Source organism: Mesoplodon mirus (genome assembly GCF_964341445.2).
Source record: "Mesoplodon mirus genome assembly, chromosome: X".
NCBI classification, from domain to species: Eukaryota; Metazoa; Chordata; class Mammalia; order Artiodactyla; family Ziphiidae; genus Mesoplodon; species Mesoplodon mirus.
This window is the reverse complement of record NC_138981.1, coordinates 87,338,853-87,410,941: the sequence shown is the minus strand read 5'-3', so window position 1 is coordinate 87,410,941 and position 72,089 is coordinate 87,338,853. Positions and strand designations below refer to the sequence as shown.

At 41.9% G+C, this 72,089-nt stretch overlaps 2 protein-coding genes across 2 annotated transcripts; one reads left to right on the top strand and one right to left on the bottom strand.

Moving 5' to 3' along the window:
• Positions 1–13,527: 13,527 nt before the first annotated feature.
• Positions 13,528–24,956, top strand: LOC309796244 (nuclear RNA export factor 2-like; the record flags this gene model as incomplete). Its single annotated transcript, XM_082609290.1, is given in 23 exon segments — positions 13,528–13,650; positions 14,373–14,541; positions 14,974–15,157; positions 15,390–15,543; positions 16,154–16,237; positions 16,355–16,459; positions 16,576–16,656; positions 16,795–16,864; positions 17,011–17,099; positions 17,219–17,326; positions 17,510–17,614; positions 17,846–18,038; positions 19,031–19,137; positions 19,428–19,546; positions 20,212–20,322; positions 20,429–20,487; positions 20,596–20,685; positions 20,688–20,710; positions 20,806–20,848; positions 21,276–21,348; positions 21,890–22,057; positions 24,716–24,776; positions 24,828–24,956. Coding segments are annotated over 23 exon segments (2,448 nt in total).
• A 17,382-nt stretch (positions 24,957–42,338) lies between these two features.
• Positions 42,339–45,016, bottom strand: LOC309796243 (melanoma antigen preferentially expressed in tumors-like; the record flags this gene model as incomplete). The annotated part of the gene is given in 4 exon segments (XM_082609289.1): positions 42,339–42,692; positions 42,696–42,849; positions 43,679–44,272; positions 44,727–45,016. Coding segments are annotated over 4 exon segments (1,392 nt in total).
• Between the last annotated feature and the right edge of the window lie 27,073 nt (positions 45,017–72,089).

Here is a 72,089-nt window from a genome sequence, read left to right as displayed (position 1 = left end):
CTTCAGGTTATTTATGTAGCCATGCCACATTGCAGGGTGCCAGCAAAATAATCGCACGGCTTGTATAGCATTAAGTTTGCCTAAGCCAGCAAACGGGCAAGATCACATCAAACCTCTTTTAGATATACAGACAGATCTTCAGTTTTCCACACAAATCAGCAAAAGAGGTATTTGTAAAACTGCAATTAAAAAAACCCCGAAAACTCTATTGTATATTCTCCTTTCCCTTTCTCTGTCCTTTCTAGGAAGATGCAAACAAAATATAAGTGCAGTAATATCTAATTCAGATTATGCTCACTTTTAACTTTTGGAATTCCATAAAGAGCCATAAAGTCTGCAATATTTCTCTTTAGAGAAAAAGAGCCATAAAATCTGCAATATTTCTCTTTAGAGTGTTTAAAAATAAAAGAAGGAAACGTTTTCAACTAACGTCTAGCATTTTATACCACCTTTTATATACACATATACTTCACTTATTAAGGATAAGTTTATATTTATACCTTAAAATGAATCCAAGGGCCTTAACTGGCTTCAGCTACGATTAGTTCTAATTACTGGTAGTACTGGAAATTATATAAATGGCACTTTAAAGAGGTCCTCTATGATCTCATCTTTTCAGTAACTGTGGATGCCTTTCCGCTTAGTCTGAATAAGGAAGAATGGATTATTCTTCATTTTCTTTGGAGACTCTTGTGGGTGATCCAAACACAAAGTCTGGAGCCAGGGTGCCTGGGAGTAAACCCTGGTTTGGCACCTATAGGTTCAGTTACCACTTAGGCAAGTGACTTAACACATCTGTGCTTCCACTTTCTCATCTGTGAAAACTGGAATAATAATCATAGTACCTAGTTGATAGAATTGCCACTATTAAAGGAGTTGACGTTTTAACGTGCCTGACACATAGTAATCATTATATACATTTTTTTCAAATTAACAGCTAAAATTCACTTATTGAGTTTGCTTTAATTTCTCTTAGACTTGCATGAAATTATTATGCCAACAAATCTTACCTGTACCCACCGCTTAGGTTTTTGAAGTAGACTCTAAAATATGGCAATGTTTATGGATTTAGGGAGGACCTAGTCCATTGCTATGTGTTAATTTATGTGTTAAATTTCACGTGTTATTAGGGAAAAAATTAGCACACGAACGAAGCACATTAGCACATTAAAAAGGGGTTGGGGCAGGTGAAGCCAGCTTGTGTTCTGAGGAAGAACGTCCGGAGGCACCACCATCAACGGGAAGCCTAGGAATGTGGGCAATCTCAGATCTCCAGCTCTCGTGAAGAGAACGGCCTCCTGAAACACGCAGCCAGGAGAACCCTACTGTCACTATGCTACACTCAGGAGGCTGACCCAGCTTTTGAGCACCGTGGGCTCCTAAGGCTATGGTCACATGGATGTGGCCATCAAGTGGCAGGCCCAGACAGTTATGTGGCAGGCCCAGACCTACTGGCCATGTCAGCACCATGAGCCCTTAAACCCTGAGCTCGAGTAGTCTCTCTGGACCTATTGCCACTATGATCATGTGGTAGATCCAGCTTTTCAAGTCACTAGAGCATGGCAGACTCCTAAACCCTGCCCATCATGTGGATTCATCCTGTCATGTGGCCCTCAGGAGCTAGTGGCATGTGGAAGCCTCAGCCCTCCAAGTCACAAAGGTGACCTGCTTCTGAGTGTCGTATGGATGCTATGGTTGGTCACATATCCCCCTTGCTCACATATCAGGCTTAGCCATCTCTATCTCGTGAAGATTGCTGCCTACCAGAATCTTCAGATCCCTGAGTCAACAGGGATGTGGCCGCTACCATCACATGGCAGGCAAAGCGCCTGCCGTCATGTGAACACCGCACCTTCCCTTCGGCTGTTGGTCGTGTATATTCTACGGTCATGGGACATGCTGTGGTCTCCTGAGGCTCAGTTCTCTCGGTCACAGTTCACGATTGAGGGCTCCTGAATCCTGACGTCACCTGCATCCTTCTACTCTGTGGCCTCCGCCAGCCAAGCCCCTGGAAGTCAGGTAGGGCCCCACAGCGGCGCGTTACATTACGTAGCTCCCGCAGTCACGTGACGCCGTAAGGTCGTGACCTAGGGAGGCGCCGTTATAGTGTGCGGAGAGCCTGCCGAACGGTGGGTAGCTCGGCTTAGCCTTCTGAGGAGTCAGACCGAGAGGTGAAGAAGACCTTTAGAATTAAGGTACTTGTCCTGGCTGAGGGGGAACTTGATGAGGCTCTGGCTCCGATGCCAACCTTTCCACCGACATTCATATTCTAACACAGTAGGCAGTAGTCGTGGAGGAGGGGCGCCCTCCAGTACTAGAGGTTCACTCAGAATCGGCGGGACAGTGGGCAGCAGGCGTTCATGGGCTGCTCTCGGCAGCTAGGCTCGGGAAACTGGGTGGACCCCTCTCTTCCCTTTTCCTTCCCAACCCCCACATTAAAGCCCTACTCTTGCTTATCTCTGTTTCGTATCCGTATTCACTACCTGCCATGTGATGGTGTCCTCTGCGCTCCTCTGACCACGTTTGTTATTAGGAACAGCAGAGAACTCCTAGATGCCAGTTCGTATCGATGATTTCAAATCTGATCTGAGTTTCTGTCTCTTAATTTGTTCTGTGGAGAGAGGCAAGGAGAGAGACTTTTTTTAATTTGATAGTTTTCCAGTAAAAGTGTGAAAGTAGCCAGCACGTTAAGGTTCAGAATTTGTTTTCTGTATATGCTTTGCCGATCAGTAGTTTTTCAAAGTGTGTGTGGGGTGGGATGCCATAATCTTTTTCTGCTTGGACTCTCTAAACGGCTTAAATTAGTCCAGCCAGACACTGTTGGCTTCTGATTTTCCTCCTGATTTTCTAACCATTCCTTGTTACATTCCTTGAAGACTCTCCCCTTTCCTTCAGGTGGGAAAAAACAGTGAATTTATTTAAGAAAACCATATTAAGTAAAATTATAGATGATACGTATCATAAAAATCACATAGACGGTACTTAATGAGTAAAATGCAGCAAGTAAAAGATGGTGTTTACATTTGTGAGGGATTTAAAGATTGTTTGAGAGATGGTTAAAGGAGTGATATATTTTTAAAATTATATAATATCCATTTCTTTCCTCTCATTTCAGCACTTTCAGGTTTGTTCTACAACACACTATGTCTGAGAGACAGCAACAACAAAAATGTTTTTATTCATTGAAGAAATATGGGACATACAAAAATGAAGGTAAAAAGGATTTCTGTATGTCATATTTTTAAGATAATATGCCACTTGAATCTCAAAGAGAAGGCTAGTGTCTTAGCTTGTTCAGGCTGCTGTAGTAGAACACCATAGACCGGGTGGCTTGTAACTTACAAGAATTTATTTTTCCCGGTTCTGGAGTCTGTGAAGTCCAAAATCAAGGCACGAGCAGGTTGAGTGTCTGGTGAGAGTCTGCTTCCTGGTTCATAAAGGGCTGTCTTCACGCTGTATCCTCACGTGGCAGAAAGGGCAAGGGAGCTCTCTGGGTCCTCTTTTATAAAGGCACTAATCCCATTCATGACGGCACCTCCCTCGTGACCTAATCACCTACCAGTGACTCAAACTGCAAATACTGTCACCTTGGAGCCTAGGTTGGTACATAAACAGTCAGTCTGTAGCAGGTAGTTTCCTCAAGCTATATGGGGATGGAACATTTTCCCACAGTCCACTGGAAGTACTAGTGTTCCTCAGAAAACATTTTGGGAAAGCCTGTTCAAACTAAATCTCTTCTGCCGCATTAATACCTTGTACCTTTGTTTACTAAGTAGAATGTATGCTTACTAATAATTATAATCTGTTCTTCTCATTGAGAAACTACTTATTGCTAACTCATTTTATCTTATGCCATTAGTCATTCTCTCTTTTGCTTAATCTTTCCACTTTTTCATTCTTTACATACAACCTCAATTTATGTTTCTGATATAATGATGGCAAGAAATAAGTGCATAAGTGCTAGTCATTAGGAAGTCTTAAAAATAAAATAAAATGCCCCACTCTTGAAAAGATGATACAACTTACCCGTAAGGATGAGTGGATGAAATAGCTCTCATTTTATAGCAATTTTCCACACTTTTTCAAAACTAGTTTTCTATTATTATTTAATCATTATAGCTGCCATTTTTTGAGTTCCTGTTATATGTCAAGCACTGTGGCAACCTTGTCATACCAGTTTTCTCATTTAAACCTCAGAAAAATCCTGAGAGGATGTTATTTTAATTTACAGATAAGATACAAGAATCAAGATAGGCTAGATTATGCTGTGGTAATAGTCCCCATATCTCAGGGGCTAATTCCTCACTTCGACTACATGTCCATGGCAGGCGCATGCCCCTCACAGGATGGTGGACTTTGGGGGTCTGAGCCATTCTTACTGGAATGACTTGGAGACCCAAACTGACAGAGCAGCCATCATCTAGATAGTTGTCAGTCCCTGTGCCTGAGGTGAAGAGGACCCTGCAAGGTCTCAATCCAACAACCATATGTTCTGGCCCAGAAATAGCACGTCACTCACAACCCATTAGCCAGAACCAGTAACATACACAGCCCTGTCCAAACAAAGGAGGTCAAGAAGTACAGCTCTTCCAGGTCCCCAGAACAGGGACAAATGGAAACACATGGCAAACAGCACTGCCGCATGATGGAATTGAGGCTCAGAGAGGTAAAATACTCGCCTAAAATCACATACGCAGTAAGGGACAGCGCACATTCTGGATATATGATTTCACAGTCCGTGTTCTTTCTGTTCCTACTCCTTTCTATATTGTATGCTGTCCTCTTCAGTGAAGTTCATATGTACTTATCATAGAAGTTCCTTTGCTTCAATGCTGCAGTTCCATCTCCCTTAATCATCTGATATTCCAACAATGGATTTAGTTAAACCCCCCTCATCAGTAAGCCACAGGTCTTTTCCAAGTAATGAAATGTACTGGATATTTGGATATCCATGATATTCGAGGACAGCAATTATAAAAGAAAACGTGATGGTAGATGAAAAGACTGTGGATTTGTCACATACTTGATAAAAATCATCTCATGCATTTCCATATTGGCAAGAAAAAAAATAAGAGCACAAGTTAATGAAATTGATAACAGATATGGATGAGTTGAATAAAAAGGCTAGATGTTAGTGCTTTCACAATATAAAAAAATAAGGAAACCTTTGGCAGTATGGGTCAAGAAAATTAGAAGGCACAGATAAGCCACTTTCGAAGAAGGTGTCTTGCTTGTATTTACAGTAAAGCTTTAAAAGATAATATTATGAAAAAGATATGCTGATAATTTGAAAATTAACACTGAATGGGTAATTTCTAGACAAAAGAACATTATATTGGGGAAACAAAATATTCAGCTTATTCTTGACATTGCATGCATGAGAAGGCAAAATTACTGGTCAATCTTAATTAGTTATAAAAATGCAAAAAATAGAAATAAGATAAAGACAAACTTAATCCAGCAATGGCTAAAACATATAGTACATCAGGGCAAAGTTGTGTTTATACCAAACTTGCAATGTTGGTTTAACATTAGGAGAGTCATAACGTAGTTCAACACATTCATAGGATAAAGGAGCAAGAAAAGGATGATTATCACAAAGATTCCAGAAAAAAAAATGCATGCAATAAAATTCAACAACCAATCAAGATTAAACAACAACAAAAATAACACTTAGCTAACTGGGAATAGAAAGATATTTCTTTAAAATTATAATGTGTGCTTTAAAAAATCTATAACAAACACTGTAAGTAATAATGAGACATTAAAAGCATTCCATTCTAAATCAGAAGAGGCAAAGATGATTCATATAATCACTTCTGTTCAACATCTTACTGAGTCTCCTAGGCATTGCAGTAAGCCAAAATACATACATACATTAATTAATATATGTGTAAAAGTGAAAAGGAACAAAACTGTGAGTATAGTTGTCTTCATATAAAGCTCAGGAGGATCTATGGAAAATTATAATAATAGTGATTAACCAGTTTATTGGATATAAGACTAATATACACAACATAATTTCACAAAATAGAAAATTATATTTTCAATGTGAAATTACCATTTCCAATAGCCAAAAAACTGGACCTGTGGAATATACCTCAAGTTGGCTCAGCTGGCAAGTATTCCAACACTCATAAACACTCTTACATGTTTTCTTGTACCGTAGAGAAATGGAAAGGTAAAAACAAGAATGGAGACCTACGTTAGTGTGTGTGTGTGTGTGTGTATGTTTTCTAGACCCCCTTTTGTCTAGGGTCCCAAAGAAGACCTCTGTGTATCAAGCCTATGCACCATAGTGAAACTTGGAGGTAGAACTGAGTAATGTGGGAGCCACAAGCAGGATCAGCTACGTATGATGGGAGAGGTCTCTGGTTTTTATGGGCAGCCACAGCAGAGTGCCTGGAATTCAGTCTCTGTCATACATGTTGGTTAGCTCATAGGCAGCAGGGGTGTTTCAGCTATACCAGTCCCACGGCGTGAGGGGGCTTCGCCTGGCTGTGCGGCATCCATGCCCACTTTTCTGGCCCTCACAGAATTTTTGTAAGCTGTGTGATATGTTTTATTAAAGATGTCTTATTTTTGTAAAATAGCTAGAATGAATATCTGGCATAAGGAAGTGGGGACTTTGATTAATAGAGTACTTGACACCAAAATTGGTTGCAAGCAAAGGGCCCTGAAGGAAGTGGGGATCGGGGATGGGTTATCCAGTCTAGGTGGATCTGAAGATAGTAAGGACCCAGTTGGTAACAGAGGACGAATCATTAGTGTTCCATGGCACACAATGGTGAAAGAGTTGCAGTTGCGTGACTGGACAGAACTTGGGTCCACTTGCCTGCTGCACAGCAAAGCCAATCTACTGACGCTGGGTTGTCGGTGAAGGAAAGTACAGTGTTTGTTTTCTGGGTGCCAAGCAAGGAGAACTGGCTGCTGGTGTTCAGAAGACTCTAACTCCCTGCTGACTTTCAGGGAAGTGCATGACTTTCCTCTGATTGTTTGTTGGTGAGGAAACAGGGTGCTGTTTCAGGGATCTTAATCATCAGCATTCTGGTTCTAACCAGTCTGGGGTCGGTGTGCTTGTGGTCAGCATGGAGTCACCATCCTCCACCTGGGCAGGGGATCTTAGTTTCTGCATAACAGCTCAAAGATATGTATGAAGTTGTTATCCCTTGCAGAGAAACTAGTACTCTGCTTTATCACTGCACTATTGTTCTTCCCTGCTTTTCTTTCTTTTTTTTAAACATCATTCTTGGAGTATAATTGCTTTAAAATGGTGTGTTAGTTTCTGTTTCTAACAAAGTGAATCAGTTATACATATACATATGTCCCTATATCTCTTCCCTCTTGTGTCTCCCTGCCTCCCACCCTCCGTATCCCACCCCTGTAGGTGGTCAACAGGCACCAGGCTGATCTCCCTGTGGTATGCGGCTGCTTCCCACTAGCTATCTGTTTTATGTTTGGTAGTGTATACATGTCCATGCCACTCTCTCACTTCATCCCAGCTTACCCTTCCCCCTCCCCGTATCCTCAAGTCCATTCTCTAGTAGGTCGGTGTCTTTATTCCCGTCTGGCCCCTCGGTCCTTCATGACCAATTTTTTTTAGATTCCCTATATATGTGTTAGCGTACAGTATTTCTTTTTCCCTTTTTGACTTACTTCACTCTGTATGACAGACTCTAGGTCCATCCACCTCTCTACAGATAACTCAATTTCGTTTCTTTGACTGCTTTTCCTTTGTTTCTGCATTTCCTCACTTCCCTAATTAGTAAGTGCTTGAGTCTGTTGTTTGGAACTCAGGGAAGGCCTAGGAGGCCAAAGCCTTTTCCTACAGACAAGAAACAGGGAACACAGCGGGGCTTTTGTACCCGGGAGGGCCCTGAAGGGTTCTGTTCAGTGTCAGTCCCCCCTTTTCTTTGATACTCCTCAATCCTGAGGGGATCATGAGTGGGGCAAGAGAGGAATAAAGTTTTGGATAGAGAAGTTAATCATAAACTTGGCAAGGGAACTCGGTTTTAGGGGGACTCAGTTTCAAGCGTTACCAGCTGTACCTCTGGTCACTTGAATTGAAATGCCTTTGAAGTCAGTGTGTTGGTGGGCCAGGCAGCTGCTGTTTGGGACCCAGAGGACACTCCTTTCCCCCACAGCATTGAGAAACACATTAGTGTGGAGGGCATCTTCATCTTTGAAGTGTTCTGAAGTGGCTGACTTGTGTAGGCCACAGATGAGATGGGAGATTCTGCCATTGACATGGTCACCCTCACTTGAGTGGGGATGTTGGGGTTCTGGAGTTGCAGGCCCAGTAGGAGCACTTAATCTCCTGCCTCAAGGTGAGTGCTGTATACTTAATAAACAGCAAGGATGGAAGGGTAGTCACACTGGTTTGACCTGTAGCAACCTCTGAAGGTGGCTAATTGATCAACAGATCCCTTGGATCTGAAATATCTGAACATACTCCAAAGTTGCATTTGATCAGTGTAAAAATAAATAAAATATAAACAAAGATTTGTAATAAAATATAAGAACATAAAAATAAATAAATCAAGCTCTAGGTCTGGTGACTTGACCTCTCTTGATGGCAAATGGTAGTCCTTTACTCAATTCCCACACTTGACCCAGAACACCATGAATGAGTGGACTACTGAGGAAGGACCCTACGGTGAAGTCACACGTTACTGCAGTAAATCTTCTTCCCAGGCTTAGCCAAAGGGACCGTCAGCCATTTACCACAGTTACTGTGCATTTGCTCTACGGACCCTTGCTCTAAGCCAGAGCTCAACAGACTCCCTGGAAAGGGCCAGGTGACAAATATTTGAGGCTTTGTGGGCCATTTTGTCTCTTTTGTAACTACTCAGCTCTGCTGTTGTAGAGCGGAAGCCTCCACAGACAAGTATGGCTGTGTTCCACTAAAACTCTGCGTATGGACATTGGCGTGTGGATTTCAAATAATTTTCACATGTCAAGAAATATTATTGTTTTAACCATTGAAATATGTAAAAACCATTCTTACCTTGCAGGCCCTAGAGAAACAGGCCCCAGGCCAGGTTTGGCCCATGGGCTGTAGTCTGCCAGTCTCTAATTTAAGCTAATGGAATCACTAGGTCCCTAAAACAACAGAGTGGAAAGCCAGCAAAATGAGGTGGTATCCATTGCTACGGTCTCTGGCAAGCATAAACCAAAAGCTGATACTTTAATACAGTAGCTTTCAACTGTGGTTGCACACTGCAGTCACGTGGAGAATTTACAAAATGTGGGTGCCTGGGTCTCAACCCAGTTCTGCTTTAATTATTGTGGGTATAGCTTGGAGCTGGTGATATTCTCAAACTCCCCAAGTGGCTCTACTGTGTAAACGAGGTGGAGAACTACAACCCATACCGTGGGACATTACTCAGCAATAGAATAGGCAGGAACATGAATGGATTTCAAAAGCATGATGCTGACTTTAAAAAGCCAGACACAAAGGTGTGCAGCATGTATGATTCCATTTACAAGAAATTCTACAGCAGGCAAAACAAATATATAGGGACTGTGAGCAGATGAAGGTTTATATGGAGCTGGGAGGTGGAAAGATTAACCGGGAACCGTTTGGGGTGTGATATATGCTTTATATCATTTTTTTTAAATTGGAGCATAATTGCTTCACAATGGTGTGTTAGTTTGTGCTTTATAACAAAGTGAATCAGTTATACATAAACATCTGTTCCCATATCCCTTCCCTCTTGCGTCTCCCTCCCACCCACCCTCCGTATCCCACCCCTCTAGGTGGTCACAAGGCACCGCACCGAGCTGAACTCCCTGTGCTATGCGGCTGCTTCCCACTAGCTATCTACCTTACGTTTGGTAGTGTATATATATGTCCATGCCTCTCTCTTGCTTTGCAACAGCTTACCCTTCCCCCTCCCCATATCCTCAGGTCCATTCTCAAGTAATTTTGTGCCTTTATTCCTGTTTTACCCCTAGGGTCTTCATGAAATTTTTTTTCTTAAGCTCCATGTATATGTGTTAGCATACGGTATTTGTCTTTCTCTTTCTGACTTGCTTCACTCTGTATGACAGACTCTAGGTCTATCCACCTCATTACAAATAGCTCAATTACGTTTCTTTTTATGGCTGTATGCCTTGTATCTTGATTGAGGTGGTGGTTAGCTCTAATCCCTGATTTTTACATGTAAGTAATTTGAGATCAGGAGAAGTTGGGTGAATTGTCCAAAGTGATGTAGCTTAATAATCAGAGAGAAGACAGGTGGATCTGATTATCAGTAATTGTTCCTGTTATGCTATGGAATGAGTCAATAGTAATAGTGCTTCCCCCCAAGCCCGTGGCAAAACCTGACCCAGCCTTTTATGCAAGTAAAGCATGCACGTGAAAGTACACCTCTTGTGCATTCCAAACACCTACTCATAAGCACAGTTGACATTCTCACGTGTTCCTTTACGTTGACTTCTTTACGTTTGTATTTACATATCCAAACAAAAACTTTTCTTAATATTTCCTTTTGAGTAATCACACTCTAATATACAGGTTTAAAAACTATGGTAAAAATACGTGACATAAAATTTACCATCATAACCATTTTTAAGTGTTCAGTTCAGTACAGTTAAGTTGATTCACATTGCTGTGAAACCAATCTTCAGAACTTTTTCATCTTTCAATTCTGAAACTCTATACATTAAACAGCAATTCCCCTTTGTCCCTTCCCCCCAGTCCCTGGTAACCCCATTCTACTGTCTGTTTCTATGAATCTGACTACTTTAGATACCTTATTTGGATTAAACCCATGGACTCTGTTTACGATAGTTTTCCCAACTTTAAAAATATATATATATTTATTTATTATTTTGGCTGCGCCGGCTCTTTGTTGCAGCATGCTGGATCTCTAGTTGCGGCATGCAGACTTCTTAGTCGCGGCATGCGGACTCAGTTGTGGCATGCAGGCTTCTTAGCCTTGGCATGCAGACTCTCAGTTGCAGCATGCTTGCAGGATCTAGTTCCCCGACCAGGGATTGAACATGGGCCCCCTGCAATACGAGCATGGAGTCTTACCCACTGGACCACCAGGGAAGTCCCTAGAAACCTTATGTAAGTGGAATCATACAGTATTTGTCTTCTCATGACTGGCTTATTTCATTTAGCGTAATGTTCTCAAGGTTCATCCATGCTGTAGCATATGACAGAATTGCCTTCCTTTAAAAGGCTGCATAATATTCCATTCTGTGTGTGTGTGTGTGTGTGTGTGTGTGTATATATATATATATATATATCTATACCACAATTTGTTCATCCTTTTATCCATCGATGGACATTTTAATTGTTTCTACTTCTTGGCTGTTGTGAGTAGTGCTGCTATGAACATAGATGTGCAGGTATCCCCTCAAGATTCTACTTTCAGTTCTTTTGGACATATACCAAGAAGTGGGATTGTTGGGTCATATGGGAGTTCTAGTTTTCATTTTTTCTGGAATCCCCATACACACTCATAAACAATGAATGGGTCAAAGAAGAAGTCACAAAGGAAATTAGAAACTACTTTGAGACAAATTAAAAGGAAAGTCCATCATACCAAAACTTAAGGGATGCAGCAAAGGTGTGTTAAGAAGGAAGTTTATAGCTTTAAATGTGTACATTGAAAAGACAAAAGATCTCAAATCAACAACCTAATTTTACAGCTCAAGAAATTAGAAACAGAAGAAAAAACTAAAGCCAAAGCTAGCAGAAGGAAGGAGATATATAAGAGCAGAGATAAATGAAATAGAGAAAAAACCCAACAACAATAGAAGAAAAGTAAATGAAACTAAGAGTTGGGTTTTTGTTAAAGCTACACAAAATTAAGAAACCCTAAGTTAGACTCACTAAGAAAAAGAAAATAGAGGACACTCAAATAATTAAAATCAGAAATGAAAGAGGGACATTACAACTGATACTACAGAAATTAAAAGGATTATTAGCGAATACTGTGAATAATTGTATGCCAACAAATTGGAAAACCTAGAAGAAATGGATAAAGTCCCCCAAACAGACAATCTAGCAAGACTGAATCATAAAGAAATACATAATATGAACAGATCGATTAATGAGTAAGGAGATTTAATCAGTTATCAAATATCTCCCAGCAAAGTAAATCCCAGGACCTCATGGCTTCACTGGATTATTCTATCAGATACTTGACAAAGCGATGTCTGAGATTGCTTGTGTCTGAATCACCTTGATGAGGGAGGTCTCTAGCCCTGTTCAGGCACCTGATGCAGTTGGTCAGCCGGGGGACTGCGGTAGCTGTCAGCTAGCTCCCTTTTACACTTTCCCCTCGGCAACATTATTTCGGAAGGAATGTGGGTTCTTGCAAATGACTCTGACTCTTCCTATACACTGTACGTAGACCACATGCCCTTACTGCTCCCTTTAAAATGTGAACTCTTCTCTTTCATTGCTGGATTTCCGCGAAAAGGAGTTGGTTGCCCGGCATTCTCCAAAGGTCAGCAATAAGGTTCCTCTTTGTTGTTGTTATTGTTGATGAGGGTCATTATGAACTCCTGGCTTTTGAGCATGTTGGTGGGCTTCAAACCATTGTGATGTGCTGTTGAGCAGAGGACTGAAATGATGTGACTTGCGCTCTGCTGCTGGGCTGAAAACAGACAGGTAAGGGAGCCAGGATGAAAGCAGAGGGGCCAGCTGGACAGCAGTCCAGTCCAGGAGGTAGATATTGGTATCTTGGCCAGGGTGGGGGTAATGGAGGTGGTGAGAAGTGGCTGGCTTCTGGACATACTTTGAGAGAGGGGCCGAGAGAATTTCCTGACCAGTTGGATGTGGAGTGTGGGAGAAAGAGAGCACACCATGCCCCCTCCGAGTTTTGGGGACTGAGCAAGTGACATCTGTGGGTCAAGTGCCCTATCTGTGTTTACTATCCCTTCCAGTTCCACACAAGGAAAGTCCCAAGGTTGTGAGTAGCAGGATTGCCCTGACATCGGGCCGCACAGGGAAAGCAACCCTTTCCCAGTGGAGTTCATCTGAGGCCTGGTCGTAATCACTCCATCGTGGAGTGATCAGCAGTGGACGGATCTTTACTCATAAGCGTGCCCTGAGACAACATGGAATAGTTAGCGTACAAAAGGCACAGCACACAAACCTAGAGAACGTTAAGCATTACAACCCAAGGGAAGCTGGTTTCTAACAGTGTAATTACCATAATCCTCCTTCCCCACAAGCCACTAGTATGATTATCTGCTGGTTCACTGTTTCAGTGGAATGTGTTAAAAATAAAATAACCTTAGTGAATCAATCTATGCGGAAGAGAATTGACACGACCTTATTTCTGCAGGGGCCAAAAATCTTCCAAATGTTTTCCCATGGTGAATGAGATATGTTGGAGGGGAGAATTTGTGGGCGGAGGGGTGAACAGCAACTCTACTCCTGGGAGTGAATACAAGGTGAGGTATACCCAGGACACTTTCTAAGCATGCCTGTAGCTTCAGTATCCAGTACAGTAGATGTCTGAGTAAAGAAAATGAACAAGAGCCAAAGAGAGGCCTTACGGAATGATGAAAGGATCAGGACACCCGGGAGACATAAAGATCCTAAATGCGTATGCACCAAACAACAGAGCCTCAAAGTACACGGAGCAGAAGCTGGTGGAGCTGAAAGGAGAAAGAGCCAGATCTGTAATTATAGTGGGGGCCTCCCACACCCACCTCCCTCTTAGCAAGTGACAGAATTACTAAAGAGGAAATCAGCAAGCATATAGGAGACCTGAATACCACAGTAAACTAAAGAGATCAGCATGACATAAATAGAACAGTCCGCCCACCAACAGCAGAGTACAGGTTTTTCCCCGAGGGTCTCTGTAACATTCACCAAGTTAGACCATCTCCTTGACCATCATACAAGCCTCAGTAAATTCAAAAAGAACTGAGGGACTTTCCTGGTGGTGCAGTGGTTAAGAATCTGCCTACCAGTGCCGAAGACACAGGTTCGAGCCCTGATCAGGAAGATCCCACATGCCGCAGAGCAACTAAGCCCGTGTGCCTCAACTACTGAGACTGTGCTCTAGAGCCCTCGAGCCACAGCTACTGAGCCCGCGTGCCACCACTACTGAAGCCCGCGCACCTAGAGCCCAAGCTCCGCAACAAGAGAAGCCGCTGCAAGCAGAAGCCTGTGCACCACAACGAAGAGTAGCCCCTGCTAGCCGCAAGTAGAGAAACCCTGTGTGCAGCATCAAAGACCCAAGGCAACCATAAATACAGAAATAAATTTATTTAAAAAAAGAAGAATTGAAATCACCCAGAGTGTGTTAGAAGGGCTGAATTTAGGAAGAGTTGCCAGCGGAGCTGAAAGGCATTTCAGGCTGGCCCAATAGAGAGCTCACTCTGGCTCTTTCAAACAGAGTATTGTTCAGGGCAAGGCTGGAGAAAGGGAGACAATTCAAGAGGCTGTTACATCAGTGCCACCTGACATTAAAGCTCCTAGTGCACTGGCAAAGGAAGTCCAGCCAGCTTGCTGGTTGTTAGTGGAATCGGTTTGGTGGATCATTGGATTTGTCAAGCACGAGAGAGGTATTGGTGTGGTTGCTGGAATGTCCTGAGAGAAGGCAAGATTCGGGTGCCTTCCTAGTATATATATGACTGCCGTCCAGTCTAACCCATGGACGCATACACCTCAGTTCTTTATCAGTCCTGCTCCACTGTTTTAAAAGTTTCACCGCAGTTGTCCTCTCCTCCCTCCTCCTTCTCCTCCCTCTTTCTCCTCCTTGTCCTCCTCTTCCTCATCCTGCTCCTCCTCGATTCTTCCCCTGATAGTGCCATCTGTCGGATAAGGCTGTCCTCTCTGGACAGGCAGAAGAGTGTCCTTTCTGAGGTTTGTGGGGTTGATCCCTTAGGCCAGGTTGGCACTTTGCCTGCCCTACCATGCTGTTAGCCTAAGACATGGTGCATGGTAAGTGGACCACAGATGTGTCTGCAAACTTGTATTTTTGTTCCTCTTTTCAGAATACAGTGATGGTGGTAGACCACCTCAAGGAAGAAAGAAAGGTTGGAGTTCTTTCCCAGGTAATTCTGGCGAGAGGAGCCCTCATTATGAACACGATGAGTGTGAGCCTCAGCCCTCACACCTCCAGGAGGATGCTGGAAACGTGGTGAAGAGGGATGTCCAGGAGGACCCCGAAGTAAGACAGTAAGTGGCCAGGCAGCAGGGTTTGTACACAGCAGCCCCTGGGACTATGCACCTCTCTCAGTCTCCGTGGACTTGTTTTTCTTCTCTCACTGCAAACTGAAGCTTGCTCGAAGTGAAATAATGGTTGAGCAAAGCTAATTGTAGTGCTGGTGTCAAAGAGACGAGGGTGTACAGAAGACTTCCTTAGCACTTAGGGCCCCTCACCCTCCTTCTCTCCACATCCCCCCTGCAGCTCTCCCGGTACCATCCGAGGCAACAAGAAGAGAGTGAGATGGCACAATGAAGGCCACAGGCATAAAAGTGTGTGGAGAAAGAGAACACCTGTGGAGAGAGAAATGGGGGAGAACACTCAAGATGGAACCCCAGGGAGCTGGTTCAGGGTCACAGTGAGTATCCTGAAAAATGTATAGAATGTGCAGGAGAGAAAAGCCAGGGGGAGTTGTGTTGGGCTCATGAAGACATGCTGGTTTATTTCACTGGGGACAGTTTGTAATCTGTCCCTTTAATTACCAGGAGTTAACAGTCTTGTTCATCTAAGGGCAGATTCAGAGAAGCAATGTAAAGGGAACAGGCTGACTGTGAGGAGAACGGAGGAGCCTGTCTCAAAGCAAAGATGGAAACTACTGCCAAGGATATGGAGCACCTCCACATTGGAGGTCTCAGCTTGGCAAGCTGAGTGTGGGAGATGGAGGGTCGAGCCTCTGGAGACCTTGTCTGAGGGGCAAGCAGTGTCTGCACTGGGTTGGATCTCCTGGAAATTTATAAAAGGAAGATCATCTCTGACACCTTGATTATGTGGAAGAGAGTTTGACTGGAGAGAAAGAGTATTTAGGAAATCCATGTTATGCACACCCATAAGAAATCGTGCCAGTGGTCCCTTCTTTAGAAGCCCTTTCAAGCTCAGTAGAAGGCCAGAAAAGAACAGGAAAAGGTTCGTCCTCCAGCCTAAACTCCCTGCTGTCTGTCCTCTCTCCCATCCCTTCTTTTCATCCTTAGATTCCTTGTGGGATGAAGTATGACAAGACATGGCTAATGAACTCAATCCAGAGCCATTGCAGTGTCCCCTTCACTCCAGTGGACGTAAGAGAGGATGCCGGAGCCAGACGCGTGGGCACAGGGAAGGGGGAGAGAGGGAGACCTGGTTCAGCAGGGTCTGTTGGCTTCTGATACTATTGCTGTTGCATTCACTCCCTGTAGTTCCACTTTTTGCAAAATGGGGCTCAGTTCTTTGTCCAGGAAGCTAACACTGCCCGTGCATTGATGGATGTCAGCTACAAGATTTGTGACGAGGAGAGACGAAAGGTGTGTGTCGAGGGCGTGACGTGTACCTCATCCTGAGGAAGGAGGACAGGCCAGGGGCTGGTTGTCTTCTTTGGAACTAGAGTTCCTGGTGCTTACCCCACCTCTGCTTCCTGCAGATACCTGTCTTTGTCGGCCCCTCCGCTGTTCCCTACTCTGTGCGGGATAAGTTGAAGCCAGAAGAAATGGAGCAGCTAAAGGTAATGCAGACTCAAGGCGTGTTGTGTGCCAGCGCTCAGACCCACCTCTCCTTCCTCCAGTGCCCCGTCCCCCTCACCCCCGATTTCCCTGCCACCACCACAGCCTCAGAGCAGCTGTCTCCATCTCTTTCTCCACAGCTGACCTTGCGCAAACGATTTGATGTCTCCCAGCAAGCTCTTGACCTGCAGAGGCTCCGCTTTGACCCAGGTATGGCTGACAGCAGTAATTCTAGGGCAGGCGAGGGCAGAGGGGTCTTCCTGGAGGGTGACTTAGGGATGGTAACGTGGGGAGGGGCTGGTGCTGGCCCCAGAACTCACTCAGCCATCTGATTCCCTCCCCTCTCCTTCCTGAAGACTTGGTAGGCCATGATATTGAGATAATCCTGAATCGAAGAAGCTGCATGGCTGCCACCCTGCATGTCATCGAAAAGAATTTCCCTGAGGTGAGGCTGTAAGCCCAGTGCTGGTATTAGGGTAGGGGGTGGAAGAGCTGGGGTGCAGGGCAGATTTGTCTCCAAGGTCCTCGATAGTAACCTTCACTCTACGTCTTCTTGCCCCAAAGCTGTTGTCCTTGAACTTGAGCAGCAACAAACTGTACCAGCTGGATGGCCTGTCTGACATTATACAGGTGGCCCCCACGGTCAAGACCCTGAACCTCTCTGAAAATGAGGTGAGAAGAGGGAGCCAGGTCAGACTTGGGTTGAGAGCAGAGGGGGCGTGTTAGTGGCCATGAGAGTGATGACAGGAGGCAGGTGAAGGAACCTGTGGGGGAGGGAGGGGTCTGGGGGTGCAGGGATCCGGATGTTCCTCTTTCCCTGGGATTCCTTTTCCCACTTCCCCCCATATTTCTCAGCTGAAGTCTGTGTGGGAGTTGAGCAAGATGCAAGGGCTGAAGCTTGAAGAGCTGTGGCTGCAAGGGAACCCGTTGTGTGGCACCTTCCCAGACCAGTCCACCTATGTAAGGTCAGTGTGAACACCCTGTCACCCTTCTTGGTGACCTTCACCCATGGGAGCCTAGACTATCTGTGACAGTGCCCCTATGCCAGAGGTGGCAGCCCTGGTCTTCTGGGAGGATCACAGGCCCCACCTTCTGCTCTCTCTGTGTCTATCACCGGTGAGGAGTTTCCTTCCCCTGACCTGCTCACCTCTGCTGGCGCTCTGGGGTCTGTTTCCAGCTCTCTGCACCCAGCTATATTGCACCAAGGCCTCCCAAGAGTGTGCCCCAGGAAGCAGGGCTTCTCCTCCTCACCAGGACCAGGAGCGACCAGCCTTGATCCAGATGCTGGCGCCCTGGACTGAGAAGGGCCCTCCAGTCCCGGGCCTCTTGCTGAGCGAAGCCTTCCTTCTTCGTGCTGAGCTGGGGTGTGCCTCCCCCGTTCTGAGTGGGGCCCTCTTCCCCTGCCTCCAAAGGGGTCCACCCTCCTCTCCCAGGTTGACATGGGGGCTTTCCTGCGCCATGCTGAGGGCTGAGGCCGTGGGTGGCTGATGTCATGACATCCATTCTGCTGGCCCAGTGCCAGGAATTGGACCCTCCCTGGGGTCCAGCTTGGGAAAAAGCAGGGCTCCTTGAGTCAAGGGGCCAGATGTGGGCTCCCGCCAGTGATCAGAGGGCTTCCTGAGGCAGGAGTGGAAGGCAGAGGGCAGAGGCGGTAGAGGAGACAGAAGGACAGGCCTCTCAGGGGCACTTGCCATCCCTCCCTGCACATGTCACAGCATCCCGCCTGGTCCTTCACAGGAGCCCTGGGCAGCCTGAGACAGGTATGATTCCTCAGATAAAGAACCAACTCAGACAGGTGCAGGGGTCATCGGGAGAGAAGACGGTGGTCATCAGAGGGGGCCATGGATCCTCAGCCCCATACGGAGCTGGTACCTGACCCTTTCCTCCATCTGGGGAAGATCTGCCCCCATGGCTGCTCGTTTTCCCATGCCCAAGTCTGGCTGAGCTCACACAGGTGACAAAGTTTCAGCCAGTATCCAGTGGGCCCCCAGCCCAATATGTGCATAGTTTCCATTCCTACCTGGTGTGTCTGGGCGATTCTGGGGCAGGTGAAGAGCCGCAATGGGTGTGCCGTTTCCCCTTTCTTCTCTCTTCTTCCCTGACCCCCCACCACGGGAGAGCTTCTTTCCCTTCCCTTTGTTTTCTCTCTCTCCCTTGTCTCTGTGCCCCTAGGTCTCTCTCATCTCTCCCCTCCTACCTTCACTCCCTTTCTGTCCTCATCCCCTCCATCTCCCTCCCTGAGCCCCACCTCACTCACCTCCCTAGCCCAGCATCCAGGGCCATCCCGGGGGGCTGTCCGGGTCTTGCCAGAGTGCTGGACTCCCGGTGAGGTGGCAGGGCCCCGGGCTCCCACTCCATGCCCTCTTCTCCCCACAGCCTTCAGTGGGGCCCTGGAGGAAGGAAGGGAGGAGAAGCAAGCCCTGCAGCATGGGTTTGAAATGCTGGTCCCTGTGGCACTGGAGAAGGGATTCCGAGTAGTCTGGGTGGGAGCTACCAAGGCGAAGGAGAGGGAGGGAGGGAAGGAATATTAAAGTGAAGGTACTGAGAGACATGAGGAGACAGTGCCTTTCGGACAGTAGGATGACAGATGCTCAGTGCTCAACAGGCAAGTGGACCGAAAACCCTTAAAATCAGAAGCAGAGGTGGGCAAATTGGGCTGCTGGATAGGCCAGAACACACTGATCTCTGTTTTTGGTATTAGCGCTTTAACTCAAAGGAAGCATTGCAACCTTGAACTATCAACCACCTCTTCGCTATTTTTGGTTTTGGACAGGGCCATCAGAGAATGTTTCCCGAAGTTATTATGCCTGAGAGTGCCTACGAAAATCATTGTCTCTTACGAATGTCGGTGACCTCTGCACCTGCCCTCAAGCCCTTTGGTTCTTGCCTAGAGTACATGTTGGCATCAGACCCTTAACCATTTTGGGGCACATGGACTCCTGAAAATGACATGGATATAGTTTCTGGAAAAATACCCATAAATACACACACACACACACACACACACACACACACAAGTTGAATATAACGCTAGAGACTTCCAGGACCTCATGATGAAGACATCCACTGTAAGCTTTTCCATGGAATTTCCAGGGCCCCTTCAGACCTGACCTCTAACCCTCACCCTACTGGACCCATCTTTTTCCCCGGTCATCAAGGGCCACTCCCCAGGTCTCCACTCCTGATTTCCTCTTCCTTTCTCCAGGATGGCCAGGAGTTACCTTCACCAATTAACATTGACGTTGACACTCCCTATGTAATAAAGCCCTGCAAGGTGATGAAGAGGATCAAACAACATTTGGCGAGTTGCAGGAGAGGCTTTATCAGCCACACAATCTCAAATGCCTTTTGATTCCAGGAATGCTGTATAGGCTCTGTGATACTGAAGAGTCTAGTCCTGCAATTCCTGCAGCAGTAAGTACCCTTGGGAATCTGAGCAAGGGGAGGAGGGCTAGGAGAGTTGAGGAGACCTAAGCACAGGTCTGCTCATCGGAGTTCTCAAGTCACATTTGAGGTCCAGACCACAGAGATCGACTGTCCTCATTACTCTCCCTCAGGTATTACTTGATCCATGAGTGTGGAGACCGACGACCGCATATCCATTGTGCTTATCTCGAGGAGGCCTGCTTCTCCCTGACAATTTCCTTCCATTCCGAGGACCCAGCCCCGTGAGTATCACAGGCCAGACTCTGCTCCTGGGTCGTGTGGCTACCCAGCAGACACAGGCCAGCTCCTGCATACACCCACCACCCACTGTTGCTCTTTGTCTCCTAGAAGCAGCTTGTGCAAGTACTTCAAGGACAGCAGGAATATAAAGAAGCTCAAGGACCCCCGTGAGTGTGCGATGGGAAGACTGGGTGGGAAAGGGCAGTGAAGGGTTCAATCATAGGGCCCAGAGCGTGGCAGCCCCTGACCTTTGTTCGCTTCCCCTCCCCTCACAGACCTGCGGGTCCAGCTGCTGAAGCACACAAAACGTGTCATTGTGCACACCCTCTGTGGGTTGCCCAAGACTCAGCATGACTTCAGCTCCTTCGGGTGCACATGTGGTTCCAGATGGTGAGCGCCTGCTTCCTCCCTCGGGCGGGCCCAGGAAGCCGCGGGTGGGTAGGAGGTGGAGGTGGTGACTGGGCACCTGGGCTCTTCCCTTTCAGAAGATGATGCTCTGCTTCTCTGTCAACGGGGTGTTCGAGGAAGGTGAGTGTGTGTAGACCCTCTCCCCAGATGCCTCACTGCTCCCTCTCCCTGCCCAGGGTGTGCATGGCAGACAGGCATGGGGACACAGGCTGTGGAATTTGGTGGCTTGCATCCCAGGTCCTTACTCTGAGAACTTGGGCCATTACTTAACCTCTCAGTTTCCTCATTTGCACAATGGGGTAGTAGTATCCACCTCTTAGGTGGCTGTGAAAAATGCATCCCATGAACTTGTATAGTGTTTGTCAGGGACCCTGTCACTGGGCGCAGACTGCTCCTATAGTTGCCCTCCCCATTCCCAACACCCTGGAACCGTGAACAGCTGCCCTCTCAGCATGAGTGTCCAGTCACTCCCTGACTGGGCAACACCATGTGAGCGTGTAGAGCACGTGTGGCTCTCAGGGGTACTGTTGTTTGTTTGCTGTTGAAGTGGAAGGAAGTTGTCAGGGCTGTGTGCGTGCCTTCACCCGGACCTTCATCGCTACCCCTGCCAGCTGTGCCAGGTGAGAGCCCTGTTGTGGGCGGGAATGCCCATCCCAGCCTGGGCTCAGTGGCATGGGAATGTGGTGGCGCACATCTTAGGTTTACTCAGTATTGTGGAAGGCCAGCAGGGAGATCCCAGGAGCAGTCTAGCCTAGTGGTTAAGAAGAGCATGGGCTCTGCAGTCGGCCTATGGGTTCTCTCCTGGACAAAACACTCATTCACTGTGTGATCTTGGTCAAGTCACATGACCTCTGTGCGACTCAGTGTCTTCTTCCGAGAATGGGGGTCAGAGCGTCCAGCCCTTGGACTGTGGTAAAGGGTAAATGTGAAATTGCCCATGGGTTGGGGATAAACCTATAAATTGAGTGAAGGTGGTAGACAGTCTCTCCAAAGGTGGGCTCTGTGGGGAGGGGCAGAGGTACTAGTCACGGAACCTGGGAGACAGACACAGCAGGGGTATGGAAGGAATCTAGTTGCTGAGTGGCAGTGGGAGCAAGATCGTTGTTTGGGGTGTGGGGTCGTCCATCTGTCCAGTTGTCTGAGTGCCCATTTTTCCTCCAGTCTATGCACTGTGAAAGACGAACTGTTTGTGAGGGACGCCAGCCCCAGTGAGACTCAGAGTGCGTTCTCCATCCCAATGCCTACACCCTCCTCCCTCTCCCAGGAGCAGCAGGAAATGGTGCAGGCTTTCTCCACCCTCTCTGGGATGAAACTCGAGTGGTCTCAGAAGTGAGTGCTGGGTGTGCATGGGAATGAGGTTGGGTTAGAACGGCAGGGGAGTGAATCATGGAAACTCGAAAGCAATTTGGAAAAATAGCTTTTTGAATATTTTGCTTCCAAAAATAAAAGTGAACCCATGAAAAAGGTATCATACTAGTATATGTGTAAAGGGTTTTCAAGATAGCATAATGCTCAGTGATATTATCTTGTATATGGAAAATCCAGGACAATCCACACGCACACCAACCAACCAACAAAAAAACAAAACACCCTACTACAACTGATAACCAAGTTCACCAAAGTTACAGGATACAAGACCGATATACAAAACTTATTTGTATTTCCATGTACTTGCAATGAACAACCCAAAAATGAAATTAAGAAAGCAAGCCCAGTTACCATGGCATCAAAATAGTACAACGCTTTGAAACAAATGTAACAAAAGAAGTGCAAATCTCATACTCCAGAGTGTAAAACGCTGTTGAAAAGAATAAAGAAGGCCTAAATAAAGGGAAAGACACTCCATTTTCATGGGTTGGAAGGCAGTATTATTATGATGGAAGTACTACCCAGAGCAAACTAGGTTCAATGCAGTCCCTATCAGAATCCTTCTTTGCAACAGTTGACCAGGTTATCCTAAACTTCATATGGAAATGCACCAAAACAATCTCGAAAGAGAAGAACAAAGTTAGAAGACTCACACGTCCCAATTTCAAAACTTGCTACAAAGCCACAGTAATAAAGACTACGTGGTACTGGCCTGTGGACAGTGTATGAATCAGTGGAATAGAACTGAGAGTCCACAGATAAACCCTCACATTTATGGTCAACTGATTATCAACCAGACAGAGTGCTGAAAATATCTGATGGGAAAATAATATTGTTTTCAAAAAATGGTGCTGGGACAAGTGGGTATCCGTGTGCAAACCAAAGAATTTTGACCCCTGACTCACACACCATGTACGAACCTAGCCTGAAAATGGATCAAAGATCTAAAAGTAAGAGCTAAGACTATAAAAATCTGGGAAGGAAACATAGGTGTAAGTCTTCACGAATTAGGCAATCATTTCTTACATATGACACCAAAAGCACAAGCGACCAAAGAAAAAAAGTAGATAAATTGTTGACTTCGTCAAAATTAAAACCTCTTGAGCATCAAAGCACAGTATCAAAAAGGTGACAAGCCCACCAACAGAATGGGAGAAAATATTTGCATATCACATATCCGGCAAGAATATGTGAAGAACCCTTGCAACTCAACAATAAAAAGGCAAACACCCCAATGTTTTTAAACTGGGGAAAGGCTCTAAATGGACATTTCTCCAAAGAAGACATATAAATGGCCAGGAAGGAAATGAGAAACTTCTCAACATCGTTAGTCATCAAGGAAATGCAAATTGAAACCACAGTGAGTTACCAGGTTACACCCACTAAGATGGCTTTAATTAGTGAAACAAATGATGACAAGTGTTGGTGAGGATGTGGAGACATTGGAATTCTCATGTGTTACGATGGGAATCTAAAAAGGAGCAGTGGTTTGGGCAAACATTTTGGCACTTCCCCAAAATGTTACACACGGAGTTACCATAAGACCCAGTAATCCCACTCCTAAGTATCTTACCAGGAGAAGTGAAAACATGTGTACACTCTAAAACTTGTTCAGGAACGTTCATAGCAGCATTATTGATAATAGACGAAAAGTGGAAACAACCCAAATGTCCTGTAGCTGATGAATGGATGAATAAATCTTGGTACAGGGCCTCCCTGGTGGCGCAGTGGTTGGGAGTCCGCCTGCCGATGCAGGGGACGCGGGTTCGTGCCCCGGTCTGGGAGGATCCCATATGCCGCGGAGCGGCTGGGCCCGTGAGCCATGGCCGCTGGGCCTGCGCGTCTGGGGCCTGTGCTCCGCAGCGGGAGGGGCCACAGCAGTGAGAGGCCCGCATACCGCAAAAAGAAAAAAAAAAAAAAAATAAAAAAAAAAAAAATAAATCTTGGTACATCCATATAGTACAATACTATTCAGTCATAAAAAAGAATACTGTTCTGATACATGTCATGACATGGATGAACCTTGAAAACATGATGCTAGATGAAAGAAGCCAGTCACAAAAAGTCAAATATTGTATGAAATGTCCAGAATTGGCAAATCCACAGGGACCAAAAGCAGATTAGTGGTTGCCAGGGTCTGGGGGAAGGGGAGGAATAGGGAGTGATCACTAATGGTTAAGGAGCTTCTTTTTGAGGTGGTAAAATTACTCTGGAATTAGATAGTTGTGGTGGTTGCACAATCATGTGAATGTACGAAAAAGCACCGATTTGTATACTTTAAAGTGGTGTGTGCATTATATCTCAATAAAAGATGGTTGGAGACTTGTACTTTAGAATTTTTCATTTGCTATTTCCTTGAACATCTTTCTTGATCAGTATATATTGAATTCCCTTGTTCTTTTGCCCAGCTCTACTTTTCTGTTTTGAATTCTAGTGGGCATGAATGCTAGTGATACATGGTTTGCTTTTCACTGGGTCTTTCTTCGTCATTACACATAGTGTTCATACTGGTACATGTGTCCCAGCAAGAAAGTGGCATACATATAGCGGTGGCATTGCATGGTCAGTGTGACTGTACTGTGGTACTAATGGAGATCACCTGTTGTTCTCCCACTGCAGGTGCCTTCAGGACAACGAATGGAACTGCACCAGAGCTGTTCAGGTCTGCAGTATGCTCAAGGTGAGGTCTGGGAATCAAGTGGGGTAAAGATGAACGTTTCTTGCCCTTCAGGGAGGCCAAGAAGGTGGAGGCCGGTGTCCTGGGAATGGAATTCGGGGAGCGGGCTCTTCTCACATTCCGACTCCTTCTCTCCAGACTGAGGACAAGATCCCAGAGGAGGCCTTCAAAGAAATCCCCTAAAAGGAGCCCTTGGATGTCATCCTTGTCTTCATCCACATCATCTTTTGTCTCCAGCCTCAGGCCACATTCATGCCTGGGGTTGGAGGCCTGGCTGACCAAGAATCCAAAGTTACGTTGTAGGCCAGGTAACATAGCCACCTGAAGGGTCAGCTGTTCTGTGTCTTTTCCCCACTCACGATTGCTGTTTGTTTTCATAATAAAGAGTGCTGTTGCAAGCTGTATGTCGTGTGTCCTCCATTGCTCTTCCCTGCCCCAATCACTAGACAGTAGGTCCAGGACTGAACGGCCCTTCCTTTGGCCCCGAGGAGGAGGCACCTTCTAACCCAAACAAGTGGGGTTTTTATACAATTTTTTTCCATTTATAAAACATGAAGATTCTGCACAAAAATGGGATAGCAATGGGATTTAAAGTGCATGCGTCAAAACTCCTTTATGTCCCAGCTAGATGGGTTTACATATATCATGCATCAAGTAGGGAAATTTGAAAATACATTTAGACAATTGAAAATGGAAACACAGCATACCAAAACTTGTGTGACACAGCAAAAGCAATGATCAGAGGAAAATCTATTGGTCGTTAAGTAAACGCAAATCAAAGCCACAATAGGATGCCACTTCACACCTACTACATTGCCTGTAGCTTTTTTTTAAAAGGAACATAACAAGAAGAGCTTTGGTGAGGATGTGGAGAAATTGGAACTTCTGTACATTGTTGGTGGGGATAAAAATGGTTTCGCTGCTGTGGAGAACAGTTTGTTGGTTCCTCACAAAATTAAACACAGAAGTACCATATGACCCAGCTACTGCACTCCTAGCTGTATACCCGAAAGAAATGAAAGAGGTGCCAAAACAAATTATTGTACGTGAATGCTCACAGCAGCATTACTCATTATATTCAAAAGGTTGAAACAACCCATCTGTCCATCAAGGCATGAGTGGGTAAACAAATTGTAGTATATACACACCTTGGGATATGTATTTTTGCAAAGATTGAAATCCTTGTCATACGTGCTCGCAGAAGTTGTCCTTCTATTTCATCAGTGGTCAGATAGTGACTTGACAGAGATTTCCTGAAGGGCCTGGAGACAAAAAGGAAAGGAAAACAATATTGTCTAGCCTTTGCAGATTGGCTTCTGATCTGGGACACTCCACCAATGCTTAGCCAGGCTGCCTCCAACTCTGCCTTAGCCTTCACCTCCAGCTTTTGAGGAGCCCAAAGGTCAGCCACATGTGCAAGCTTGGCTTCCTGTCAGACCTTTGCTGAGCCTGTGTCCTACCCTGTACATATGCATTGCACTCTGGAATCTCTGCTATGCCCTTCAAAACTCTTATTCCCCCAAGAATTTTCCTCATCACCCTCACCCTTCCCAGGCTTCGGGGGCTCTCTGCTGCTTGCCTTATCTTCTTTCCCTTGCCCCAGGCAGCTATGGGTACGATACATTTTTAGATGTTTTTGAGAGACACAACCGAGAAAGCCACTCCATGCCTGGGAGGGGCCGTGGGAAACAAAACTCATCCTCTGTGTCATACCCTCAGGGGTCCTCCATAGAGGTCAGAAGGCACAATCACAGTTTTGGGGGAGAACAAGATCCATATTATGACCCCTGGGACCAGCAAGAAGCACCGTGAATGTGGCTGCCAGTCTCATGGGAGAAGCAAGAGGGAAGAGATATGGGAACATATGTATATGTATAACTGACTCACATTGTTATAAAGCAGAAACTAACACACCATTGTAAAGCAAGCAATTATACTCCATTAAAGATATTTTAAAAGAAAGGAAACGGATTGTGTTTAAGTGGTAGGTTGCAAAAAGCAAGACAGAATATTCCTGACACCACATGATACAATGTGAAAAAAAAAAAACACTCAAGGTATAAAACTGTATATTACAGTATGGTTCCTCAGAAGAAGATATTAATGAATGCTTATGTTTTTTCTGTTGTATTTTTTTTTTTTGCGGTACAAGAGCCTTTCTCTGTTGTGGCCTCTCCCGTTGTGGAGCACAGGCTCCAGATGTTCAGGCTCAGGGACCATGGATCACGGGCCCAGCCAATCCATGGCATGTGGGATCTTCCCGGACAGGGGCACGAACCCGTGTCCCCTGCATCGGCAGGCGGAGTCTCAACCACTGCGCCACCAGGGAAGCGCTATTCTTTTATGTGTAATAATTAACATTAAGAAGTCACGGCAAAGGAAGGCGTGAGAGTGTCAACTATGTTTATAAATGGGTGATTGGAATTCACAATAGTTATTCGTTCAGATCTATGCTTTGCTTGTATAAAAGGATGTTTGTGTCTGGGTCAGCGTCTTCCCAGGTGCTTAGGGTGAAGCACTATACCTGTTGGCTCCTTACACAGCATAACAGGACAATTTATCATTGATAAGCAGATATGAGTATCTCCTCGCTGATTAATAAGCTGCAACACTTTACATGACTCACCCAACATTTCCTGATGCCCGGTTCCTTACATGTAAAAATCAGGGGTTAGGGCTAACCGCCAGCTTAATTAACATATAGCACACGTACCACTCTCCCTAAAGGATCCCAGTTAATATCCTCTTCTTCCTCTGGCCCCATGCAAACTTTGATCTGATTTCCATTTCTATATATTAGCCTTTCTTGCTCTAGAATTTCGTATAAATGGAATCACACATCCTGTAATCCTTTGTGTCTGGCTTCTTTAACTTAGCATAATTTTTTTTTCTTGAGATCCACCCGTGTTCTTGCCTTTTTATTCCTGGGTAATATACCATTGTATTGATTTGTTTACCTTTCATGTTGTTTTAATGAAGTTTCAGGAGGAAGTGAAAGTCCACCCTTGTGTTCAATCAGCCATCTTCCTGGTCAGTGTTCTCTTCTTACACAATGGATATAATTTCAACCTTTACCACTCCTTTATCTCTCTAGGGAAATACTCTATTTAGGTCTTTTCCAGGCTTTTCTCTTTTTCCTTTTCCCTCAGTGCCAGTCACTCCATGTGTTGTGTTTGCTCTGTCCGTTCCACGCTTACCCTGGGTTGTGACCATCTCCTGAAGAGAAGACTTCACTGTCGAGTCAGCCCTGGGCTCCTGGGTGCTTGGCTTTAACCCATACCTGGCTCTGGGCTCGTCAGTGGTTTAGCCTTCCTCCCTGACCCTACCACTGGTGGCCCCTGCCTTACCACTGTGCTTTCTCATTCCCTCCCTCCCTCGCTCCCTCCCTCCCTCGCTCCTTCCCTTCCTTCTTTCCTTCCTTGAAGAAGAGCATTCTCCATTTATTACATGGGAATTCTTATTTCATACTTTCGAGCACGGTTATGTATTTATTATGATTGGAATATTCTATGTATTCATTATTGGAATATTATTATTCCAAAACCACAACTATAAGATTTTTAAACTAAATATTGTAAAATACTTGCACTCTCATCATTTAAATTGTTTAGGCAGTTCTCAACCTTGTTTACACACTACAGTCACTTGGGAAGATTGAAAAAATCACTAGCGCCAGCCTACACCCACAACAATTAAAACAGATTTTGGGGCAGACCCAAGCAATCACATTTTTAAAACTCTTCATGTGATTGCAGTGTGTAACCAAGGTTGAAAACCACTATGTTAAAAGGCATCAGCTTTGGGGTTATGCTTGGCAGAAGACCTTAGGAATGCCTGCCACCTCACTTTGCTGACTTTCCACTCAGTGCTCTTTTTGGAGACCTAGTGATTCCATTAGCTTACAGTGGGGATTGGGAAATTATGGCCCACGAGCCTGTTTCTCTATGACCTGCAAGCTAAGAATGTTTTACATAGTCGAATGGTTAAAAAAATCCAAAGAAGAATCGTATCTCCTGGCATGTGAAAATTATTTGAAATTCACATGTCCCTGTCCGTATATAAAGTTTTATTGGAAGAGAGCCATGCTGTGTCAGTGGCAGCTTTTGCTCTACAATGCAGATCTGAATAGCTCCATCGGAAACTGAAAGGCCTGCAAAGCCTCAAATATTGGTCATCTGGCCCTTTCCAGGAAAAGTTTTTTGAGCTCTGGCTTAGAGCAAGTGTCCTTAAAGCAAATGCACAGTAACAGCGGTAAGTTGATGACAGTTCCGCTCGCTAAGGCTGGGAAGAAAAGTTACTGTAGTTACTTGCGACTTCACTGTAGGGTCCTTCCTCAGTAGTCCACTCATTCATCGTGTTCTGGGTCAAGTGAGGGAATTGACTAACAGACTACCATTCGCCATCACGATAGCTCAAGTCACCAGGCCTAGAGCTTGATTTATTTATTTTTATGTTCTTATATTTTATTATAAATCAATACTTATTAATATTTTATTTGTTTTTACACTGATCAAATGCAACTTTAGAGTATGTTCAGATATTTCAAGATCCAAGGGATCTGTTGATCAATTAGCCACCTTCAAAGATTGCTGTAGGTCAAACCAATGTGACTACCCTTCCAGCCTTGCTGCTTATTAAGGTAAACAGCACTCACCTTGAGGCAGGAGGTTAAGTGTTCCTACTGGGCCTGCAACTCCAGGACCACAACATCCCCAGTGAAATGAGGGGATCTCCCATCTCATCTGTGGCCTACACAGGTCAGCCACTTCAGAACACTTCGAAGATGAAGATGCCCTCCGCACTAATGTGTTTCTCAGTGCTGTGGGGAAGGGAGCCTCCTCTGAGTCCCTAACAGCATCTGTTTGGACCACGGACACATTGACTTCAAAGGCATTTCATTCAAGTGACCACAGGCGACAACTCCTGCAACTGTTTCACCATTGTGTGCCATGGGACACCAATATTTCATCCTCTAATGTCAGTTGGATCCTTACCGTCTTCAGCTGCACCTAAGCCAAATAACTTTTCTCAGATTCCCACTTCCTCCAGGGCTCTTGGCTTGAACCAATTTTGGTGTCAAGGACTCTATCAATCAAAGTTCCCACTTGCCTATGCCAGCTATTCGTTCTAATAGCTATTTCATAAAAATAAGATGTTGTTAATAAAATATATTACATAGCTGACAAAAACTCTGTGAGGGCCAGAAAAGCCAGCTTGGATGCTGTGCAGCCAGGGGAAGTCCACTCATGCTTTGGGACTGCTATAGCTGAAACACCACTGCTGCCTGTGTGCTATCTGATATGTATGCATTCCAGGCACTCTGCTGTGACTGCTCCATAAGAACCAGAGACCCCTCCCATCATACACAGCTAATCAAGTCACTGAGCCATACGTGGCTCCCATGTCATTCATTTACACCTCCAATTCTCAGGATGGTGCATATGCTTGATACAACCGAGATCCCATTTAAAACCGAGCTGTAAGGTGTTCTGCTTAATGTGTACACACACACACACACACACACACAGAGACACTGGATTCATGTCTTTAGCTTTTTGTTCACTAAAGAACAGGAAAGCATATGAGTGTTCAGGTATGTCTGAAGAGTTGCCAGTGGAATCCGATTCATAGTTCATTTTATAGAACATTATAACATTTGCTTCTGTAAATGGTATATTCAGAATGAAAACGGTACTTTGTACTTGTCACTATTATTTTGTGTATATTTGTCTTATACTCAACAAACTTATTAATCTCTGTCATTAATCTTAATTTCCTTAGCCTCTCTTGAATTTACATGAAGGTAACTATGTTTTCTTGACAGCTTTATTTTCCCTTGTACACATTTATTAATTCACATGTGTATAAATGTATATATACATTCTGGCTCACTGTACTGCCTAGGAAATGTAGTGTGATGCTTAAACAAAATGGTCATGTAAGTCATCTTTGTCTCTCTTCTGATTTTAAAGGGAATGCTTCCAACGTTTCGCTCTTAAATATAATGTTTGATGAAGTTTACTCTTTTTTTAATATTTGTTGTCAGTCTAAAGAAACATCTTTCAATTTATGAATTGCTGAGAATTCCTGTTATTGTCAGTTTTACTGCTGATTGGTTGGTTCAATTTTTGTAGGCCTTTGTTTACTGAATATTTTGTGATCATCCTCCTTTCCTCCTTCCTTTATTTCACTAATGGGCTAAATTATCTTCACAGATCTCCTAATGTTAAACCAACGTGGCATGCTTGGGGTTAAACACGACTTTGTCATCCTGTGTTTCCTGTGTTAGCCATGGCAGGATTTAACTTGCTATTAATTAATGTATACTTTTTGCATTTGTGTAACTATATGAGATTGGCTAATAATTTTGCCTTCTCGTGTATTCTTTGTCAAGAATACTTTTAATAATATTAAGACTTTCTGTTTCTTTAGCATGGAAAATCGTGTTTTTCTCTGGGATTTATCTGTTTTCTGTAAATTTTAAATTTATCAGCATATCTTTTCCATAACACTGTTGTATCTTTTGAATCTTTGCTGAAACTGAAAGTGTGACAGCTTTTCTCATTTCAGAGTGGCTTCTCTGTGCCTTATCTCTAATTTTCTTGACCCTTGTTGCCAGATGTGTACTTATTTTCTTATCTCTCTAAAATATTTGCAGCTAGCATTTTTTTGTTGTTATTGAACTCTGTCATATCTCCTATCAGTTCCATTAATTTCTGTTCTTATTTTTATTATTTTTCCTTGACAAGAGTGGAAAGACATGGGATTAATTTTTATAAAGTAAATGATCCATGAACAGGCTTTTCATCTAACTCCAGGTTTTATTTTCTAATTTTTATGTTTGAATATAATGAACACTCAAATACCCAATCCATTCATCTGTTTGGAGGAGCCCCAAAGCTTTGCAGTGCTGCCCCTGCCACCACGTCTATTCAGTTCCACTGTTGGCACATCAGATGATTAAGGAAGAGGGAACTGGAGCACTGAAGTAATAGGATCTCTACTATAAGTACAGCTGACCCTGGAACAACAGGGTTTGAACTGCGTGGGTCTGCTTATACGTACATTTTTTTCAACAAATGTATAAAATATACACATGTAGAACATCGTGTACAAGACAGTTATTGAAATGGATAGCCTATCCTTACACAGGCATAAGGTGAGGGATATTTAATAAAAAATTAATGACGTGTTTGTTTTCTTACTGTTTTCTAACTTTGCTTTCAAAGAATTACATACCCGTTCAGTATGTCTCTCTGTCTCTCTGTCTCTCTCTGTCTCTGTCTCTCTCATAATTGGAGAAACTACGCATCAGACTATCATCACCACAGGTATGTGCTTTTTTTAGTATAACAATGTTTCCAATGCTGTATTATGAATATGACTGTGATACTGTATGCCATAAAAGTTTTATAATGATTCATTCATTAGCGTATTTAGCGTATGGTCTAGGCTAACATGAAGCAATGGTATCCATCACACTAGACAACCATAAAGCAATCATATTGCTGCTTCTTCATTATCAATGCATAAATCCCTATTCCTCTTAATAGATATGAATTTCTTTTTCACCCAATCTTTCTAATTTTGCTGTCTAGTGTTAGCAGTACATATAACATGTACCATGTTTTGTATCATATAAGACAGTATTGATGTTGGTACAGACGGACAGGCGATTCATTTTGTAAGCAGATGATGCAAACTTTCGGTATCAATAAATACAGTACAGTACTGTAAATGTATTTTCTCTCCCTTATGATTTTCTTAAAAACATTTTCTTTCCTCTGGCTTACTTTATTGCAAAAATACACTATATAACACATATAACACACAAATATGTGTTAATCCACTGTTTATGTTATTGGGAAGGCTTCCAGTCAACAGTAGGCTATTAGTAGTTACGTTTTGGCGGGACTCAAAAGTTATCTGCCGAGTTTTGACTGTGCAGGGGGTCGGCATCCCCAACCCCCACGTAGGCCAGGGGTCAAGAATATATATGTATTTCATTCAAGAGAATAGCATACAATATAGAAAAGAGTATGTAAAGAACCTCGACTTTGAAAACATACCTGTCTGGATTCAAATCCTGCTCTGTCCCTTACTGCCCATGTGACTTTACACAAGTGCTCAATCTCTCTGCATTCCAGTTGTATCATGCAGCAGTCAGTGGTCCTGTTTGCCAAGTGTTTCCACTTCTCCCCTGTTCCAGGCTCCTGGCAGAACTGCACTTCTTGCTTTATCCCCTTTGTTTGGGCGGGGCCATAAATGTGACTAGTTCTGGCTAATGGGTTTGAGTGATATGTGAAATAATTCTGGGCCACAACATATGGTTGTTGGTGTGAGACCTCCCTTCAGGCACAGGGCCCTCTTTCCCTCAAGCACAGTAAATGACAACTTTCTAGATGGTGGCTGCTCTGTCGGGTTCAGTCTCCAAGTCATTCCAGTAAGAAGAGATCAGATCTCCGAAATCCACTATCCTGTGATGGATGTGCACCTGCCATGGACATGTAGTGGGAGTGAGGAATAAGCCAGTGAGATTTGAGGATTGTCTATGACCACAGCATAGCTCAGCCTCTCCTGACTCACGTGTCTCATCTGCCAACTGAAATAACACCCTCTCAGGATTTTTTTTGTGGGTGAAATGACTTAACTTACATGACGAGATTATCACAGTGCTTGACATATAATGGCGCCTCAAAACATGGGAGCTTTAATTCTTACATAATAATAAAAGTGTTTTGGAAATGTGTGGGATATTTGTATACAATGAGAGGTATGGTGTCTGCTCATCCTGATAGGTAAGTTGTACTTTGTTTTCCAGAGGGGCGCACTGTATTTGTTGCTATAGATAAGACTGCTTAATGATTTGCACTTATGCACTTCTCTTTGCCACCATGCTATCACACATATGTTTAGAAATTGATGTTACCTTTTAAGACTAAAAAGTGAATAGATTTAAGCAGGAGAGAGTCTGGCTGATGTGATAAGATAAAATGCATTTCAGACCAATAAGTAATTTCTTAAAGAGAAGAAGAAGAGATTATAATAATTATAAACATACATTCTCTTGCTCTTAGTAAGTAAAGGCACAAGGTTTTAAAGTGGTAGGAGATTTAGTGTGGACAGGTCTTCACAGAATATTTTCTGGGAACACTCGTTCCTCAGATGCTCTGTGGAAAAATGTATCATCCCCGCATAAGTTGGGGAAACTATCCCTCCCTTTGACATTCATATTGCATATTACCATATTATCTAAAAAACATCCTACGGTATGGAAATTCATTTAACAGTAGTCCTGTATGTTCCATATGTCTCTGAAGTAGAGTCCTATTTCGCTATTTTTTGTGGCCCTAGTGTTTTGCAAAACAAGCTTGGAAATGCTGAAGTGAGAGAAAAATAAAGTGGATTATTTAAGCATCATGTAATATAAATTATCACAAGTGACAATATTCTTGAGCCAAGTATCAAGAAGTATTTCTCCCCCATAAATGTAAACACAATTTTGCTATTTGCTCACCTTGACTCATTCAACACCACTTTCATGACGGACCAGGACCCTGTTGCTGAGAGATGACATCCAAGTCCATGAACCCCAGCCACCCCGTCCACGGCTGCCCCACCCACCCAGGCCAGGCCATTCTCCTTCTCCACTTCACTCCCTACCAGAAGCTGCTCCCGTCAGTCCAGGTTCAGGTCGCACACACCCACAGGCTTTCTCAGCCAGCTGTACAACAGTTAGGCCATGTCCAGAAGCCCCCTCTCGCCCCCCGCCTCCGTCCACACTCTCTCTTGGGCCCTCGGCTCTTTGCAGACCTCGGTCTGAAGTTGCTTGTGTGCCTCTAAATGCCCAGTTCCCTGAGTAAAATTCTAGTACTGGCGGGGGCACCTCCTACCCGAGTACTACCCACCGTGGCAGGATATTAAAGTTGGTGGAAAGGTTGGGATATGAGCCAGAGTCTCCTCAATGTCCCCCCTCAGCCAGAGCGACCACCACAGGTCTAAAGGTCTTCTGCACCTATGGGTATGACTCTTCTGGAGGTTAAGCCGAACTGCAGTTAAATAGACCCTCCCCACTCTTAAAGGGCAGCCCATCCTGCAAGACCATAGGTGATCACATGACGTCAAAGACCACCTGATCCACCGAACTGAGGAGCCCTCAATCTTCACATGCCTGAGCGGCCTGAGTCTCACGTGACCCCGTGGTGGCACATGACCATAAGGTCCACTTGAACAACAGCAGTCCAGAAGCTGTAGATCTCACATGAGTGGAAGAATCTTGGGTGCCACGTGTGGTAGGAGCCACACTGTTGCCCATACATGGATTTACAGTGTTTAGTAGCCCACAACCTTCACGTGATGGAGATTGCTGAACGTGACATGTACCATGCTGGGAAGTGTACCAGACTATAGCATCCACATAACCCTAAGCAGTAGATCACATCAAGGGCTGAGGCTACCACATGCTGTGGCTAGTCAGGGTCACATGAGAGAAGGAGCCACGTGACATGCAGGGTTTCGGAGTCCACCACGCTCTAGTGACTTGAAGGGCTGGATCTACCACAGGGCCATGGCAGCAAGAGGGCCAAAGAGACCACATGCCCTTTGGGTTTAAGAGCCCAGGGTTCTGACCAGACAAGAAGGGCTTGGCCTGTCAGGTAACTATTGTCCACAGGAGGGCAGCATCCACATGACCCGCACCCTTAGCAACCCACACAGCTCATGTGCCTGGGAGGGCTGAGTCAGCTTTCTGACAGTAGGGTCCAATGACAGTAGGTTTCTACTTGATCTGCAAGTTTCAGGGGAACATTACCTTTGGGAGAACAGGAGATCTGAGATTGCCCACATTCCTTATCTCCTCCATGATGTTGGTGCCTCCGAGTAAACTTCTAAGCACACAAGCTTGGGTTTTACGTACACCCACCCCTCTCTAATGTGTTAATTTTATGTGCTTTTTTCCCACCGTTAACACATGAAATTTAACACATAACAAATTAACACATAAGGATGAAATATGTCCTCCCCAAAACCACAGTTCTCGGCATGCTGTAGAAACTACTGTTAAGAGCCTAAGCAGTGGTACAGGTAAGCGCTGTTGACTTCAGTTTCTTTCAGGTCTAAAGGAAATTAAAGCAAATCTAATGAGTTGTAGCTTTTAATTTCGGAGGAAAAGTGTATAGTGATGACTTCGGGCCACGCACTCTAGAAGGATAACTCATTTAAGAGAAGTAACTCTATAGATTACGTACTGTTATGGAACTTTACAGATGCGAACACTGAAGCCCAGAGGTATTAAATCAATCACTTGACTAAGAGGTCACGGATATTGCAGTTGGCACACCAAGAGTGGCCCACACGCCGTCTGGTTCCAGACTCTGATTTCTGCTCACCCACCAGGCTCCTCACTGGAAGGTAACATTTGGTTTAACCTTACTAATTCACAAAATCTGGGAAATCAGCCCCAGTTACTGAAAAGTTGAGATCATGAGAGATCTCTTTGGGATGCCACGCTAATTAGACACAGTCAAATCTGAGTCTATTTCATGGCCTGTATTTAAGGTTTGTGTATAGATATAAACGTATATCTAATATGTGAAACATTTGTATATGAGTGGTTTATGAATTGCTTGATGATAGCTGAAAACATTTCCTTCTTTTAAATAAACACTGAAAAGTAGATATCATACAGTTTAGTCATCATACTCCCCGTGCCTGATTTACAAAATTACAAATGAGTGGAATCTGAATTCATTCGATTTTACAGTGTATATTCTGTCTGTGTCTCCCCAGAAAGAACAGAGAAAGGAGTAGGAGAATATATATTGTAGGGGTTTTTGTATTGCAAATCCAGAAACACCTATTTTGCTGATTTGTGTGGGAAACTGCAGGATCATCAGTATGTCCAAAATAAGTGTGATCTGATCTTTCTGGTTTGTTGGCTTTGGTAAACAATGTTATACATTGTTCGGATTATTTTTCTAGGTTCCTGCAATGTGGCATGGCTGCATAAATGAGCTGAAGAAAATGCAACAGATCAAATTTTCCACTGTGGTTAAAGTTGAGGTATTTAGAAAAGACAAGAGACTCTGTGGTTCTAGGCCTACTGAGAAATGTCCTAGTTTGGGGTATAGAATAGTAAGAGAAAACTGTTATTCGTGCAGGTCACTGTGTCTCATGTAACTGTGGAGAATTATTTGTGGGACACATAAATTCAGGAGACAATAAAGGAGGCATATCTTTATTTAAAATAGAGCCTATTATGAAACTTTATGCTGGATTTAGGAAATATCTCCATGTAGTCATAGGAAGGAATCTGACACGAAGACTTGATATAGTTGTTATAATTAGATACAGATGAGCAGATCAACAGTGCAAGATGCAGAACAATTTTATCGAGCCTAACTATGCTCACCTGATGGTGACTGGGGTCAACTTTTTTGACCAAAAGACCAATTCTGGCCTCCTCATTATCCCTCTTATGTCAGATTTTGCTCCTGTCAGACCTGATAACTCAAATCAATCATTCTTTCTCTGAGATGATGATCAGGAGTTCCTCAGGACCTTTTAAAAACATTTAGTTACATCAGTGGGGCCCTGTCACCACCCTCTACTATATATCAAGGGGGCAGGGAAGAAACTCTATGGTTAAACACCTGTGTATCTGGAGTCCAGTTTAGGCATTACATTTATCAGGCACTGTGTTTAGGCAGCATGATAAACCATTTCTCTTGCATGTGATTTGGCAGGATTTCATGGGAACAAAATTTCCTTCTTTTATCTTTTTTGTTTTGAGGTGGCCACATTGGAAGTTGGTGCCAGCGGTTTTAGAAGGAGGAGTGGCTTTCTGTAACACAGAGAAGTGGGAAAGGGGAGCAAGAGAACAGTTGTGATGCTGTTTCCCTAAAGGTAAATACTCAAATTCTTCTGGTTCTAACACACTTATGTACAACTGAACTAGATGTCCTATGTGACTTTATTGTCAGAAAGCAAAGTTGACTTACCTAGAAACAGTACACAGGAGATAGCATCAGATGGGGCTGTATCATTATGCAAGTTGCATTCAGAACCTGTTTTTCTTTGTTCCTTTGTGAAATTCGTTAAGATATATGGAAGTAAGTTTACTGTCAGTGTTTTTTTTTTTTTAACTTCTTTATTGGAGCACAATTGCTTTACAATGGTTTGCCAGCCTCCGCCCTACAAGATAGTGAACGAGCCACATATACACACGTTCCCATATCTCCTCCCTCTTGCATTTCCCTCCCTCCCACCTTCCCTATCCCACACCTCCAGGCGCTCACAAAGCACGGAGCTGATCTCCCTGTGCTATGCAGCTGCTTCCCACTTTCTATCTCTTTTACGTTTGGTAGTGTATATATGTCCATGCCACTCTCTCACTTTGTCACAGCTTACCCTTCCCCCTCCCCATATCTTCAAGTCCATTCTCTAGTAGGTCTGTGTCTTTATTCCCATCTTACCACTAGGTCCTTCACGACCTTTTTTTTTTTTTCCTTAGATTACATATATATGTGTTAGCATACGGTATTTGTTTTTCTCTTTCTGACTTATTTCACACTGTATGACAGACTCTAGGTCCATCCACCTCAAAAGAAGAGAAACGGTTGCAGTTACTGTCCTGTGGCGAAGAGTTGAATATCCCTCCCCACCAACCATCACGATGTAAAATTCAACAGTCCTAGTTTGAATATAATAGTTCGAAAAGAGTCTCATCCTGTGAGGATTACCATGTCATGGAAATAGGAAATTATATCCACAATTAAAATTTCTTCCGGGCAAAGGATGGAGAGAAGTGAGAAGATACGTATTCTGTACTGGGTGTTTAATCATGAGCTGTGTCGTTTGTCATGATATGACTCTCCAGTACAATTTGGAAACCCCTTCCATGTAAAAACAATTGAAAATAAAATTGTGGTTCATAGATTTTCATAGTACTAGTCGAGAATGAACTTTTTCCTGGGCTGCTTCTTTTTATCCAGTCAAATATTTTCCCATTCAGAACATAATTCTAGAGTGTGACGTCAGGAAATTGGCAGAATAGGAGTCTCCAAATAAACATTTTGCCTAATCAGTCATGGGCCAGTGTGTTTTTGTGGGGGCCTCAGTATCCAGTGATGAAGCCCCAACACCCTGATCCATTAAAAAGAAATCCAAGGACAGACACGTTGAAAAGAGTAGGAAGAACAGCTTCACCCTACCAATATCAAACTTCCCCCAAGGCTACACATATCAATGCCTCGATAGATGCACTAGGCCTGCAATTCCTCCCATGGGGGTTAGTGAGAGTGTGGTGAGCACCTGAATACCCAGTGGTGCTAGCCGCTGCCCAGGAATCCCACTTCTTTCTTGCCCAAACCCAGAACCCAGAGGCGATGAGCATGGCTGAATAGTCTTGGGATAGCAAGGAGAAGGGGAAAGAGCAAGGGCTCACAGCACACAGGGCACCAAGCTCAACAAAGGGCTGCAGTTCTTCTAACTGCCTCACAGACTGTACCCTACAAACCTCATAGGACCCATCACCTACAGAAGCCTGAATTTGCCCACGAGCATATCCAGCACTCCATGTTCCTGTCCCCCTCAGAACCGGCATTTCATGGACACCCCTGCAGAAGGTGCACTCATGCCTCAAAAGATCATGCACATGTGCATAAAGAGAACTGGCACCACTCTGCTGGATGGTGAGAACAGACATACCTTAAAAACTTCAGGGTACCAAAATGGGGAAAATAAACAGGAGGCCGTCTGTCAGCATATGTCCTGGCTTTGTGCAATTGAGAAAAGGCGTGTATCATCCAAACACTTCCTTCCCAAGATGGAACAAGAGGGGCAGAGTAGGTGAATCCACAGAAGAGGCCTCAGAGACCCCGCAGTATCCCTAGCTTGGCTGAGTGGTGCAGGAGTTTAAAAAAAAAAACTTTGTTTGTGATATTTTATTATTAGTGTATAGAAATGCAACAAATTCTTGTATGTTAATCTTGGATCCTGAAAGTTTGCTGAATTCATTCATTAGTTCTAATAGTTTTGGGCTGGAGGCTTTAGAACTTTCTATACAAAGTATGTCATCTGCATAGAGTAATGGTTTTACATTTTCCCTTGCAGTGTGGGTACCTTTTATTTCTTTTTTCGTCTGATTGCTGTGGTTAGGACTTCCAATACTATGTTAAATATAACTGGTGAGAGTGGGCATCCTTTCCTTGCTCCTGAATTTAGTGGAAAGTCTTTCAGCTTTTCACCATTCACTATGATGTTGGCTGTGGGTTTATCGTAAATGCCCTTATCATGTTGCAACATGTTCCATCTATACACACTTTGTTGAGAGTTGTTGTCATGAATGGATGTTCAACTGTGTCAAAAGTTTTCCTGCGTCTATTGAGATAATCATGTGATTTTTATCTTTCAATTTGTTGCTGTGGTGTCTCACACTGATTGATTTGCAAATGTTGAATCATCCTTGTGACCCTGGAATAAATCCTAAGTGATTTATGGTGTATGGTCCTTTTGATGTATTGTTGGATTTGTTTCGCTAATATTTTGTCCAGGACCTTTTCATTTATATTCATAAAAGATATTGCCCTCTCATTTCCTTTTTCTGTAGTGTCTTTGTCTGGCTTTTGTGTCAGGGTACTGGTGGCCTTGTTGCATTCTTATTTTATGATGTCTTTGAAATGCCATGTGTTATCATTTCAACAAAGCAACAACCTATACAATTTATTTAACATGTTTGTCTTTCTAAGTCAGAAATGCAGTAGCAAACTGGAGGTAAGAACAAGTTATTAACTATTTTTATTAAGTATTAATTAAATTTTACATCATTTTCTCTGTTTTTGAAATGCAGTTTATCACTTCAACATGTAAGCAACAAGAAAAAATAATTGTAAAAAATCTTTTACTGAGTCTTTAAAATGTGTGTGTTATCATTTCAACAAGGAAACAATGTAAACATCATTCATTACTTTTACATTCTTCTTTCTTACTAAGTCTTTAAAGTGCAATCTGTTTTCATTTCAACAAGGAAAATGCAATCTGTTTTCATTTCAACAAGGAAAATGCAATCTGTTTTCATTTCAACCAGGAAACACTATACACAAAATACTAATTATTTTTCCATTCTTTTCTGTTATCAGATCTTTGACATTTTCTATGTTACCATTTCAACATACAAACAGTAGGAACAACCTATTAATTAACTTTATTTTCTATCAATTAGTCTTTGGAATGCAATGTTTTATCACGTTGACATATAAACAGGTAATTATAACATTTTTCTTGCTAAGTCTTTGAAATACAATGCTATCATTTTAACACGTAAGGATATAAAGAATTTAATTTACATTCTTTTACCTTTACTGTCTTTGATATGCAGTATGTTATCATTTCAACATGTAAACAATACATGTAAATTAGCAATTAGTTATTCTACATCCTTAGTTTCTTGCTAACTCTTGGATAAACAGTGTGCGTTCAACACCTAGTGTACATCACATTTGAGAGTAGCCAGATTTCTAGAGTTCAGAAGCCACATATGGTTAGTGTGCACCATACTGAGCAGTGCAACTCTAGTGGAAGAGCAGAGGGAGCAAATACATATGCAACAATGTGTACCATGAAGGAAATTCACATGGTACCTTAAGAAAAAGCAGTAGAAGAATAAATCTACTTAAATGGGGAAGTAAGAGAAAACTTACCTGAGGAGGTAATATTTAAGCCATGACCTGAGGCCTGAGCAGCTATCCAACAGGGTAAAAAGGCCAATATTATTTGAGCAGACTATGTAAGGGGAAAAAGTGAAAAAAATACTATGTTGTGAGGGAATAAGTAATTTCCCAAGTCCTCTAAGAAAGACTAGAGAAACTGATAAATCATAGGAATGTCTACACTCTGAGTGAGATCAGGGACTTTATCTTTCTTAGCACCTGGAAAAGTACCTAAATCATAACAGATGCTTGGTGAATGTGTGTGGAATAAGGAATAATGGAGACAGGGATCTGAGACCTGGGAAATCAGGCAGCAATATGCTGATGAAGATACCAGTAGGTAGTGGGCATAGTTTGTTTGTTTCCTTTTAGTTGCATATAGTTTCTCATAAGCCACCTGAGGTAATCAGAAACACAAGAAGACTGCAGGTCCCTAGAGGGTAAAATTATTCAAAAACTACCACCTCTAGGAAGAGTTTCAATTGATCTGACTTGTGTAAAGTGCCCAAAATGGATAAGTGAACCAGTCAGTGTGGATAAGGAATTGATGTACCATGACTGGGTCAGCTTACATCACATACCCAGCACTGTGGTTAGTAACCAGAAGATGTAGAGGGCAGTGGGCAAGAGACCCAGTGGACCTTTCAAATTCCTCTATTTCCTTTTTAAAGTTCCGCTTTTATGGAGATCAGTTTACCTATCCACTGTTCCTAACCCAGTTTCCTAGAACATTAGAACTTTACATATGTGTCTCTACAAACTTGGGTTTCAGGCAAAAAAAAAAAAGAAAAAAGAAAAAAGTGAACGCTTTAATGGCCACACATCAGTGTTGAAACACCTCCTTGTACTGTGGAAATCACTATGAACAAGTGGCCCAATTCATGTCGTCCCGCTGTGCCCCGTGCAGCATCGCCTCCAACTGAGCCTGAACTTCAGCAAGTTTCTGTCGGTCCAAACTGTCATGAAAATTCCCTTCCTCGTAGCAATGGAGAGGGGCAGGATAAATCACATACTTCAGCTTCATCAAGGATGTCAAGTGCTGCAGAAGGCTCTTGAACACAGGCATCATAATGGGATTGAAGGCAAAGCTAAGGACACGGATGTGGGTACAGTGGCTCAGGGCTGGGAGGACGGCAGACAGAGTAGAATCAGTTATCATACAATTGTTTATCTCCAGATGTTGCAGGGTGCTTGAAACCTTCTCCAGCAGAGCCTAGAAGGGCTCATAAACTTCTGAGAAGATCTTGTTGTTACTGAGACTCAGTTCGTTTAGGTGGGTGGCCTGAGAGCTCTCGGACAGGACAGTGACATCTCTGTTAGAAAGGCTACAGTAAGGTAGATACAGTGTATCCAACTGACGTGGCACAACTCTATAGAGAGAAAAACATAAGGTTATTTCAAAGAATGAGGGCAATGAGCCCCAAATTATAGGTACCTAAGGCTCTAGAATAAAGTACTGTGTTCACGGTTTGCAATAGGTGGTTAACAATGTGGACTTTGGGATCAGACTTTATAGATTTGTGACCTTGAGAAAGTTACTTTACAACTCTGAGGTACAGGGATTTAATCTTGAAAATGTGCACGGTAGTAATTATTATAAAGAACTGCAGGAAAGATTAAGTGAAGAAATTGCATGCACTTAGTATATATGACATAATCAGTGTTGGATCTGATTCACTTATTTGGCGAGGATGGGTCTGGGAAAGCAGCCAACTGAGGGTTTCCTTTGACTAGTTCCCAGATGACAAGCTCTCCATTCAGGGTCTAAGGCTTGGGGGAAATACAGGAGCAAAATTATCTGGCAGTGTTAACTATTGGGGCCCATCCATGGGCATGTGCATTAGTCCTATAGCTTAATGTTTCTCCATCTGAATGCCTCCCCTTCCTCTCCAGAGAGCTGTAAAGTCCAATAGGAGAAGGACTGAGTCTTTTTCACCAACATATTTACAGACTTATTATAGTGTCTGCCCACGGTCACTGAAAGAATGAATGTATGAGCACAGCTTCCTTTTCTAACCTCATCTGCTGCTCACCATAAGGTATCCCTCTCTCCCCTGGCTAGGTTCAAAGTCCCAGCAGTGCCTACGCTGAGGCAGAAAGAGAAATGGGTTACAAGGAGCTTAGGAAGATCCAAGCATGGTCTCTTCTGTCTTAACAATGAGGTGTTCAAGGAACACAGGTTCCTCCCCATCCCCTCACCTGAGCAGTTTGTGCAGTTGATTTGTGAGGCAGACGAAAGGCAAGCTGAGCTCCTGGAGGTTGTCCAGCTGCCCAAGGCAGAGGAGAATAGATATGAAATTCCTTCTCTTATAAGAGTTAAAGGGGATGTTACACAGAGTAAGGTGGATCACCCGAGCCAAAAGGGTGAGGACTTCACTCAGATCAGCCTGATCCATTTCCAGGTGATCAATGCACCCCAGATCAAGAAACTGCAGGATATTTCTGTGGCCAGACATTCTATCGATTTGCAAATCTCTGCAGCAGACGTGCAAGGACCCAAAGTTCTGCTGAATTTTACTACAAAGGAAAGAGAGGAATTGCTCTGTTCTCAAGGTACTGTTGAGGGAAATATCCACTAGTAATTCCATGGGTTCCTGAGCTGACTGAGTCTCAGACCCGGAATTACCAATCCCGAGGCACCTGACACTATGCTGAGCTTCTTCTATCTTAAGGATAGAGTGCTGAGAGTATTTGCATGACTTAAAACAGAAAGGGAATGCGGTCCCAATCTCAGAGCATATTGTCTTACAGTCCGGGTCATGCCTTAAATCTAGGATCCTCAGTCTGGGCCCCCTGGAAGGAAAGGAAGAGACAGAACACATGAGAGATAGCTGATTTTAATATAACCCAGAAAGATCAATGATGAGAAGCAGGGACGGAGCACTTTAACCCTGGTTTTCACTTCACTGCCATTCACCAAGAAGTTCTTTCCACACAAATGCAGCGTCTTTCATCCTTTCCCCACCCCCTCCTTCACCTCCAGGCTTTCCCTGTCTCAATGCCCATATTCCACTTGTGTGTAATCACACTCAAATCCATTCATAGTATCCTCAAGCACCTCTATTCTATAATCAACTGTATAAGGCAATAGAGTCCCGAAGGTGACCCCAAGTGCTGACCGACAGCTCTGCAAAGACTGCAGTGTTCACCGTTGGCTACTGTTGGGAGATGGTTAGGTATTCCCTTGCCCCAGGCTACAGCATACCCTCCTGCTGACTCCCTGTGTCTCCACTCGTCATAGTCTTACCAAGAGGTTGAGTTTTGGGCAGGGAGGATCTGCAGACCATCAGTCATGGCTTCCAAGATGTCATAGTATGACTCCCGTGTGTTCAATGACCAAATGTGGAGACAGCAAAAAGGCCAAACCCTCACCATTGCCATTAGCATCGCCTTATGCCCACCCAAGAAGGCAGCGTTGAACAATGGAACAAAGAGGTCTCTTGGGATTTCGTCCAGGGCATGGATAGCTGCAGGCTCATTATTCAGCAGACTCTTTGCAGCAAGCTCAAGGAGGGTGACTGTGGTCTTTTGGTCCATCTTCAAAAACCTGCTTCAGAGTGGAGAATATTGAGAAATCCTGAGAAGATATCTATAGTCACTTGTTTGCTTCCAGGGTTAGCTATGGAAAAAACACTTATTGAATAAGTATGTGGTCAATCATAGGGCCAACTCAAGTGACCACTACTATAGGAATAGAATGAAAATGGACTTTTGTGTAATTTAATTATATATGTGTACACACACGCACACGCGCCCACACACACACACACATTTACATGAGATAAAATGCCATTAGAAATCAGAGGTAAGTTAGCAGAAGACAATGCTTACCAGCTAGCTGACTTCGTCAAATTATTTCCTCTTGAGGAGCTTCAAGATGAAGGAAGAGTAAGACATGGAGATCACCTTCCTCCCCACAAATACATCAGAAATACGTGTACATGTGGAACAACTCCTACAGAACACTTACTGAATGCTGGCAGAAGTCCTCAGACCTCCCAAAAGGCAAGAAACTCCCCAAGGGCCTGGTTAGGTAAAAGAAAAAAGAAAAAACAGAGACAAAAGAATAGAGACAGGACTTTCACCAGTGGGAGGGAGCTGTGAAGGAGGAAAGGTTTCCACACACTAGGATGCAGAGACTGCTGGTGGCGAGGGTGGGAGTTTTGGATCCATGGAGGAGAGCGCAGCAACAGGGGTGCAGAGGAAAAAGCGGAGAGATTCCAGCTCAGGGGGTTGGTGCCGACCAGCACTCACCAGCTTGAGAGGCTTGTCTGCTCACCCGCCGGGGCGGGCGGGGGCTGGGAGCTGAGGCTCAGGCTTCGGAGTTCAGATCCCAGGGAGAGGACTGGGGGTGGCTGCATGAAAACAGCCTGAAGGGGTATTGTGTTCCACGGCTAGCTGAGAGGGACTCAGGGAAAAAGTCTGGAGCTGCCGAAAAGACAAGAGACTTTTACTTGCCTCATTGTTTCCTGCTGCTCAAGGAGAGGGGTTTTGGAGCGCTGCTTAAAGGAGCTCCAGAGAAGGGGGCGAGGAAATAGTTAACCAAGTCCAGGAAGCACACAGAGTCCCATACAGGATAAACCCAAGGAGAAAAACACCAAGACACATATTAATCAAACTATCAGTTATTAAACACAAAGAACATATATAAAAAGCAGCAAGGGAAAAATGAAAAGTAACACATAAAGGAATCGCCATAAGATAAACAGCTGATCTTCCCGCAGAAACTCTGCAAGCTAGAAGGGAGTGGCAGGACATATTTAAAGTGATGAAAGAGAAAAACCTACAACCAAAATTACTCTACCCAACAAGGATCTCATTCAGTTTTGAAGGAGAAATTAAAAGATTTACACACAAGCAAAAGCTAAGAGAATTCATCACCACCAAACGAGCTTTACAACAAATGCTAAAGGAACTTCCCTAGGCAAGAAACACAAGAGAAGGAAAAGACCTACAATACAGAAAAACAAAACAATTAACAAAATGGTAACAGGACCATACATATCTATAATTACCTTAAATGTAAATGGATTAAATGCTCCAACCAAAAGACACAGATTGGCTGAATGGATACAAAAAGAAGACCTATATATATGCTGTCTATAAGAGACACACTTGAGACCTAGGGACACATACAGACTGAAAGTGAGGGGATGGAAAGAGATATTCCATGCAAATGCAAATCAGAAGAAAGCTAGAGTAGCAATTCTCATATCAGACAAAATAGACTTTGAAACAAAGACTATTACAAGAGACAAAGAAGGACACTACATAATGATCAAGGGATCAATCCAAGAAGAAGATATAACAATTGTAAATATTTACACACCCAACATAGGAGCACCTCACTACATAAGGAAAATACTAACAGCCATAAAAGGGGAAATCAACAGTAACACAACCATAGTAGGGGACTTTAACACCCCACTTTCACCAATGGATAGATCATCCAAAATGAAAATAAATAAGGAAACACAAGATTTAATTGATACATTAAACAAGATGGACTTAATTGATATTTATAGGACATTCCATCCTAAAACAACAGAATACACATTCTTCTCAAGTGCTCATGGAACGTTCTCCAAGAGAGATCATATCTTGGGTAACAAATAAAGCCTTGGTAAATTTAAGAAATTTAAATCGTATCAAGTATCTTATGTGACCACAACGCTATGAGACTAGATATCAATTACAGAAAAAAAATCTGTAAAAAATACAAACACATGGAGGCTAAACAATACACTATGAAACAACCAAGAGATCACTGAAGAAATCAAAGAGGAAATCACAAAATACCTAGAAGCAAATGACAATGAAAACACGACGACCCAAACCTATAGGATGCAGCATAAGCAGTTCTAGGAGGGAAACTTATAGCAATACAATCCTACCTCAAGAAACAAGAAACATCTCAAATAAACAACCTAACCTTACACATAAAGCAATTAGAGAAAGAAGAAGAACAACAACAACAAAAAAAAACCCCACACTTAGCAGAAGGAAAGAAATCATAAAGATCAGATCAGAAATAAATGAAAAAGAAATGAAGGAAATGATAGCAAAGATCAATCAAACTAAAAGCTGGTTCTTTGAGAAGATAAACAAAATTGACAAACCATTAGCCAGACTCATCAAGAAAAAAATGGAGAAGACTCAAATCAATAGAATTAGAAATGAAAAAGGAGAAGTAACAACTGACACTGCAGAAAGACAAAAGAACATGAGAGATTAGTACAAGAAACTCTTTGCCAATAAAATGGACAACCTGGAAGAAAGGGACAAATTCTTAGAAATGCACAACCTGCCAAGACTGATCAGGAAGAAATAGAAAATATGAATAGACCAATCACAAGCACTGAAATTGAAACTGTGATTAAAAATCTTCCAACAAACAAAAACCAAGGACCAGATGGCTTCACAGGTGAATTCTAACGGACATTTAGAGAAGCTAACACCTATCCTTCTCAAACTCTTCCAAAATTTAGCAGCCGGAGGAAAACTCCGACACTCATTCTATGAGGCCACCATCACTCTGATACTAAAACCAGACAAAGATGGCACAGAGAAAGAAAACTACAGGCCAATATCACTGATGAACATAAATGAAAAATCCTCAAAAAAATCCTAGCAAACAGAATCCAACAACACATTAAAAGGATCATACATTATGATGAAGTGGGGATTATCCCAGGAATGCAAGGATTCTTCAGTATATGCAAATTAATCAACGTGATACACCATATTAAAAAACTGTAGGAGAAAACCCATATGATCATCTCAATAGATTCAGAGAAAGCTTTCGACAAAATTCAACACCCATTTATAATAAAAACCCTTCAGAAAGTAGGCATAGAGGGAAACTTCCTCAACATAATAAAGGCCATACATGACAAATCCACAGCCAACATCATCCTCAATGGTGAAAAACTGAAAGCATTTCCACTAAGATCAGGAACAAGACAAGGTTGCCCACTCACACCACTATTATTCAACATAGTTTTGGAAGTTTTAGCCACAGCAATCAGAGAAGAAAAAGAAATAAAAGGAATCCAAATTGGAAAAGAAGAAGTAAAATTGTCACTGTTTGCAGATGACATGATACTATACATAGAGAATCCTAAAGATGCTACCAGAAAACTACTAGAGCTAATCAATGAATTTGGTAAAGTAGCAGGGTACAAAATGAATGCACAGAAACCTCTGGCATTCCTGTACACTAATGATGAAAAATCTGAAAGAGAAATCAAGAAAACACTCCCATTTACCACTGCAACAAAAAGAATAAAGTATCTAGGAATAAACCTACCTAAAGAGACAAAAGACCTGTATGAAAAAATTTATAAGACACTGATTAAAGAAATTAAAGATGATACGAATAGATGGAGAGATATACCGCGTACTTGGATTGGAAGAATCAACATTGTGAAAATGATTCTACTACACAAAACAACCTACAGATTCAATGCAATCCCTATCAAACAACCACTGGCATTTTTCACAGAACTAGAACAAAAAGTTTCACAATTTGTATGGAAACACAAAAGACCCCAAATAGCCAAAGCAATCTTGAGAACGAAAAGTGGAGCTGGAGGAATCAGGCTCCCTGACTTCAGACTTTACTACAAAGCTACAGTAATGAAAACAGCATGGCACTGGCACAAAAACAGGAATACAGATCAATGGAACAGGATAGAAAGCCCAGAGATAAACCCATGCACATATGGTCACCTTATCTTTGATAAAGGAGGCAGGAATATACAGTGGAGAAAGGACAGCCTCCTCAATAAGTGGTGCTGGGAAAACTGAACAGGGACATATAAATGTATGAAATTAGAACACTCCCTAACACCATACACAAAAATGGACTCTAAATGGATTAAAGACTTAAATATAAGTCCAGGCACTATAAAACCCTTGGAGGAAAACAGGCAGAATGCTCTATGACATAAATCACAGCAAGATCCTTTTTGATCCACCTCCTAGAGAAATGGAAATAAAAACAAAAATAAAGGAATGGGACCTAATGAAACTTAAAAGCTTTTGCACAGCAAAGGAAAGAAGATCAAAAGACATCCCTCAGAATGGGACAAAATATTTGCAAATGAAGCAACTGACAAAGGATTAATCTCCAAAATTTACAAGCAGCCCATGCAGCTCGATAACAACAACAACAAAAAACAATCCAATGCAAACATGGGCAGAAGACCTCAACAGACATTTCTCCAAAGAAGATATACAGATTGCCAACAAACACATGAAAGGATGCTCAACATCATTAATCATTAGAGAAATGCAAATCAAAACTAAAATGAGATATCATCTCACACCGGGCAGAATGGCCATCATCAAAAAATCTACAAACAAAAATGCTAGAGAGGGGGCGGAGAAAAGTGAACACTCTTTCACTGTCGGTGGAAATGTAAAATGATACAGACCCTATGGAGAACAGTATGGAGGTTCCTTAAAAAGCTAAAAATAGAACTATGATGTGACACAGCAATCCCACTACTGGGCATATACCCTGAGAAAACCATAATTCAAAAAGAGTCATGTACCAAAATGTTCATTGCAGCTCTATTTACAATAGCCAGGACATGGAAGCAACCAAAGTGTCCATCAATTGATGAATGGATAAAGAAGATGTGGCACATATATACAATGGAATATTACTCAGTCATAAAAAGGAACGAAATTGAGTTATTTGTAGTGAGTGGATGGACCTAGAGTCTCTCATACAGAGTGAAGTCAGAAAGAGAAAAACAAACACCGTATGCTAACACAAATATATATGGAACCTAAGAAAAAAAAAAGGTCATGAAGTACCTAGGGGTAAGACAGGAATAAAGCACAGGCCTACTAGAGCATGCAGTTGAGGATATGGTGAGGGGGATGTGTAAGCTGTGACAAAGTGAGAGAATGGCATGGACATATATACACTACCAAACATAAAAGAGATAGCTAGTGGGAAGCAGCCACGTAGCAGAGGGAGATCAGCTAGGTGGTCTCTGACTCACTGGTGGGGTGGGATAGGGAGGGTGGGAGGGAGGGAGATGCAAGAGGGCAGAGATATGGGAACATATGTATATGTATAACTGATTCACTTTGTTATAAAGCAGAAAATAACACACCATTGTAAAGCAATTATACTCCAATAAAGATGTTAAAATAAATAAATAAATAAAGGAGTGAATAAAGAAAGAAAGAAAGAAAGAAAGAAAGAGGGGCACAACGAGATTTGACACACACAGAAAAGGAAATGGCAATGTGACCACACAGGCAGAGGTTGGAGTGATGTGACCACAAGCCAAAGGATGCTGGCAGCCAAGAAGCTGGAAGAAGCAAGAATGGATTCTCTCCTGGAGCTTCCAGAAGGAGAACAGCCCTGCCCCCACCTTGATTTCAGCTCAGTGATATTGATTTCAGACTTGGCTTCCCGAACTCTGAAAGAATAAATTTCTTCCATTTTAAGCCACCAAAAAAAATAAATAAATAAATAAATAAAATAGAAAAAGATAAAAGAAAGAAAAAGAAAATGGTCGGAAGAACTTAGGGATAAGACGGGAATAAAGATGCAGACCTATTAGAGGCTGGACTTGAGGATACGGGGATGGGGAAGGGTGAGCTGGGACAAAGTGAGAGAGTGTCATGGACATATACACAATACCAAACGTAAAATAGATCGCTAGTGAGAAGCAGCCACATAGCACAGGGAGATCACCTCGGTGCTTTCTGGCCACCTAGAGGGGAGGGATAGGGAGGGTGGGAGGGAGGGAAATGCAAGAGGGAAGAGATATGGGGACATATGTGTATGTATAACTGATTCATTTTGTTATAAGGCAGAAACTGACACACCATTGTAAAGCAAATACATTCTAATAAAGATGTTAAAAAAATATTTTCTCCAAAAAGGATACAAACCAATAAGAAGGAAAATGTACATCTACACAAAAGCCACACCCTCATCACTATTTTAAAATGGAGAAGGCCAAAAATTCAAAACAATTGTGAGTAAAAAAAGAAAAATCATGAATTCTGGCATAAGATTTGTCACACTCCCATTACTAGGCTTTGTGGAAAGCAAAAAGACAGACAAAGAAATGCTGCCAAGAGAGAGGAAAGAAGGTGGAAACGGGCTGAAAGCTGATCTAAAACTACAGCAGAATGACTAAGCCCAGAATAAATATAAAAGTACCAAAACGGTGTACTAGAATATGTACTAGAGAGCCCGGACTACAGGGAAGGCACTCCAAAATCGGAGCTTATGAAGGGACAGGGATGATTTAAAGTGCAGTCTTTGAAAGATATAACTCTTACATAAGAATAAAGGTAAAGAGTTAGGGAGAAGTATCCATTGGCGCTTGGGTAATGACAGAGAAAATAAACAAAAGGGAAAATTAAGGATCTTGCAAGACATAAGAGAACTGCAAAATCAGAGCATTCAGGGTTTCTCCCTTCATCACCAAAACAAACAAACAAAATAAAAAGGATCTGGACTTTGCTATACTAACAAAAATTCACATTATTAAACTAGGAATCTTGTTGAAAAAAAACAATATCATACAGATGAACAGAACGAAGGGAATTCCATACAAAACTTTGTAAAAAAAAATAGATGAGGAAACAAAAGTGCATACATATTAAACAACCATGAAGGAGAAAAAGACTGGAAGTCAACACTCCAAACAAAATTAATTATACTCAAGCAAGCATTGGAGGATATGGAACCCACCTTAAATAGAATATTTTTAAAAAATCAAAAGACAGAAAGACTGACTACAATGAAAGGCTGAAGCATAGATTTCATAACCAACTGGGGTGTCCTTTAAATATCACAGCCTACTGAAAAACCTTTTGAACTTGTAGAAACTTAGGAAATTCTGCACCACTCAGCCCTTCCTAAAGAAGCTACTAGAGTAGGGGTCTGCAAACTGGCCCAATGATCCAAATCCAGCCCACTGCTTGATTTTGTAAATAAAGTTTTATTGGAACAAAGCCATGATCAATCATTTATGTATTGTCTATGAATGCTTTTGCACTACAGTAGCAAAGTTGAGTAGAGAGACAGTGACACTGTGACCCAGGAACTTACAATACTTCCTATACTTCTCTTTACAGAATGTTTGCCAAGTAATCTAAAAGAGGAACTGGGATTGTGATCCCACTGCGATGAGAAGGAAAACTTCACCAAAATACTTAATGGTGAGTATTTTACATACAATAGTAAAATCAAGGTGGAGGAAAGGGGAGAAGACTAATGTACAAAAGATTTATGCTGTGAAAAAAAAAAACACAGAAACTGTGCAACTAAAAGTGAGAGAAGGGAGAGAAGTAGAAGAAAATAGAACAAACATTTTATCATAATGCTGTAGGTGAGTATTAAATGATACTAGAGGAAAAAATGCATAGACCAGAGAGTAAAGTGTTAAGAAAACAGGTGGTTCAGGATGATTTTAAGAAAGCATTAAACGTGATGAAAAACATGTCTTAATGATAAAAGCCAAAACTCGCAATGAAGATATAACCCTTAGGAATATTTATGCACCAATAACAAACAAACACCTTTATAAACCAAAAATGCAAGGAGACGTAGATAAAATAATAATAATAACAGGAAACAGTAACAGTAGGAGATTTAATACACAAAACTCAGTCTAAGGCTGATCAAGTCATATAAAAAAAGAGAAAGCTAATCAATAATGTTATATAGGGAATAAATTCTTCTCAAAAATGGATCATAAATATCTCACAGAGATTAGATAATCAATTTCGCTAAAGTAGAAATAGTACAAACAATCCTCTCTAACCCCAATGCAGTAAAAGTTAGTAACAAAAGTTGAAAACAGAAAGGTATTTCCACCTGAAAAGAATGTTTAAAGCTTCTCTTTAAAAATGTTGAATATAAGAGGAGATGCAAACTGAGGTTGTAAATAAATTTTTTAAAAGAATGACTATGAAAAACTACATATCAGCATCTATGGGATACATTTAGCGTGGTGACCTGAGGCAAATTCACACAGTACACACTTTTATGAGTAAAAATGGAAGAATGAAGATAAATGAATTAAAGTATGGCCTCAAAAAACGAACAAAAATAACTAGGAAAAAAGGAACAACTAAAGAAAGCAAAACATAAAAGCAGAAATGAATGAGATACAAAATAGTAAAACAAAATCTTGTTTTTCAAAATGGACGAACCCCTAGCTGGCTTGATGAAGGAAGAAAGGGAGAGATCACATATAGACAAAATATTAAATGACAAAGGAGAAATAATCATTGAAACAGAAAAAAATAAGAGGTTACTTTGCCAACCTCTAGGCAAATAAACTTGAAAATCTATATGAAATAGGTAAATTCCTAGATAAATACAGATTAACAAAATTCTGGTTGTAGTGTTAGAAAGCTTAAATTATGTAATTTTCATAGAAGAAATAAAGTTATTACAGCAATACCCCCAAGAAGCACCTTGCTCAGATGGTTTTTCAGGTGAATTCTAGTAAACCATCAAAGATCAAATAGTACCAATGCTCTATGAGTTATGTAAGTACATTAGAAAGGAAGGAAACTTCCCGAACTTCTTTTATGAAGCCAGTAGGATGCTAACAGGTAAAATGTAGATACCAAAATACTAAATAGAATATTAGCAAACATCCAACAATACATTTAGAAACTAATATACTGTGAGCAAGTGCAATTTATCCCATTAATACAAGGCTGGATCTATATTAGGAATTCCATTGATGTCATTCACCATAGTAATAAAATTAAGGACAAATATCATATGATTAAAACCACAGATGCCAAACAAATCTTTTATAAACTTCAACACCCATTCAGTGTTAAGAAAAGAAAAACCTCAAGAAATGGGAAAGAGGGATGCATTCTTAACATGATAAAAGACATATAATTAATTCCTCATGCAAGTATTTTATTTAGTGGGGGACTACCAGAGGTTTTCCAATAAGGTCAGGAAGAAGAAAAGTAGGCCCATTATATCATTCCTGTTCAGTCTTCAACTACAAGCATTAGTCAGTTGACTAGAGAAATCAATTATATTTATGAGAATGAATAACAAGAAGTAAAGCCACCTCTGTGTGCAGATGATATTTCCATACACCTTAAAAGCTATATAGAAACAGTGACAGATTAAGGAAAACAATAAGAGGAATCAACAAGGTAGTAGGATATAAAGTTACATACAAAAGTCAATGGTTTTTGTGTAGACACACACACACACACACAGCTGGAGGACAGTTTAGTAGAGAAAATTCCATATACAATAGCAAAAACAAAGCTTAAATGCATAGAAATAAACTTAATGAGAGCATCTATGCAAGGAAAATTTTTAGACACTCCTGAATGATACAGAAGGAAACTTAAATAAGCACAAAGACATTGGTCAATGTTCTTGGATAGAATAACTCAACATTAAAAAGATGTCGGTTCTCCCTAAAGTAATGTATAAATTTAATATAATCTCAAAAATATCAGCAAATGTTTTTACGTCGTTAGATCAATGGATAATTAAATTAATATTTTTTTAAAATCATGCAAGACTAGCCAGGATATACGTGAAAAAGGAAACCTATAAGTGGGGAGAATTGATACCAGGCATTAACGCATGCTATAAAGCCTCGGTAATTATAACACTGTGGTACATGAATAGACAAATAGTCCAGTGAAACAGAATAGGAATCCCAGAAAAACAACCATAATATATGGAAATTTCAGTATATGATGAAAGGGCATTTAAAATCACTGAGGCAAAGACGGACGTTCAATAACTGATGCTGGAACAACTGAGACATTTGGGAAAAGAATCAGTGTAGATCCATATCACACACTATACACAAAAATAAATTGTAAATGGGTTAGGAATCTAGACAAATGAAACCATAACAAAATCTTTAAGAAAATATAGCAGGACTCTGCTTTAACCTCAGCATAGGGAAAGGCTTTCTAACTGTGACTCAAATTTCCAGAGGCAATGAAAGAAAACAATGATCTGTGTGACTACAAAGGATTTTTTTAATGTACGGCAAACACATCATAACTAAATCAAAGGGCAATGGACAAACTGAGATAAAGTATTTGCAGCATGCCTCCCGGACAAATGAATAATAGTCCAAGTATATACAGAACTCTGAAGTACGGAAGGACAAAAGGCTAATATTTCTACAGAAAAATGGGAAAAGATACGAGCAGATAATTCACAAAAAATATATAAAACGGTCCTCAAAATATAGAGTCAAACTTTCTCATAATTAGACAAATGCATACTAAGACAATGCCGAGATATCATTTCTCACCTACCACATCAACAAAGGTCACAAAAGTAGGGCAACATGTTCTGTTAGTGAGTCTGTGGGGAAACAGTCACAGTAGCTAGTGGGAGTGAAAACCAGTACAACCCTTCTGGAGAGAAATTTGGAAATACCTAACAGAAATACACATGCACTTCACTTTTGGCCCAACAATACTATTGCTGGGATTAAAACTTGAGATCTATTTCCACCAACACAAAAGTACTTATGCCTAAGGTTATTCACTGCAGCATTGTTTGTCGTTGCAGAGTGTTGAAAACAAGTTAAATGCCCCTACATATGTCAGCGGAGTCCAATGCAGCTGTAAAAAACACAGAAACAAAAACAAAAACAAAAAAGCAATGAAGCCCTCTATGGCATAAAGAGTTTTTTTATGGAATGCTGCTAACTGAAAAAGGAAAAGTGCAAAGGAGCATTATAAGATGCCGTCCTTCATTTAATAAACAAGGGAATATAAGAAAACATATATGGATCAGTTCATTTGTGCAGAGTAAACACAGGAAAGATTAAGCCAGAAACTAAAGAGATTAGTTATCTACAGGGGGAGTGTGGGAAATAAGTGGGGAACGGGAAGGGGTTAGAAGGCATGACGAAAGAGTGACACTTGTCTAATAGATGTTTCTGTGCAGCCCTGACTCTTTGAATCACAGTAATATTTCACATACCCCAGAATTAAATAAAAAATCAAAATCAACTAAGATGTGGGGAGGAGGCAAGCTCAAATACAAACACCAAAAAATTAACCTAACTATATGACAAATGGATGTCCTAACCACAGCTGAAGAGGTGAGAAAGAAAATAGCTAAGCTAAGCAACGTGGGGAAATAGTACTTCTTTGATTGCATCCTCTGAGGCCTAAGGCATAAAGAACTGTACACAAACACGAGTTATCAAATCTGTTTCTAACAGGTGTATTGGGTAGCATTTCTGCAAGTACTTCATGTATATATCAGGAATGAACAAGTAAGTAAATATTGAAGATAAGGAGAGCCAGGTCACACAAAGAAGTTACAAACAAGGCTACAATGGATTAACATAAGAAGTATCAGTATGAGCTCCTGGCTTTCAATATCTATACATATAGGTAGAGAAACTGAGAAGTATCTGTAAACATGAGTGTATACATACAATATATTTCCTTCATTTGTGGATGGAGAGGGAGGACTTAGCAGCAATGAAACTGCAATAGCAATGAACACACACTGAGATATTGGTTTCTAAATGTCATTTTCCAAGGAAAGGAAGCTTGGCTCTTTGCAGAAGTGTTTTTTTGATTTCAGGGCCGTGCTGGGGACAAAAACACAAGATGAATGGGAATACCTTACAGTGCCAGCAAGGAAGTACACAAAAAAGGATCAGGTCGTGCTGAAAGAACACAGACCCCACCAAAAGAAGCTTGCAGTCACCAAAGCTGGAACAATTCAAGAAACTAAATAATGATATAATTTGATTATAAGCCACAATGTAACATAGTTATTCATGATTCAATACTGACATAAATAATTTGATTAGTTATTTGATTCAATAATTCGAAATAAAACAATTTTTATAAACAACTTGAAAATCTATACATACATAAATGGGGGAGAAAAGACAGCTCTTCAGAATTCCAATGAACCAATGTAGTAGGAATAAGGAAATAGAAAGTCACCATTAAGTCATAATTGTTGTAGGCAAGATCAACAGATGGATTTTAAAAGTCGTGAATAACAGTCTGAGAAGAAATAGGATATTTTCATAGTCTGAAAGTATTTCCTACACGATATTTATTACTTACAAATAGGAAAACAGTACCATTACAATGGAGCCACACAGTTGTCCCTACCTTAATCAAGTGTTGCAAATGAATAGCATCATTAATACAACATATGGACATCATGTACCCCCTCACATGATGCTTGGAGAAGGGAACAGAATCGCTTTTGCAGCGCCGTGGTATAAGACCTAAAATTAAGGCACAGTGACATGTATGCCTTGACATTTGGGGGAAAACCCAGAGGGTCTCAAATGGACTCACCACAAGTTCCCATTCCCCTTTTGTGCTCCCAGGAAGAAGGTCCCCTAGCCAAAGAACCAGCCTTATCATGGGAACTAGCCACAGTGCCTGCTCACCCCTGACTATCAGGTTTCGGTTCCCTACCAGCTCACAGAAGTATTCAAACAAGCCAATCACATCCTCCCATGTGAACCAAGGGTCACCTCGTCCTCTTGCTACTACAGACTGCCCCCCACAGCCCCTGCTTGTTCACTCTCTTCCAGAGAATGACTCCTGTGGGGCTCTACCTGGCCAGTAGTGTCCTCCTCCCCAGGCTGTGAGTAAATGTTACTAATAAGCTGCTGTGGGTAGCATCTGTCCAGTGTCAGGTGTCGTGTGTTCAGCCACCCCCATAACACTAGGGTGGAAATTCCTCCATCACCAATGGGATGAAGGGGAGGAGAATAAAACAGATATTGTTGCCAAAAATGTATAATTTCAATCAAATCACAAGAACGCATCAGACAAACCCAAGTTGACAGACATTCTATAAAATATCTGACCAGTATCTTCAAAAGCGTCAAGATTGGGAAACACGCAGAAAGCTTAAGGAACAGTCAGCTTAGAGGAGACTAAGGAGAAATGATGGCCAAATGCAATGTGGTATCCAGAATGGGATGCTGGAATAGGAAAATGAGATTACTGGGACAAATGGTGAAATTCAAATAAAGTATGTAGATTAGTTACTAGTACTGCATCAATGTTAATTTCCTAATTTTGATAATTTTTCTATGGCTATATAAGATGTTAACATTAGGGAAATCTGGGTGAAGGCTTTCTATACTGTTTGCAAAGTTTCTGTGAGCCTAAAATTCTTTGAAAATAAAAATTAAAAATAAAAATTCAGGGCTTCCCTGGTGGCGCAGGGGTTGAGAGTCCACCTGCCGATGCAGGAGACACGGGTTCGTGCCCTGGTCCGGGAAGATCCCACATGCCGTGGAGCAGCTAGGCCCGTGAGTCACGGCCGCTGAGCCTGCACGTCCGAAGCCTGTGCTCCACAACAGGAGAGGCCACCACAGTGAGAGGCCTGCGTACCGCAAAAAAAAAAAAAAAAAGAATTCAGTGGTTAAAGGAATGGTTATTGTATAAACGACACTGTTTAATAATAGTTCATCTAATTGAAATACGGTTAGGAGGATGGATAAATGATCGTGCTGCATCATCCATTAAAAAACTATTTCAAACTGCTTTAGAGAGCCCATTACAATAAATGAAAGTGCAGTCAATTCCAAGATGTAGATGAGTATTTATCTGCTCTTCAGAAGATAACCATTTTAAGTATAAACGCAATGAAATACCATATATATATAGAGAGAGACCAGAGAGAGATAGAGAGGTGGGGGAGGGGGAGAGAGAGAGACATACATTTCAATACTTACAATTTAAAGTCTGAGGTATCAAAACAAACTGCAAACAAAACTGAGGTGCAAAGGAGAAATACAATTTTTTTTTTAAGAAGCAGAAGGCTGCCCCCACGGATACACCAGAAATACAGCTACACGTGGAACAACTCCTACAGAACACCTACTGAACGCTGGCAGAAGACCCCAGACCTCCCAAAAGGCAAGAAACCCCCCACATACCTGGGTAGGGCAAAGCGGAGAGATCCCCACACAGAGGATCAGTGCCGAGCGGCACTCACCAGCCCGAGAGGCTTGTCTGCTCGCCCGCCGGGGCACGCAGCGCTGGAAGCTGAGGCTCGGGCTTCGGTCAGGGCGCAGGGAGAGGACTGGGGCTGGCGGCGAGAACTCAGCCTGAAGGGGGCTAATGTGCCACAGCTAGCCGGGAGGGAGTCCGGGAAGACTCTGGAGCTGCCGAAGAGGCAAGAGACTTTTTCTTCCCTCTTGGTTTCCTGGTGCGCGAGGAGAGGGGATTAAGAGCGCTGCTTAAAGGGGCTCCACAGACGGGCGCGAGTCGCGACTGAAAGCGCGGAGCCCAGAGACGGGCGTGGGACGCTGGGGCTGCTGCTGCCGCCGCCAAGAAGCCTGTGTGCGAGCACAGGTCACTGCCCACACCGCCCTTCTGGGAGCCTGTGCAGCCTGCCACTGCCGGGGTCCCGGGATCCAGGGGCGGCTTCCCTGGGAGAACGCACGGCACGCCTCGGACTGGTGCAACATCACGCCGACCTTTGCCGCTGCAGGCTCGCCCCGCACTCCGTGCCCCTCCCTCCCGCCCGGTCTGAGTGAGCCAGAGTCCCCGAAGAGGCTGCTCCTTTAACCCTGTCCTGCCTGAGCGAAGAACAGACGCCCTCCGGCGACCTACACGCAGAGGCGGGGCCAAATCCAAAGCTGAGACCCAGGAGCCGTGAGAACAAAGAAGAGAAAGGGAAACCTCTCCCAGCAGCCTCAGAAGCAGCGAATTAAAGCTCCACAATCAACTTGATGTACCCTGCATCTGTGGAATACATGAATAGACAACACATCATCCCAAATTGAGGAGCCCGGAGTCAGTGCTGTGCCTCTGAGGTGGGAGAGCCAACTTCAGGACACTGGTCCACAAGAGACCTCCCAGCTCCACATAATATCAAACGGCAAAAATCTTCCAGAGATCTCCATCTCAACACCAGCACCCAGCTTCACTCAACGACCAGCAAGCTACAGTGCTGGACACCCTAAGCCAAACAACTAGCAAGACAGGAACACAACACCACCCATTAGCAGAGAGGTGGCCTAAACTCATAAAAAGTCTGCAGACACCCCAAAACACACCACCAGACGTGGACCTGCCCACCAGAAAGACAAGATCCAGCCTCATCCACCAGAACACAGGCACTAGTCCCCTCCACCAGGAAGCCTACACAACCCAATAAACCAACCTTAGCCACTGGGGACAGACACCAAAAACAACGGGAACTACGAACCTGCAGCCTGCAAAAAGGAGACCCCAAACACAGTAACATAAGCAAAATGAGAAGACAGAAAAACACACAGCAGGAGAAGGAGCAAGATAAAAACCCACCAGATCTAACAAATGAAGAGGTAATAGGCAGTCTACCTGAAAAAGAATTCAGAATAATGATGGTAAAGATGATCCAAGATTCTATTTCCCAGATCCAAAATCTTGGAAATAGAATAGACAAAATGCAAGAAACAGTTAACAAGGACCTAGAAGAACTAAAGATGAATCAAGCATCGATTAAAAACACAATACATGAAATAAAAAATACTCTAGATGGGATCAATAGCAGAATAACTGAGGCAGAAGAACGGATAAGTGAGGTGGAAGATAAAATAGTGGAAATAACTGCTGCAGAGCAAAATAAAGAAAAAAGAATGAAAAGAACAGAGGACAGTCTCAGAGACCTCTGGGACAACATTAAACGCACCAACATTCGAATTATAGGGGTTCCAGAAGAAGAAGAGAAAAAGAAAGGGACTGAGAAAATATTTGAAGAGATTATAGTTGAAAACTTCCCTAATATGGGAAAGGAAATAGTTAATCAAGTCCAGGAGGCACAGAGAGTCCCATACAGAATAAATCCAAGGAGAAATACGCCAAGACACATATTAATCAAACTGTCAAAAATTAAACACAAAGAAATCATATTAAAAGCAGCAAGGCAAAACCAACAAATAACACACAAGGGAATCCCCATCAGGATAACAGCTGATATCTCAGCAGAAACTCTACAAGCCAGAAGGGAGTGGCAGGACATAATTAAAGTGATGAAGGAGAAAAACCTGCAACCAAGATTACTCTACCCAGCAAGGATCTCATTCAGATTTGATGGAGAAATTAAAACGTTTACAGACAAGCAAAAGCTGAGAGAGTTCAGCACCACCAAACCAGCTTTACAACAAATGCTAAAGGAACTTCTTTAGGCAAGAAACACAACAGAAGGAAAAGACCTACAATAACGAACCCAAAACAATTAAGAAAATGGGAACAGGAACATACATATCAATAAGTACCTTAAATGTAAATGGACTAAATGCTCCCACCAAAAGACACAGATTGGCTGAATGGATACAAAAACAAGACCCATATATATGCTGTCTACAAGAGACCCACTTCAGACCTAGAGACACATACAGACTGAAAGTAAGGGGATGGAAAAAGATATTCCATGCAAATGGAAACCAAAAGAAAGCTGGAGTAGCAATTCTCATATCAGACAAAATAGACTTTAAAATAAAGACTACTAGAAGAGACAAAGAAGGACACTACATAATGATCAAGGGATCGATCCAAGAAGAAGATATAACAATTGTAAATATTTATGCACCCAACATAGGAGCACCTCAATACATAAGGCAAATACTAACAGCCATAAAAGGGGAAATCGACAGTAACACACTCATAGTAGGGGACTTTAACACCCCACTTTCACCAATGGACAGATCATCCAAAATGAAAATAAATAAGGAAACACAAGCTTTAAATGATACATTAAACAACATGGACTTAATTGATATTTATAGGACATTCCATCCAGAAACAACAGAATACACATTTTTCTCAAGTGCTCATGGAACATTCTCCAGGATAGATCATATCTTGGGTCACAAATCAAGCCTTGGTAAATTTAAGAAAATTGAAATTGTATCAAGTATCTTTTCCGACCACAATGCTATGAGACTAGATATCAATTACAGGAAAAGATCTGTAAAAAATACAAACACATGGAGGCTAAACAATACACTACTTAATAACGAAGTGATCACTGAAGAAATCAAAGAGGAAATTAAAAAATACCTAGAAACAAATGACAATGGAGACACGACGACCCAAAACCTATGGGATGCAGCAAAAGCAGTTCTAAGAGGGAAGTTTATAGCAATACAATCCCACCTTAAGAAACAGGAAACATCTCGAATAAACAACCTAACCTTGCACCTAAAGCAATTAGAGAAAGAAGAACAAAAACATCCCAAAGTTAGCAGAAGGAAAGAAATCATAAAAATCAGATCAGAAATAAATGAAAAAGAAATGAAGGAAACGATAGCAAAGATCAATAAAACTAAAAGCTGGTTCTTTGAGAAGATAAACAAAATTGACAAACCATTAGCCAGACTCATCAAGAAAAAAAGGGAGAAGACTCAAATCAATAGAATTAGAAATGAAAAAGGAGAAGTAACAACTGACACTGCAGAAATACAAAAGATCATGAGAGATTACTATAAGCAACTCTATGCCAATAAAATGGACAACCTGGAAGAAATGGACAAATTCTTAGAAATGCACAACCTGCCAAGACTGAATCAGGAAGAAATAGAAAATATGAACAGACCAATCACAAGCACTGAAATTGAAACTGTGATTAAAAATCTTCCAACAAACAAAAGCCCAGGACCAGATGGCTTCACAGGCGAATTCTATCAAACATTTAGAGAAGAGCTAACACCTATCCTTCTCAAACTCTTCTAAAATATAGCAGAGGGAGGAACACTCCCAAACTCATTCTATGAGGCCACCATAACTCTGACACCAAAACCAGACAAAGATGTCACAAAAAAAGAATACTACAGGCCAATATCACTGATGAACATAGATGCAAAAATCCTCAACAAAATACTAGCAAACAGAATCCAACAGCACATTAAAAGGATCATACACCATGATCAAGTGGGGTTTATTCCAGGAATGCAAGGATTCTTCAATATACGCAAATCAATCAATGTGATACACCATATTAACAAATTGAAGGAGAAAAACCATATGATCATCTCAATAGATGCAGAGAAAGCTTTCGACAAAATTCAACACCCATTTATGATAAAAACCCTGCAGAAAGTAGGCATAGAGGGAACTTTCCTCAACATAATAAAGGCCATATATGACAAACCCACAGCCAGCATCGTCCTCAATGGTGAAAAACTGAAACCATTTCCACTAAGATCAGGAACAAGACAAAGTTGCCCACTCTCACCACTCTTATTCAACCTAGTTTTGGAAGTTTTAGCCACAGCAATCAGAGAAGAAAAGGAAATAAAAGGAATCCAAATTGGAAAAGAAGAAGTAAAGCTGTCACTGTTTGCAGATGACATGATACTATACATAGAGAATCCTAAAGATGCTACCAGAAAACTACTAGAGTTAATCAATGAATTTGGTCAAGTTGCAGGATACAAAATTAATGCACAGAAATCTCTGGCATTCCTATATACTAATGATGAAAAATCTGAAAGTGAAATCAAGGAAACACTCCCATTTACCACTGCAACAAAAAGAATAAAATATCTAGGAATAAACCTACCTAAGGAGACAAAAGACCTGTATGCAGAAAATTATAAGACACTTATGAAAGAAATTAAAGATGATACAAATAGATGGAGAGATGTACCATGTTCTTGGATTGGAAGAATCAACATTGTGAAAATGACTCTACTACCCAAAGCAATCTACAGATTCAATGCAATCCCTATCAAACTACCACTGGCATTTTTCACAGGACTAGAACAAAAAATTTCACAATTTGTATGGAAACACAAAAGACCCCAAATAGCCAAAGCAATCTTGAGAACGAAAAATGGAGCTGGAGGAATCAGGCTCCCTGACTTCAGACTATACTACAAAGCTACAGTAATCAAGACAGTATGGTACTGGCACAAAAACAGAAAGATAGATCAATGGAACAGGATAGAAAGCCCAGAGTTAAACCCACGGACATATGGTCACCTTATCTTTGATAAAGGAGGCAGGAATGTACAGTGGAGAAAGGACAGTCTCTTCAATAAGTGGTGCTGGGAAAACTGGATAGGAACATGTAAAAGTATGAGATTAGATCACTCCCTAACACCATACACAAAAATAAGCTCAAAATGGATTAAAGACCTAAATGTAAGGCCAGAATCTATGAAACTCTTAGAGGAAAACATAGGCAGAACACTCTATGACATAAATCACAGCAAGATCCTTTTTGACCCACCTCCTAGAGAAATGGAAATAAAGACAAAAATAAACACATGGGACCTAATGAAACTTAAAAGCTTTTGCACAGCAAAGGAAACCATAAACAAGACCAAAAGACAACCCTCAGAATGGGAGAAAATATTTGCAAATGAAGCAACTGACAAAGGATTAATCTCCAAAATTTATAAGCAGCTCATGCAGCTCAATAACAAAAAAACAAACAACCCAATCCAAAAATGGGCAGAAGACCTAAATAGACATTTCTCCACAGAAGATATACAGACTGCCAACAAACACATGAAAGGATGCTCAACATCTTTACTCATTAGAGAAATGCAAATCAAAACTACAATGAGATATCATCTCACACCAGTCAGAATGGCCATCATCAAAAAATCTAGAAACAATAAATGCTGGAGAGGGTGTGGAAAAAAGGGAACACTCTTGCACTGCTGGTGGGAATGTGACTTGGTGCAGCCGCTATGGAGAACGGTATGGAGGTTCCTTAAAAATCTACAAATAGAACTACCATATGACCCAGCAATCCCACTACTGGGCATATAACCTGAGAAAACCATAATTCAAAAAGAGACATGTACCAAAATGTTCATAGCAGCCCTATTTACAATAGCCCGGAGATGGAAACAACCTAAGTGTCCATCATCGGATGAATGGATAAAGAAGATGTGGCACATATATACAATGGAATATTACTCAGCCATAAAAAGAAATGAAATTGAGCTATTTGTAATGAGGTGGATAGACCTAGAGTCTGTCATACAGAGTGAAGTAAGTCAGAAAGAGAAAGACAAATACTGTATGCTAACACATATATATGGAATTTAAGAAAAAAAATGTCATGAAGAACATAGGGGTAAGACAGGAATAAAGACACAGACCTACTAGAGAATGGACTTGAGGATATGGGGAGGGGGAAGGGTAAGCTGTGACAAAGTGAAAGAGCGGCATGGACATATATACACTACCAAACGTAAGGTAGATAGCTAGTGGGAAGCAGCCGCATAGCACAGGGAGATCAGCTCGGTGCTTTGTGACCGCCTGGAGGGGTGGGATAGGGAGGGTGGGAGGGAGACGCAAAAGGGAGGGGATATGGAAACATATGTATATGTATAACTGATTAAATTTGTTATAAGGCAAAAAATTAAAAAAAAAAAAGAAGCAGAAGGCTGATCGAGGGATTTTAAAGAGAGAGCGGGAAATGATTAGCCACACAACTGAAGCAAATCACAGCTGAGGAAAGAGGAACGCATGGTGCGTGGACAGGACAGTGGACCCAGCTATCCGTTCGATTGCCTTTCTTATTAACCCCCAAACCTTGATCCTGGGTAATTTAATTTAGGTCAATAGAGGTGTAATTTATAGAAAGAATGCTGTTGTAATTTACCTGATTGGAACAAGAGTTGGAAAAAACTTGAGCTGTCCAAGACCACAGCAGTAGGAGCACGTTCCTCCCTCTCCAGAGCCCGCAGTGGACAAGCCTCCGTGTTGTCAGCACTGGGCGTCTTAATGGTTCCCTCTCAAAGTTAAGCTTGCCAGAAAAGGACTTGGATTGTTGCAGCTCAGGTCACGTGACCCCCTATCACTCAATCTACTCTGTACTGGGAGGCGTGGCCAGATTCCCGACCCCACCCAGAGGGACCGAGGGGAGAGAGCCTTAAGCGTGAGAGGGTTCTTCTCAGCCCCTCCATCCTATATCTCCTTGGCACAGTGGCCTTGGCACCGCCTGGCCAGGGTTTCTGCCAGGCTGGGTTTCAAACCTAGAGAACTGACGTCCAAATTGATAGGCTACACAACAGAGGGTGTGAACTTAAAAATGAGTGGCGGACTTCCCTGGTGGCGCAGTGGTTGAGAGTCCACCTGCCGATGCAGGGGACACGGGTTTGTGCCCCGGTCCAGGAAGATCCCACATGCAGTGGAGCAGCTGGGAGCGTGAGCCATGGCCGCTGAGCCTGCGCATCTGGAGCCTGTGCTCCACAATGGGAGGGGCCACAACAGTGAGAGGCCTGCGTACTGCAAAAAAAACCCACAAGTGGTCAATGATGACAAAAAGCCGTCAGACTTTAGTGTCCCTGGGGCTCCGCTGTATTAAATAAGTGGTCGAGTCCCCACCAAAAGATAGGAAAAATGTATTCTTGCCTCTGTTCAGTAAAGCCAGCATAGCATTTACATTGATATTTGACAAAAGCAACGTAATGGAGAAACTGCCACCCACTAATAACTCTCCTATCAATTGCAAGGATAGCTAATAGAATTTCTTTCCAACCCTCTCCCTGAACTCCTGCTTCCACTTCTTCCCTGCCTGTTTCCTTTTCTGGTCCTAATTGTTTACCACCTTTTGGAATACAATACACTTTATTCATATGCTATTTTGTAAATTGGCCATCCCCCATGGTGGAAAAATATAAATTCCAGGAGGGCAGGAATCTTGGTTGGTTTGTTCATTAACATATCCTAAGTGCCTATAGTAATGTCTGGTTCACTGGATGCTTGAATATTTGTTGAATGAATTTTTCTCCAGCCACATTAACCTCTTTTTTGCGCCTCTAACCCTAACTCACCAAACATGTTCCCCTCCAATTATGTGTTTTCCTGTAACAACCTGCCCCAGATAGCCCTATAACCACCTTCCTTTCTAAACTCACATCTCTGTCACCTTATCAGACAAGCCTTACTTTTCTTCATGACACTTAGAATTCGATCATAGCGTTTCTGGGTTGTTTTCCTTTGTTTGTTTGTTTTCTTTTTTGTTTTTATTTTGCTTTAGTTTACTTTTGTTTTTTTCTGTTTTCTTCAACACATTTTCTATTTTTTAAATTTTAATTTATTTTTGGCTGTGTTGGGTCTTTGTTGCAGTGCACGGGCTCTCTCTAGTTGCAGCGAGTGGGGGCTACTCTTCATTGCGGTGTGCAGGTTTCTCATTGCAGTGGCTTCTCTTGTTGCAGAGCACGGGCTCTAGGTGCACGGGCTTCAGTAGCTGTGGCACACGGGCTCAGTAATTGTGGCTTACACGCTCTAGAGCACAGGCTCAGTAGTTGTGGCACAGGGGTTTAGTTCCTCCGTGGCTATGGGATCTTCCTGCTTGAACTTGTGTCACCTGCATTGGCAGGCAGATTCTTAACCCCTGCGCCACCAGGGAAGACCAATATTTTTTCTTATACTCTAATTGCAGATAAAGAAGTAGACCAGCCACGGCCATTTTAATTTTTGCAGTACAGTGTCATCTTTCAGTAGATGGGATAATGGCATCAAATATCTTAAGACTGGATCCCTGGTTTTATGGCTTTACCACCTAGTGGTACCACAAGCTACATGACCTTGGCCAGGCACATCAACTTTTCCAAGATTTCATTATCCATATTCAAAAGGAGAATGGCATTTTTTAAAATTTTATTTATTTATTTATTTTCAGCAGGTTCTTATTATTTATCTATTTTATACATATTAGTATATACATGTCAATCCCAATCTCCCAATTCATCCCACCCCTACCCCACCACACACTTACTCCCCTTTGTTGTTTGTTCTTTCCATCTATGTCTCTATATCTGCCTTGCAAACTGGTTCACCTGCACTATTTTTCTAGATTCCATATATATGTGTCAATCTACAATATTCATTTTTCTCTTTCTGACTTACTTCACTCTGTATGACAGTCTCTAGGTCCATGCACATCTCTACAAATGACCCAATTTTGTTCCTTTTTAAGGGTGAGTAATATTCCACTGTATATATGTACCACAACTTCTTTATCCATTCATCTGTCAATGGGAAATTACGTTGCTTCCATGACCTTGCTATTGTAAATAGTGCTGCATTGGGGTGCATGTGTCTTTTTGAATTATGTTTTTCTCTGGGTATATGCCCAGTAGTGTGATTGCTGGGTCATATGGTATTTCTATTTTTAGTTTTATTAGGAACCTCCATACTGCTCTCCTTAGTGGCTATATCAATTTACATACCCACCAACAATGCAAGAGGGGTCCCTTTTCTCCACACCCTCTCCAGCATTTGTTGTTTGTAGATTTTCTGATGATGCCCATTCTAACTGGTGTGAGGTGATATCTCATTGTAATTTTTATTTGCATTTCTCTAATAATTAGTGATGTTCAACAGCTTTTCATGTGCCTCTTGGCCATCTGTATGTCTTCTTTGGAGAAATGTCTATTTAGGTCTTCTGCCCGTTTTTTTTTTTTTTTACCGTACGCGGGCCTCTCACTGTTGTGGCCTCTCCTTCTGCGGAGCACAGGCTCCGGATGTGCAGGCTCAGCAGCCATGGCTCACGGGCCTAGCCGCTCTGCGGCATGTGGGATCTTCCCTGACCGGGGCACAAACCCGTGTCCCCTGCATCGGCAGGCAGACTCTCAACCACTGCGCCACCAGGGAAGCCCTTCTGCCCATTTTTTAATTGGGTTGTTCGATTTTTTAATATTCAGCTGCATGTGCTGTTTATATATTTTGGAGATTGATCCTTTGTCCATTGATGCAGAACTTGTTTGCATATGTATTTGTGTCTGATTTAGCATTAGACTCATTGGTCAGGTTGTGGAGCCAAAGCTGTGAGCTCTCTGTCTGTGAATCTGTAAATGAAAAGCTTTTCTTCCTAAGACTGTGAGGGTTTAATATTTTTTATACTTAAAAGTATTTAATAAGTCAGATTATTTTCTTAAAATTAATCATATCTTAGTTTGTTTGGCTTATTGCATCTGAAAAATGTTTAAATAGTTTTAATAAAAAGAAATACAATATGTCCCAGAGAAGAAACTAATCTTCCACTACTTTCAATTTGCTGGCCTTTCAATATAAGATCAATATACAGAAGTCACTTGTCTTTCCACACACTTGCAATGAGCAATCTACAATGAAATTTAGGAAACATTTCCTTTTACAATGGTATCAAAAAAATAAAATACTTATGAGTTAATTTAACAAAAAAATTACAGAATCCACATTTGAAAAATACAAAATATTGTTTAAAGTTATTAAACAAGATCTAAATAAATGGGAAAATATCCCATGATCGTGGATCAGAACACTTAATATTATTAGGATGGCAATACTCTCCAAATTGATCTACAGATATAATGCAATGTCTGTGAGAAACACAGCAGATTGCTTTGTAGAATTTAACAAGCTGACTTTAAAATGCATAATATGGAATTGCAAGGAACTCAGATTAGTCAAAACAAAGTTGAAATAGGATAAACAAGAGGACTCCCAGTTCTCTATTTCAAGGCTTACCACAAAGCAATGGTAATAAAGATACTGTGATACTGGCACAGGGATATACATACAGCTCAACAGAATAGAATGGAGAGTCCAGAAACAACACCAAGCACCTTTGGTTAAGCAATTTTTGACAAGGGTTTCAAGGCCATTCAATGGGAAATAAGAATAGCCTTTTCTGCAAATGCTACTGGGACAACTAGATAGCCACACACAACAGAATGGAGCTGGAACTTTAATCTCACATGATATACAAAAATTAACACCAAATGGACCAAAAAACTAAATGTGAGATATAAATTCATAAAATCCTTAGAAGAAAATATAGGGGTAAATCTTGATGACCTTGGATTTTGCAAAGAATTATTAGATATGTCAACAAAAGCACAAGTGAGAAAATATAGACATTAGGGACTTTATCAAAAGTGAGACTTTTCTTCAAAGGACATCATCCAGAAAGTGAAAATAGCACCCACAGAATTGAGGGAACTATTTGTAAATTATATATCTGATAAGAGAATTGTATCCTTAATATGTAAGGAACACTTACAACTCAATAATAAAAAGACAACTAACCCAATTTTTAAAACTGGGCAAATGAACTTAATAGACATTTTTCCAAGCAATATATTTAAATGGGCAAAGAGATACTCAACATCATTAGTCATTGGGGAAATTCAAATCAAAACCACGAGATACCACTTCAAACCCACTAAAGTAGCTGGAATGAAAAAGTCAGGTAACACCCAACATTAGTGAGGATATGGAGAAATCAGAACCCTCATACACTCCTGGTGGGAATGTAAAATGGTACAGCCACTTTGTAAAACAGTCTGAAAGTTCCTGAAATGAACAAACAGAGTTACCATACAACCTAATAATTCCACTCTAAGTATATATCTAAGAGAAACGAAAACATAAGTTCACACAAAAATTACAGATTAAAGTTTATAGTACCATTATTCATAATGGCCAAAAGTGGAAACAATCCAATTGTCCATCAACTGACTGGCAGTTAAACAAAGTGAGGTATATCCACACTACAGACACTTATTCAGAAATAAAAATGAGTGATTTACTGATATATCCTACAACATGGATCAACATTGAAAATATATACTAAGTTAAAGAAGCCAGTCACAAAAGACCACATATTATATAATTTCATTCATGTAAAATGTCCAAAATATGCAAATCTATAAAGACAAAATAGATTATTAGTTTCTTAAGGCTTAAGGGATAGGAGTATAAGCGGTGACAGCTCAAGGGTTGGGTGCTTCTTTTTGAAGTGATGAAAAAGTTATAAAATTGGCTATGGTGGTGGTGGCTGTGAATATCCTAAAGACAACTGAATTGTACAGCTTGGGTGAATTGTATGATATGTGAATTATATCTCACTAAAGCAGTTAAATACACAAACAAAACAAAACAAAAAACCCCAAGAGACACAAATCTATATATTTCAAGCTTAAAATATATTTCAAATAGACATTTTTATAAGCCTATATCTGTTAAAGAAATTGAATCAATAACTAATAACTTTTTAAAACAGAAAGCATCAAGCCCAGATGGCTTAATTGGTGATTTATACCAACACATTTATGTAAGAAATTAGACTAATTCTCTATAATCTCTTCCAGAAGACAGAAGCAGAGAGAGTACTTCCTAACTCAGTCTATGAGGCCAACATTAACCTAACATCAAAACCAGACAATCAACATTACAAAAATAGAAATCTACAGACCAATATTTCCCATGAAGATAGAAGCAAAAATCCTCAACAACATGTTAGCAAATAGAATCTAACAATATGTTTAAAAATTATACACCATGACCATGTGGGATTTATTACAAGTGTGTAAGGTTGATTCAACATTTGAAAATCAATTAATGTAATCCTTCAAATCAACAGCGTAAGGAAGAAAGCTCTCATGATTATATTAATGGATGCAGAAGAACTATTTGACACAATCCAACACCCATTAATGATAAAAACTCTCAACAGACTGGAAATAGGGGATAATTTCCTCAACCTAATAATGAACATCTATAAAAACCCTGCAAATATCATTATACCTAATGGTGAGAAACTAGAAGCTTTCCTGCTAAGATCAGGAAGGAGACTAGGATTTCCCCTCGCACTTCTCATTTTCAA